The 69,678-nt window shown below is 38.4% G+C and overlaps 4 protein-coding genes across 5 annotated transcripts; 1 reads left to right on the forward strand and 3 right to left on the reverse strand.

Annotated features, from left to right (window-relative positions):
- Window positions 1-1,262: 1,262 nt before the first annotated feature.
- si:ch211-163c2.2 (hemicentin-1) lies at window positions 1,263-58,004 on the reverse strand. Its single transcript, XM_059540178.1, has 9 exons — window positions 57,974-58,004; window positions 54,123-54,158; window positions 50,034-50,282; window positions 48,474-48,725; window positions 48,074-48,346; window positions 2,146-2,388; window positions 1,763-2,035; window positions 1,444-1,542; window positions 1,263-1,346 (listed from the first exon to the last, which is right to left on the reverse strand). Exons 1-9 carry the CDS (start codon window positions 58,002-58,004, stop codon window positions 1,297-1,299), a joined length of 1,506 nt encoding a protein of 501 aa, XP_059396161.1. The 3' UTR covers window positions 1,263-1,296.
- On the reverse strand, window positions 18,484-27,456 carry f13a1b (coagulation factor XIII, A1 polypeptide b). Of its 2 annotated transcripts, none has more exons than XM_059524654.1 (15): window positions 27,320-27,456; window positions 25,300-25,521; window positions 24,362-24,550; window positions 23,055-23,303; window positions 22,833-22,951; window positions 22,211-22,318; window positions 21,331-21,508; window positions 21,120-21,258; window positions 20,617-20,720; window positions 20,398-20,486; window positions 19,949-20,102; window positions 19,609-19,884; window positions 19,356-19,516; window positions 19,076-19,212; window positions 18,484-18,845 (listed from the first exon to the last, which is right to left on the reverse strand). In XM_059524654.1, the coding sequence occupies exons 2-15, from the start codon at window positions 25,487-25,489 to the stop codon at window positions 18,704-18,706; spliced, it is 2,235 nt and encodes a 744-aa protein (XP_059380637.1). In that variant the 5' UTR covers window positions 25,490-25,521; window positions 27,320-27,456; the 3' UTR covers window positions 18,484-18,703. The 2 variants fall into 2 exon arrangements, with proteins under 2 accessions (XP_059380637.1, XP_059380645.1); XM_059524662.1 differs by having other exon boundaries at window positions 25,300-25,526; window positions 27,320-27,414.
- Window positions 29,041-42,900, forward strand: si:dkey-185m8.2 (trichohyalin). The gene is made up of 3 exons (XM_059524534.1): window positions 29,041-29,198; window positions 32,445-33,209; window positions 35,420-42,900. Exons 1-3 carry the CDS (start codon window positions 29,165-29,167, stop codon window positions 40,813-40,815), a joined length of 6,195 nt encoding a protein of 2,064 aa, XP_059380517.1. The 5' UTR covers window positions 29,041-29,164; the 3' UTR covers window positions 40,816-42,900.
- A 3,630-nt stretch (window positions 58,005-61,634) lies between the features above and the next one.
- On the reverse strand, window positions 61,635-63,108 carry LOC132113594 (aerolysin-like protein). The gene is made up of 2 exons (XM_059521439.1): window positions 62,776-63,108; window positions 61,635-62,601 (listed from the first exon to the last, which is right to left on the reverse strand). The coding sequence occupies exon 2, from the start codon at window positions 62,586-62,588 to the stop codon at window positions 61,641-61,643; it is 948 nt and encodes a 315-aa protein (XP_059377422.1). The 5' UTR covers window positions 62,589-62,601; window positions 62,776-63,108; the 3' UTR covers window positions 61,635-61,640.
- Window positions 63,109-69,678: the final 6,570 nt, after the last annotated feature.

Below are 69,678 nucleotides of genomic sequence, written 5' to 3' on the forward strand. Positions count from 1 at the left end.
ACATTCAATTTCAGCTCTTCCCCGCTCTCTCCGCGCAACTCGTCAAAACCTCAAATGGCGGCGCCCGTGACAAACATCAAAATAAAAGTCTCCACATAATAGAAAATGTAAATCCCCTACATTACCATCAGGTGTCGACAAATAGCCCAGTCTCCAAAAGGTATGTATGCAGTTGTCAGAGTTTACATGCAGGTGCTTTTGCTTAGGAATTAGTGTATGCCTCTTTTCATTGCGGTTTCTGTACGTAAGCATATAAATGAGTCCGCAGTTCATTTTCTCCTTAGCTCAGGTGAGATGCTTCTTATATTGGCTTGGTTCTAGGAGTGACAGCTCGTTTCCTGAAAAAGTTATTGAATTCTGCTTTTCCTGACAATCTACCCAAGGCTGCGGTCATCACTGTTTTCTGTGCACATTTTCCTACCACATTTTATCCTTCCAGTCAACTTTCTATGAATATTTTTCGATACAGCATCAATTAAGTGATGACCATCTGTGGCTTACCGTCTTCTGGACAACTATCAAATCAGTAGACTTCCCCCCAGTATTTATACTCAAATCAAGCTCAAAATGGAATATAAAATTTGATTAAATACAGATTTTTTTATTTTCCTAAGCTGTAAGTTGTAACCATCAGAATTAAAAAATGAAATAAATAATTAAACTTTAAATATTTCAGTTTGTGTGCATTGAATCTAAAATATAAGAAAGTTTGCTTTTTAGGATTTTTTGAAAAAAATCTTCCCCGAAGCTGCACATCAATGATGTCTTTTTTTCTTTTTCTTTTTGTCATAGAATCTTCATTGCAAAATTGCAATTTTACATTTTATAACATTCCCATCCTACCCAACCCAATGATCCCAAATTAAACAGAAGAACATATTATACCAAAAGAATTATACCTCTCATCAATCTACCTCCAGATTATGTATATAATTAAACTACAAAATATTTCTAAAGTAGGTAATTTTTCAAAAAAGCAAGACCCACCCCTTCACAAAATCTTCACAATTAAATGAACCAAAGACTTAAACTACTTCAGTAGTTTATCATCAGGTTAAACAGAGCAGAAATTCAAGAGTCAGTAAAACAAAACTAGACTCCCAAGAGCTGGTGAAATTACATGGATTAATTTATATTGAAAACAATAATGAAGACAAGTATTTGACAATTTGCTTCAAAATACTGAAAATAGATATAAAATAGATTAAAAACATAAATAAAGAGATGACTCAAAGGGAAGCTGCACTAGTTCATATGAGAGAAGAAAAACATAGTGTTCACCAGGACTGCAGACTTTCACTCCTCTGTAACAGTATATTTGATCTCAACAGACTCATCAGATTGAACTGCAAAACACACAAAATATGTAATAAGTGACCTTTAAAATTACTGATAACAATGATAGATCTGTAGAAGAACGGATGAGAAAGAGAGAGATCTCACCATGAGCTCTGTAGCACTTGACTCCCAGTATGATGGACACTAGCAGATATAGAGAAGCTGCCAGCAGAGAACTGAGCAGTTTGACCACTGACGATGGAGCTTAAAGACAGGAAACATAATCAGACAATTTCATGAATATCAAAACATGTTAGTCCTATCTAAGATATTTAATAGGACTTGTTTTGTTAAAGTCTGATCATGGATGTAAAATCGAGTTGATTTTGTCTGAATGTAATGCCTCTTGGACCTGTTTGTGAATCTTGTTCTGTTTATTATTGCTCCTGCAGTCAGCGTGATAAACAGATATAAAGTCTCTCACCTGATACGGTGAGTGTAACTGTATCACTGGTGTGTGAGGATCGTGATCCTCCTGTTTCTCTTCCAGTACAGCTGTAACGACCCGTGTGAGATTCATTAACAGAACTGATTCTGTATTCCTGTGACTGACTGACATCAATCTCTGAATCATCTTTACTCCAGATGTAGCTCCAGCTGCTGACGTCTGTCTCCTGTATGTCACATGTGAGATTGACCGTCTGTCCTCTGATCACATGTACATCAGGCTCAACACGCAACGCAGGCTTGGGTCTCTCTGTGTGAAATTTATTTAGGACAGAACATAATACTGTTGATGAATGCTGTTCATTTTCATTTTTGTATAGTGAACTCAAAATCAGATTGCACTGTAAAAACAGCACTTACCTCTCACTGTTAGCATGACTTTATGGCCTTGTCTGGTCTCTTTTCCTACAGCACATGCATATTGTCCTCCATCAGAGACTCTCACATTTCTCAATGTTTTTGTTTCATCACCAGTTTCTATTCTCATGAAGTCTTTGTACCAGACAATCGTTCGTCTCGTTGACTGTCCCACATCACAGCTCAGAGTAACTGTGTCTCCAGTGAACACTGAACTCTGCGGCTTTACACATATTTTGGTTTTGTCTGTAAATATTTCACGATACAATCTTGAGTTAATAAATATTCTTGAGTGATTATCTTTCACTACTTATAAGTTATATTAATGATGTTTTAATATTTCATTAGCCTTCACCTTTATAGGGATGGGTATTAATTTCGATTATTTTTTTTTTATTACATTCAGTGAATATAGTTTTGCGAAAATCATGGCACCTTATGCGTGATATCAAATGCTTCTGCAGATTTATTGCATTGCGAATCACGTGTATGGCTTTGTTCTTGGTACTCATCAGCAGTATATCTGCCATGATAAGCAGTGGATAAATGATAGACGCTGTGTTGTAACATCTCCAATAATCCCGAGCAGCAGTCTCAGGACAGCAGCGCCAAGCCGGAAGTGGGCGGAGCAAAAGTTATATTACTAAACATAGCAACCCGTAGTGTTTTGGACCATTTCAAAGTTTTATTCTACGCTGATGTCAAGTCAGCATTTATTGTATTTTTTTATAATGATTAACCTGATGACAGATTGGTAAAGTATCTGATCAAAAACAAAGTGAGATTTATAAGGCTCATATAAAACAAAGCTGACTAATACAAGGGTTGTCATATTCTTAATTCAGGAGTAACTGAATGATATTCTATTGTTTTCGAATCTTCCACAAAATCTGTCTGGCTCCGTTGACTGTTGGGTCTTCATGTTGATGGTGAGGAAAAGGAAGATATTTGTGTGTGTGTGTGTGTGTGTGTGTGTGCGCGTATAATGATCAAATATGATCAAAGACTATAGAAAAGGACTTTGATATGATGCATGGCAACTATTTCATAAATACAGTTACTGTATGCCCCTAAAATTCAAGATATTGAGGCATGTTTGCTGTTTGTCCCTAATGTGATTTTACACAACCGTAAATAAGTTAATATGATGTTATATTTTATAAATAAAACACAATTCTATATAAAATTATATTATTGGGTTTTATATATTATATTCTACATCACTGTGTAATACATTATTGTGTGATATAAAGTATAACACAATATGATCTGTTTTTGCTCTGTTTTTCCAATAAAAATATTACCTATAAACTAAAGCCACAGCAGAATGGCTGTGCATCTCAGAGAGACACAGCCGTGTTTCATTTTTTGAACGAATCTGGTGAACCAATGATTCAAAAGCCCATTAAAGTGAGTCGTTCACTGAACTCCTGAATGAATTAGTCATTTGAAAGAATCGAATGAATGACTCATAAGGACATTTACCGCAACCTGCTGGCAGTATTAGTTTCTTATTTAGACTATTGTTTCATAAAAGGGGGGGGGGGGGTGTTGTTCACCTCAAAGATATTGTTCACCCCCCCAAAAAAAGTAATTATCCCATCATTTACTCAAACCTGAATGACATACTTTCTTTTGTGGAACATAAAATAAGGTATTTTGAAGATTTGGTTACTAACGACTTCCATTGCATGAATGAAAAAACTGAGATGTTTCTCAAAGTATCTTCTTTTATGTTGAATATTTTATGTAAAGCCATTGTAGCCTAAACGTCTAATACATTTTATGTTGAAGGAAATCAATTATTTCTTTCTTTTTGGGGTATTTTCACAACCAAGTGTATTTGTGATTATTTAGATCAATTAATCGACACATAATTCATTAGATGAAAAATTTGCATCAACAGACAACCCATATATATATATATATATATATATATAGTTTTCATTAGAATGGATAAATATTTTCATGACCTCTGTATTAATTTTCTTTTTTTTCTTTCTTTTTTTTGTGTACATGGTCCTTGAGATACCCTTTGATTTCACAGCTGTATATTGTTGTTTAAAAATATAATTGGGACTAAATTCAGTTTGATGAAATATTAATATTTGCTTTACCTTATTTGTCAGATTGATTTTCGTCTAATACTAAAATGGTGGTGCCTCATTCTCTTTATCAATCTCCTTTATCTTTTTCTTGCTTATGTTTTTCTCTGTCCAGACTACAAATTACCATTTTACAATATAATTTTTTTTTTTTTCACAGGAAACATGTCCTCACTGTGTGTAAGTGCCAGAAGATCAGGAGACTGAAATCTGCAACAGGGTATGTTTTTTATATCACAGATAGGGGCACTTGAGAAAAACCTCAAAACATCCTGACTAGAGCTCATTACTTTGTAGTATTATGTGATACTGAATGATACTGAAAAACGCCTTGGCTTCTAGGTTTGGTGAGAGAGCTGAGGTTCCTCCAACTGAAAGATGAAGACCAGAAGAAAGCTCTTCTTCAGCTTTCACAGCCTAAATGGCTGACGACCAGCAACTGGCCAAAGAACCTTTTGTTTTCCAATTCCAATATAAGGATAATACGGACAGTTTTCTCAAAGAGTGCATGGACAGTGGCGCCCCCAGAAAATGTTAACAGGGGTGGCCAAATGAGGCCACAGTAAATTTTCGGGGTGGCACATTAAAATAAAGAAAAAAATTAAGTGTTTGCAATATAGACAAAAAGTTATATCTCTGTGAGTTCTAGGATTTTATCGATAACGATAATTACATTATTTTGCTGAGTGTTATTGTGCTGATATCTTATTTTTAATTGTGCTGACACCTGATTTTTTTTTTTTTTTACCTTTACACCATCGTTTCTAAAAGTGTGCACCATCTTTTAGGTCAAATACTTGCATTTGGGCTGTTACCAAGCAAATGCAATCAGTATCAACAAAATTGATCTTTGCAATGCAGATAAAACAGAAGCTGCATCTGAAGTGCCATTTAGATGTTTTTACACACTGTTTAATGCAGCTCCGTGGAACATGGAATACTTTAACCTGCAGTTACAAATGAATATATAATGTTTTGATATTTTAAAGATAAAACATTGAAAACTGATGTTTGAAATTATTTGTAATAATTTCCAATAGGTGGCAGCGAGCGAGTCACTGTTAATAAGTGAGTCATTGCGATTGAACCGAATCATTTAAACGGTTGATTCATTCAGGAACGAAACACTTCAATGTTGCTCAGAGAAGCAAAACTGTGGCTGCAGCAGGTGCTGCACTTTTTTTCACTTCTTAAACTATTGTGAATTTACATTCTGCATTTAAATTAATAGGACCCACTGTAAATAATCCTAGGGGTGGCCGAAGGGGTGGCCAGAGTTTATACAGGGGGTCGCCCCTGTCCAGGGACAAGAGGTGCCTCAAAATAAATTGCATGTTTCTTGAGTTTTGATTTATTTGAGTTTTCTTTTATCAATTTTGATAATTATTGTTAAATGTGTGCCTGCGTTGCTTTAACATTGTTTGTTTTATTTTCTTACTTTTTTTTATCTTTTGCTACTTATGAAGGTGACATCTAGTGGAGAAGAGTAATGATAAGATTCACTAATCAGATATTGTTTTATATGTGTGCTGAAATAAAGAACCTTTACTCATTATGAGTAACATGCATATCAGTATGATAAATGTAGATTAATTCTTTATGCATCTTTTGTTCATCCAAAATAATATGCTCAAATGAACATTAATCTCTCATAATGAAGGTGCATGAGAATTCAAATAAAAAAATAAATTGATCTTTTTTTATTCTATTTATTTGTAAACACCCAAAAGTAGACCTTCTTTAACTGAAATGTGTCTTTCTACAGCATTTCAGGCTGTAATATTTATATAGAGTATTAAACAATGTTTGATTCAACAAAAGGGAAATGATCCACTGTGTTATATGTGTGAAGATTTTAAGAAAAATATACATCACCTTGAGTTTGACCGGGGCGGATGTTTGAAATCAGCACTAAAAAGCAAAATAGACAAATCACATTGATTTATAGATATAGAACTATATAAATATCTTTGAATAAATTAAACATTAATTATACATTTCTTTCATTTTAAATATAAAGTGGAAGACCGAAATTAAAACACATTAACAGAACACTAGTTTGCCAATAATTGTTTGCTGTAAGACAAGTAGTATCTATTGTATCTCTATTGTAGTGTTGAGCAGCACTGGAGATATAAAAAGACATCTGCTGCATCCTCACAATACATTTGGTCTTCATTTTCCTTCAGATCTTTATAGCGGTCCATAACAGATGGAAAGTTTGAGGTGACAGAAGAAGTGTGAAGAAGATTTATGTGCACTACTAAGAATATCTATGTAACGGCGTCATGATACAGATTACGCCATAGGTGAATGCAGATCTTATTTTCCATGACATCAGTGATTCATGTGGGAAGTGACATCACTGTGGTCAAAGTTTGTACAAGTCTTCTTACAGCATCATCTACATATGGTTATTATACTGCTGAACTATTCAACAAATCATTTCCGAGAACAACAAAATCTGATGTTAAATCAACAATTTCAGCTCATGAGTTATCACAAGTAAAGACTCCACGTAGACGCACTACCTGTTAGTGAAGATCAACTGAAGAAAACAAAGACAGCGCATCAGAGTATTTTAGCTTCACACACTGATATTATAAGTTAAAGATGGATTTAATACTCTGTACAGCTTATTAGCAGCATGAATAATAAAAAATGTGAAATAGCTATGATTAAATGCAATACACTGATTATGAATATAATACATAAATGAGAAAATAGTACTCACAGAGTATTAGAGGAAGTGAACTGAGCTCCATACTCATCTATTAATGACACGCTGTCAAACAGACTGTTATAGACTCAACACTTCTTGAGCAAACAACAGAAAAGAGGAAGCTCTCTCTTCTGTCTCTGTTTGGTGGACATATGACAATGTGATGAGCAGGGCTGTCTTTAAACGGTGCAACTGATGTGGTCAAACCTCAATTAAAATCTTTAAATGGTAGTGCAAGTTTTCATTTGACTAACACATGCACACTCGCCACACTAGTCAAGTCAAATTCGTATAGCGGTTTTTAAAATGTTTCAAATCGGCTTTACTGATAAAGTTAACGTTTATACTGTATATATTCACAAAATATTAATGTAGCATTAAAATAAGTGACATATGCCTATTGTTAGGAACAAAAAAACACTATATTCACAATGACTTGCACACGTACTCATGTCAACTTAAAAAAAAAAAAAAACCTTATTGAGTCACGTCCCTGTCAGGAAAATGCCCAGGATGGAGAGGAGTGGGACACCGATGGTCTTTGCAACTGTGTTAACTGTCACTGCCCGGAACCATGTCCCATTTCACATGATCAAAATAGTCCTGTAATATAGCATCCGATTGGTCTGACCAGCATTGAATTGTCCTAAGGGCAGGTGCTTCCCCTTTCAGTTTCTGCCTATAAGCAGGCAGGAGCAGAATGGAAGAGTGATCCGATTTACCAAAAGGTGGGAGAGATTTGTAGGCATCCCAGAAAGGAGAGTGTTGATGGTGATGGTGCATGCATGTTGATGGTGATGTGTTGAAAATATTTTGGAGCAATTGTTTCAAAGTTGGCTTTGTTAAAGTCCCCCGTAACAATAAACGCCACGTCTTGGTACACGGTTTACTGCTCACTTATATTTCCGTACAGTTTGTTTGAGGAGGAGTGTAAACCGTTGTGATTATGACCGCTGTAAACTCCCTCAAATGCCAGAATGGTCGACACAGAAGCATATGAAATTCTAGATCAGATGAGCAGAAGGATTTAATGAAAGTGACGTGACATATAGCCAAGTATGGTGACCCATACTCAGAATTTGTGCTCTGCTTTTAACCCATCCAAAGTGCGCTCTCTCACACACACACACACACACACACACACACACACACACCCGGAGCAGAGGGCAGCCATTTATGCTGCAGCGCCTGGGGAGCAGTTGAGGGTTCAGTGCCTTGCTCAAGGGCACCTAAGTCGTGGTATTGAGGGTGGAGAGAGCGCTGTACATTCACTCCCCCCACCTACAATTCCTGCCATCCCGAGACTCGAACTCACAACCCTTCGATTGCGAGTCTGACTCTTTAACCATTAGGCCACGACTAATAGTGCAGGTTCCTCTTATCACACCATGAGTTGTTGATAAAGAAACATCTTATATTGAGTGTTAGTGTTATGATCATATATCAAATATTGCAGTGACATACCTCTATAATATACATTTACAGTCAGTAGACACTTTTATTCAGAGCGACTATGAGGAAAGTCAAATGAGGGATACAAAAAGTAATTAATCTTGAATAACACCATACATTTTTCTACAGATCTAAATGTGTAGTTTCAAAATTACAAACACCTACATTTGCTCATGATAATAACCTTTGTATGAATTGTGATTATGAAATTGTTATAAAATATGTTCTATGTATACTTGAACACCCATACAAATTTTAATTACTGACATTTAAGATCTATAGAACTTTTCCATCTCACAAAAGATTCTTTATAGTGATATAGTTCTTCATAAGATTAAATGTGCAGAAGAAACATCTCATATCAATCCAGAACAATGGAAAACTGATGAAGACTTGGTTCTTTTAGAAGGAAATGATGATTTAGTTGATGATCACCATGTCTCACCATTGCTTTTCAAGAAAGGTTCAAACAGCTCTATCATGGCATCGTCATTGCGAGGGATTTTCTTCACAAGGTCTCGTGCTTTCAGCACTGACTGCCGTTCTCCCCACTGTTTTAGCATTAGATCTGCCAGTTCAACTCTGTCTCTGTGCTCAACTGAGCCCCTGTATGTTCTGTATTCTTCATTCCAGAACATGGAGTATTTCATTTTCTTCAGGTCTTCATCAGACAGCTCATTCAAGATCTTCAGAAGAGCATCACTCCATCTCTGTAGAGCTGAGCCTGTGGAAATGTGACCAGATGTTGTTGTACTATAAGAATATATGCTTTTTGATCTCAGTCAAAATATAAAAATACATAAATTAAATCAAATTCTTATATAAATATAAAATTAATGATATTCAAAATATATCACAACAAAATAAATGCAGGTTTCCCAGGGACAAGGAACTTAAATAATTATTCAACAGTTATTTTTTACATAATTATTCATAAGTGCCATATTTGCAGAAGTAGTGTTCAAAGCATGTATAATATATATATATATATATAATTTTGTGGAAAAAATGTATAATTCTCAGTTTATCATGCTTATATTTTTTATTTAAACATCCCATTCAGTGTGGTGGTCACATACAGTCCTGCCACAAAAAGTTGGACTTGCACATTATCACAAAAATAGTGAAAAGGCAGCTTAAGGTCTTTCCACACCTCTGCCAAATGCATTAATCCTAATTTATTAACTTATAATAAATGAACTATTTTTCTACTTACCTTTCGAAGGGATTGCCCGTAACTGTATTTGAGTCTGGCTTCTTATGGCCACAGTTGAGACACCTTGACAGAGTTTGCTACAGTAGTCTGCACGTACAGTTGCATATCGATCCTCTTGTGTCCAATGACCTTCTTGTCGCCACACTTGTAACTCTTTTTTCAGTTCTTCAATCTCAGCATCCTTTTCCTTTACTTGTTTTTTCAGTGTTTTATTCTCTATATTCCTTCCCTTTAGTTCATAACTCATCTTATAAACTTGATCTTCCAGTTCAGTATTTCTTCTGGATAGGTCAGAGAGCTCAAGATCTTGATTATTGAAGCGTCTTGATTGTAACCTCCCTATCTCCATTTCTTTTTCTTGAACAATTGTTTCCAGTTTCCTTATCTCTGCGTCCTTTGCATCGAATATCGTTTTCATAGTCTTCATTTTGTCTTCATTTTGTAACTTTTCCTTAAAGGCTGACAGAGAAGTGATTTTCGATCTGATCCTTTTGATAACATATTCCCAGTCTGACAGTAAAGTATTATCATCCTTTGTCTGAGCAGTAAGTTTAAAAAAGCTTGTTGAATTCTTCCTGACTATGAGCTCTTGAATCGTTTCAATAATCTGTTTGCTGTCATTTTTGCGGACCACAAAATATCTTTTTCCACATTTGTCAATTAAAGGTTGAAGCTGTTCACTTCTGATATGATCCTCAATGCTGTAATGTCCCAGTTTTTCTCCATTGGTGAACATCACTATTGTATGATCCCACAGCTGAACAGTAAGCAGACTCTCTAGGGTGCTGATGGTTGACTCTATTGACAGCACTGAGTTGACGTTAAGCACCAAAATGACTGCATGAGGTCCAGTATCATATAGAGTCTGAACACAGTGCACAATTTCACGTTTGGTTTGCTCTGCTCTACTCAGTTCTCCATTCCAGCCCGGGGTGCGAGCCAAATGAATCTGCATTCCTGATGCTGTACAAGTCTCTTTGATGTGGACACTTGTATAAGATGTCCAGAATGTGAAGACTTCCTTCTCAAAGATGGCATTAGCAATAGTGTTTTTTCCAGCTCCATTACATCCAATCAGCACAAGTTTAAGTTCCTCAAAAATAGGCTGAATTTCTGAAAAAAGCAAAACATTCCATTAAACTCAAAGAAAATAAATTGTATTTTAAATGTTAAACTATTTTTTTTTTTTTTTACTGACACATATAATGAGTATATTGATATGATAAATATAATTTAGTTCATTAGAACAATAGTGCTGGTCTAAAGAAAATGGAAGTGCATTTATTTGTTGAGCAATTTTTTGAACGTTTTCCATTCATCTGTTTCTATCTATTTCAGTGCTTCTGAAAAAACTGAAATACTTTTTTTTCTATGGGTTGTAAACTTGTCTAGTATTATGCTAGGATACCACATTTTTCCACATTTGTTACAATATACAAATCATAATACAATGCACTAAGTTGCACAAATTTGTATTAACAAGACATTTCTTAAAGCAAATATAAATAAAATTAAGTAGCATTTCTAAGATAAGTAAATACACAGAGATTTTTCCTATTCTCACCTTCATCATTCTCTAACAAAGGATCTGTATCCTCTTGTGCTAAATCACAAAAAAAGGAAAAAAAGTCAGTTATAAATCTTTTGACATAAAATATTAAAAAGTGCCATCTACACAGCCATATCAAAGTTTAAAAACGATGTCTGAGAAACGCTGTTGAAAGTGCATTGTTGGACCGGTCACAAATAAACAAATAAATAAATAAAACCTCTAGCCAATCACCAGTTATGTTGCATAGCATGTTCTTGAATTTGGGGGCAAAGCAATATAGTGGCGACATCCTTTTGGCTAGAGGCATGAACAGTGTTTCTCAGAAATCTCTTTATGCACCTTTAATAGAAATATATTCAATTATAATATCTTTATTATTATAAACATTTTTAAATATTTACTTCGATTACTCTACTTACATGTGCTGGAACCCATTTTTCATGTCAGGGAAGGAAGTCTTGATAGATTCAGTTTATTACCTTCCTAATCATAAATTAGGTAAAAAATTATCATTGAAATGTTTTCTTCAGTCCAATAACTGTTGTAAAACCTGTACTAAAAATTTGTGTCATGAAATCTTATGAAAGAAAACCACCTCATTTATGTAGCAAGAAGTGATGATTTAATTAAAAATGATTATTAAAAGTAATCAAATAATTCACATGTACAGTAGTACTCTTCTAAACATAAAATAGAGTGGCATTAAGCATGACTGCATTAATTGTTTTCTTCAGTTATCTACTAAACACTGTGTACTAATTATAAATTGAACTAAAATGGAGGTGGAAACAAAGTTTTTGATACCTACTTTTAAAAAACAATCTGTTATTATTATTTCTCCATCAGAAGTGGCAAGCCGAGAGGGAATTTCCCAGGAAGGCTGATATGTAAATCACTTTTATACTGATAAAACCAATATATCTTAAACCCCTTTGGAGATAATTATTTTCCCATGAACTTATGATATCTTCCAGATATTAAAATGGTTTTAATAAATTAAAGTTCCCTTTCACCTGTTGTCTTATGACACACAAAAGTGAAACTGAAAGTTATTATATGAACATTAATCTCAAGTGAATTGACACAGTTAATTTGATTAATTGGATTTGTAACTGCTAGAATATCCACCTCAAATATTGCATCTGTTTGATATTAATAGAAGAAACGAGACTTGCTTGTCAAAATGCAGCACTCTTATTCCATCAAATCGCTGATTCGTACAATGTATCATATACAGTAGATGAAATTAACAAAAGTATAACAGAATCATATTTACTTACATCAGTTTTCCCTCAAAGTGAATTAGAGCTGCTGTTTATGCAGAGTACGAGATCACAAAACAAGAACTCTACACACTGCTGGAGAAAAAAAAAGTACTCCATTTGTCAGGATATTGAGGAGAGATGAAATAAAGTCCAAAATTCATCAAGAAGTTTAACATAGCACTAGAATAAAGACGATCATGAAGCTTGTGCTCTTATGTTCATGTCTGTACAAAACCCCAGCTGTAGATATCCATCTCTCTTTCCCCCATCTTCGTGTAAGTCACGTGATTTGATTGGGCACTGACAAACAAACAAGTCTGGAGTGCGATGTTGTCAGGCTTCATATTTGCATCCAGCGATGAAACCTGTGTGTTGTTAAGCTACATGACTCACATGCAACAAACAATCTTTCACCATGTAATATTCATCCAATCACTCTTTTATGATCCCACCGCTGCCAGTACATCTTGGGAAGTCGTGGCCTAATGGTTAGAGAGTCGGACTCCCAATCGAAAGGTTGTAAGTTTGAGTGTCGGGCCGGCAGGAATTGTGGGTGGGGTGAGTGCATGTACAGTTCTCTCTCCACCTTCAATACCACGACTTAAGTGCCCTTGAGCAAGGCATCGAACCCCCAACTGCTCCCCGGGGGCCGCAGCATAAATGGCTGCCCACTGCTCCTGGTGTGTGCTCACAGTGTGTGTGTGTGTGTGTTCACTGCTCTGTGTGTGTGCATTTCGGATGGGTTAAATGCAGAGCACGAATTCTGAGTATGGGTCACCATACTTGGCTGAATGTCACTTCACTTTCACTTTCACTTTTATTCAATTTCAATATCCTGGCACCATAGATTCCAGATTCCTCAAATCTTACCCTGGAGGGCCCATGCTGCAGAATTTAGCTTCAACCCTGATCAACCTCACCTACCTGTGATTTTCTAATGATCTCGAAGACATTGATTAGCTTCCTGATTAGTGTTAGGGCTAAACTCTGCAGGAAAGTGGATCTCATGGGCCAGATTTGAGGAGCACTGCTGTATACTGATGCTCTTCCAGACAGAGTGCAGCAAGTTTGAATTGTGGACAAAAAGAGATGTTTAATCAAACAAATATTATTCTTTAACCTCTGTTTGCAGGGCATACAAATATCTGCGGTGTCTCAGGTTTGTTTCACTCTGTAACTTGAAGAGATTTCACAAAACACAAATAAATCACATTAATATTGGGAATTAATAGTTTTTATATTAATTGTAGTTATGAATATTATGTATATGGCCTAATTCCAGCACTGGATCCAAAGTATTAACAAAATCACTTTTGACTGACATCAGTCAGTGTTTCCCCTTTTAGTTTTACAAATTGTCCCAGCCAATGTTTTTCCAAATTCTGTTTATTTCATTACAAAGGTGACATGACAAAATGTACTATGTTGTTATGCTACATCTTTTACCATGTCATTTCTGTTCTTTATTGTTTAATTAAACTGTAGTGTAACAACTCATAATTGATGTGAATTGTGTACAAACAGATTTGAACAGGTTTCACAAAATTTGTATAGGTTATGTTAATATTGAGTAGCAGATACAGGTGTCTTTACAACTAGATGCAGTATAAGACTTTTGAGCCTCTCAGTAACAGTTTAGTTTTTCTCAGGAGAGATAGTTTGTTCATATTTTCATGCAATGTTGATTGTCCAGTTTTGATAACAGAAAATTCCTTGTCACAGTAACTGTAGCAATAACTGTCAATGAGGTTATTTATTTAACTTTTTTTCTGGATCCTGGACAAATTATTATTATTATTTTTTTTAAATCACCACATTATCAAAGCCTTTACATTTCAACAATATGCAATTCTTTGTTCAGACAACTGTTTGCACAACGTTTGGGGTAATTTGGTGGTTTGACAAGAGTTTTTGTGTGGTTTCAAGAACATAGCCTTTTCCAGTATTTGAGGCTCAAAAGATGTCATAAACCGGAAAATATATAAAATATGTATCTTATTTTTTTTTTTTTTTTTTCAGTGAACTTAATTACATAGTTACATATCAGCACTGGTGCCCCTCATGGATGTGTGCTCTCCCCACTGCTCTTCTCAAATGAATGCACTGCAAAAGACCCCTCTGTCAAGCTCCTGAAGTTTGCGGATGACACTACCATCATCGGCCTCATACACAATGGAGAAGAGTCTCCTCACAGACAGCAGATTATAGAGCTGTATAATGCTACATATAATTCATATGTATGTCTGCACCATCATGTATAATTGCACTGTATTTTCTTCTGCACTGGAAGCTCCTGTCAACAAGACAAATACTTTGCTTGTACTTGGCAATAAACCTATTTCTGACTTCTAACTTCTTATTTTCACCCTACAGAGTACAAATATGCAAACATTCTATGATTTAATGATATATAAAGCTTATTTCAGCTGTAGTAGAGGGATGCCACTTAACTCTGCAAATGAAGCATGACTGTTATTTATCATTAACAGTCAGATATATATAATATTCGCACATCAAGAAACTTTAATCAAATGAAGCACTTCACTAGAAGTAAACAATAACTGCCACTCTGCCATTGTTGATCCAAAAAGTCAATTTATAAAAATCAACCCTGTGCATTAAAAAAGTACAATTATATCAGTTTTATCCATCACACCTGTTTTTGCCCATGAATTTTTTAAATACTTCTATATCCTATAATGATTATATTTAAAAAAGTGCAACAACCATTTATAAATATGATTGTGGGTAAATGAGCAATCTTATTCGATTATAAATTTGCACTGCAGTTCATTTTAAATATTTGCATTGCGTTTGTCAGTCATGTACCTTGAATAGGTTTCTCAAAATAAGAATAAATTCCATGTTAACTTCACATGACTGATTATACAGTTTATATATTGAAAAATAGTGTCTTTCGTCTTACATTGTCAGCCAACAATAAGTCATAACTGAAACTTTTGCATTCTGAGGTGCCCAAACCTGTGCCTCTAGCATATCAACACAGACGATGTTATCAGAAAGGTTGTACATTCTCAGAAAACTATAGAAGTTTGTTGTCAATAGGCGCTGTCATGGTATTCTTCATAAAAATATTTCTGACGTCACTGTCAGTGTATTGACAAACACAAATCCAGAAGGATTCAGGAATCACAACAACATGGTGTGTAAAGATATCACCACCAACTAATCCCTAGACGGACGCTGAAAAAAAACACTACTTCCCATACTTGGCCACTTGTCATGTAACTTTCAGTTTCACTTCAGTTAAATGTGTAAAGCTAGAATGAAGATGATCTTATCTAATATGAAAAATAATAGATTAATATTAATGAACAGTAGTGATGTCACCTTGAAATCTGTAACATCTGACCAGCCAGAGTTCAGAGTGGAGCTTCTGAATCAAATGAACATGCAAAATAAAAAAAACACATTAAACCTACATACTGTCAGGTCCTCGTCGACTTTCCAGAGTCAAGTCAGGTCACCAATAACACCCAAGAGTCAAGTGAAACAACAGTTACACTTCATGAGTCTAGTCAGGTCACCGTTGACCATCCAGAGTCAGGTCAAATCTCCGCTGACCGTCCAGAGTCAGGTCAAGTCACCATTCTTCACTTCAAAAAAAAAAAAAAAAAAAAAAAAAAAAAAAATTTGGGGGAAGTCGTGGCCTAATGGTTAGAGAGTCTGACTCCCAATCGAAAGGTTGTGAGTTCGAGTCCCGGGCCGGCAGGAATTGTGGGTGGGGGGAGTGCATGTACAGTTCTCTCTCCACCTTCAATACCACGACTTAGGTGCCCTTGAGCAAGGCATCGAACCCCCAACTGCTCCCCGGGCGCCGCAGCATAAATGGCTGCCCACTGCTCCGGGTGTGTGCTCACAGTGTGTGTGTGTGTGTGTGTGTGTGTGTGTGTGTGTTCACTGCTCTGTGTGTGTGCCTTTTGGATGGGTTAAATGCAGAGCACAAATTCTGAGTATGGGTCACCATACTTGGCTGAATGTCACTTCACTTCACTTCATTAGCACCCATGAGTCAAGTAAAACCACAGTTAAACTTCATGAGTCAAAACAAGTCACCGATGATCTTCATGAGCAAAGTCAAGTCACCGATGATCTTCATGAGCAAAGTCAAGTCACCGATGATCTTCATAAGCCAAGTCAAGTCACAGTTGATCTTCAGGAGCCAAGTCAAGTGTCACAGTTGATCTTCAGGAGCCAAGTCAAGTCACGGTTGATCTTCAGGAACCAAGTCAAGTCACGGTTGATCTTCAGGAACCAAGTCAAGTCACAGTTGATCTTCAGGAACCAAGTCAAGTCACAGTTGATCTTCAGGAACCAAGTCAAGTCACAGTTGATCCTCATGAGCACAGTCAAGTCACGGTTGATCTTCAGGAACCAAGTCAAGTCACGGTTGATCTTCAGGAACCAAGTCAAGTCACAGTTGATCTTCAGGAACCAAGTCAAGTCACAGTTGATCCTCATGAGCACAGTCAAGTCACAGTTGATCTTCAGGAACCAACTCGAGTCACAGTTGATTCTCATGAGCACAGTCAAGTCACAGTTCATCCTCATGAGCACAGTCAAGTCACCAACGATCTTCATGAGCACAGTCAAGTGCACTCTACTCAGGACCATTCCACCAATCAACCGCCAGATGTCACCATTTCACTTGGACACTAGCACCTCTCATGTGTTGCACCACACCCAAACTACATCTCCCATAAGCCTCTGCATCACTATCACCTTGCCACACCTGCACCTCATTCATCAGCTAATCTCCTTGCCACACCTGCACCTCATTTACACACACATATAAGCAGCACTTACACAGAGCCACATTGCGATGTCTTGTTTAGCCTGACATTTCCGAGCATTTTTCTTGTATTTGTTCCTGCTGTACTTGACCTTTGGATTGTTTTACTGACTCTGATTCTCTGCTGCCTGCCCCGACATTCTGCTCGTTTCTGTTATTGATCCTGGTTATCCCTGACATACCTGACGCTGTTACTGATTATTGCCTGTCTGACCATTCTTCATAAAAGATCTGCCTATGGATCCGAACATCTCTGGCTCATCGTTACACATATTAAATTAACTTAATGTCAGTATTTGCATAGACTTCGCACAAAAGACACTGAAAAAGTTTTTTTAAAAGGTAAGTGGTTGCACTCATTTAAATTTAGATAACTAATTCAACTAGATCAACATTATTATTATTATTATTATTATTATTATTATTATTATTATTTTAATGTAGCTCAAATAATTTGTTTGCAACCACTTACCTTAAAAAAACGTGGCATAATTCTTTTTTAGTGTGACCTGATTCATAATCGCACAAAAGTAGAACATTGTCAAACCTATTCTTTACAGATGAGAAAAGCACCTTGATAGTGATGGGTTTGGTCTTCTATCTCTGTCCTTTGATCATGATCAAAAAGTTTCTAAGTTTTTCAAAAAGTGACTGAAGTGACTGAAAAGTGACTTCTTGACATATAAGGAAAAAAGACTATGATGTCAGGAAAATGCTTAGAGATGCTTTCGTTGTTGGGTTGATGGAAGTGAAAATGAATATCCATTAAATTCAAAGAAATACTTTATCCCTGTAATAACATAATAACAAGAACCCTGCTCATAATCAGCACAATAACATTATGGATTAAAATATAGCAATACAAAAAACCACAGAAGCTACTGAAAATTAAAAGTACTTGCAGTAACACACCCACCAATAATAAAGCTGTATACTGTAGTGGGCGGAGCTTGAGCTAGCCAAACATTGAAACATTTACCAGTTGAGCCATTTGATTCAAGAGTGTCTTCAAACTGCCCAAATCATGTAATTCCAGCAAATGGGCCATAAAACATCTTCTGACAGAAGTGAATCTTTTATTGCCAAAACTATTTAAAAGTCAAACTATTGTCAAAACAATTGTATTTCGTCGCTCTTTCTTTGCATTCATCTTTTAAAATACGTACAACACTCGTTCTGCAATTTTCGCTACAAAAAGCACATCCACACCCACCCATTAAACATTTTGTTGATTATTTAATATATGACAAAGAATCATTACATGCATAAAAACATGGATAGGGTAAAGTATAAATTGTAATTATTTTTGACAAATCACTATAATGCACTGGTTACATGCTTCAGTATGTTTATACAGTATACATGCTATTTACGTAGTATTTCTCTTTGGTCAAAGACTCCAGCGGACTGTTTCTCAGCTTTATTCTCGGAGGTGTTTAATGCTGGATGGTGAGCTCAGTCTCTCCATACACCTGTCTGAGAGCAGCGCAGTCCAGACTGGCTATCAGTTTAGTAGAGCCGGCCCGTCGGGGACTGAACGTCTCCGTCCACGTTATAGAGGTGCCAGGAGCGATCAAACTGGAAAACACGTCACGTACACACACATCAGATGTCATGCAGAACAGATTTACATGCATGCATTTGACAGATGCTTTTATCCAGTGCAACTGCATTCAAAATAATTGGTGAATCTCACCAAAAGCACGTTCACATCACATTTAACTCTTAAATAGTAATATAAGTAGTAGTATTGAAAGCTTACATATTATATTTTATACTTTCAAACATTTTAGTCTGACAGTGTTCACCTGTACTGCTTGCGTTTGAGGGCCATAATCCCAGGACCCTCCATACGCAGATCCGCGTTCTCCAGACTGAACTTAAACTGGTTGGTGAACTCAACAGACACGTACATTTCCTCACTCACTCTTGGAGAGCCAGTCACCTGCAGAGAGATGTCACAAACACTACCAGAAGAGGGTAGCACACTCATTTACATTCAACTGGCAGACACTTATTAAAAGCAAGTTACAGTCCATTCAAACTAAAGTTTTTGGGAAACTAATGAGAGGTACAGTAAAGTCTGACCTTCACAATGAGTTTGGGGTTGTGCATTGTGATCACTTTCATGGCTGTAATGATCTGGCCCGTCTCTTTAATCTTCCCTGTAGCGATGAAGTGGATGTTTGCCTGTTCCACCAGTTTATGCATGTAGTCCTCGCCTCTCACCAACACCTTCTCGTCCACACCTATCATCACCAGCAGGGGGAGCATTTAATGCATGAATATAGGATGCAGAAACATCATATTTTACTCTCTCTCTCCTACATCATTGACTCACTCTGCAGTGGCTCCAGTTTGACTTTGGGAGTTTTAAACACCACCTCTGCGCTCGGGACTCCGGTATAATACACCACGGTCCCAGTGATGTACACGTCAGCAGTGCGGCGCTGGTCACTGTTGTTCTTAAACTGCAGTGTCACGTCAAAGTTGTCTCCTACACGGACGTCCAGATTAGGGATCTCCACCTCCACATCGGCCTGAGGAAGAGAGGCTTTCTCTCGCTGACAGCCGAACTCCTCGGCCTTCTCCAGCACACGCCGCTCCTCTGGGCTCCCTGAGTAAATAACGGTTGTGTGATATTTCTGTGACCTTTTATGTCCAACAGCAACTTTTCTCACCTTCAGGGAACTTGTATTGATCAGTGATGTCTCGACGTCCATCGTGCAGCACGGCTTTGGTCAGCACCATGCGGCCCACGTGAGTTTGATTCACCTTCACTACATCCAGAGTGCCGTCTTTTTGTCTACGATAAAAAACCACGTCACTGTTCACCTGCAGAAATAAAAGACACAATGCACTGTTAAATAAATGCAAGAGATGTAGTGAACATCTGTATGTTTTCTGTTACTCTCTACTTTCTTAACACGTCCTGCTCCAGGCAGGACTAAACAATCACAGCACAATCAGACATGAACAGAACAGTGCATTCCTTTATCTTACACTGGAGACAGCACCAAAACCTTGAAAACTGATGCATTTACTTTTCTTCCTGTTTGTTCTTAGTTTGTTTTATCTCATTCAATAACATGGTGTATGTCATTTTTTTTATTTGCTGATTTTTTTTTACCTCAGCAAACACAAAAGGGGCATCAAACGGGTAGCAGATCTGGCCGTGTTTTACAGCAGCTACTGATGTAGGTCCACACCTGAACATACCTGACAGAAGACCAGCCTCATTAACACCAGAGAACAACAAAGATACTGTGTGTGTGTGTGTGTGTGTGTGTGTGTGTGTGTGTGTGTGTGTGTGTGTGTGTGTGTGTGTGTGTGTGTGTGTGTGTCCTACCATCGCTCGTCTCCTGAGGCGTAGCATCCACAACCTGCCATCCTCCGAAACCAGGAGGCAGATCAGACCTTGCCATGAAGCACTCGTTCCAGCAATGATAATTCCTGCAGATCAAGATAGAACAAGTCATCCTCAATGGAAGCTTGTTCCAGCAACAGATAATTATGACCTTCTGTCTCACAATTGTGACCATATATATATATATATATATATAAAGGCACAATTGTGGGATATAAAACTAGAACCGTGAGACATAATAATATAAACATACATAAACTGTGCAAAATATATAGTTGTGATATAAGGAGTCAGAAGGAAGGAGCAAAAAAAATTTGAATTGTGAAATACAAACTCAGAATAGCCTTTATTTATTTATTTATTTCCCATGGCAGAAACTAAATTCTGTAATCCACTGCATAAAAAGCAGCTCTTTAAAAAAATTTATATACTTCAAATTATTTGATCATGACCTCATGTTTCTGTTTCCATAAAAGATCACAAACCAGATGGAGTCCTTGGTGCGGTTCCGGTCCAGTTTTCCGTTTTCGTCCAGGACGATGTCCATCTTCAGGTTGCCGTCATTGTCGTGAGCAGAGAAGAAGTTTGTCACGACCCTGGCGGGGATCCCGAGACATCGCAAGACTGTGGGGAAGGAGAAGTCAAATCAGATTTGAATCCTGTTGATGAATATGAATGCCCTGTCCTGGTTCTCACAGGTGTTGAAGACAGCAGCGTAGACCCAGCACTGGGCGTAGCAGACGGGTGTTCCCCTGCTGCCGGCGTAGTCCAGGAGGATCTCCACGCTGCCGGTCCAGGACGTCGGCGGGACACCGTATGTGTAATCACCGCTCCAGTTCCCCACCAACACGCCGTCGTCATCACGTGAGTTCAGCTGTTTAGAAACAGGGAAGCGGTGAAGTCATCAGGTTTATGAAAGCTGAAAATTATATGTGGTTTCAATAATAGCAAACATCCTATAAAATCATGTAGAAAATGTTTATAAGCTGTGTGTTTTTAGTATTAAACACTTCAACTTTGTGCACAAATAACATGATATTCAAAAGTTATATTAAAAAATATATATATTTTTTTTTAACCATAAAATTCTAAAGTACCCACATTTAGACAATAGACAAAGACAAAGCTGGGGTGCAGTCAGACTGTTTAAAGTTTTTAAAAGAAACATTATAACAATTTAAAGTAACAGTTTTCTATGTGAATATTTTTTTAATATAATTTATTCCTGTGTCATCATGTGTCACATGATCTTCAGAAATCATTCTAATATACTGATTTGCTGCTCGAGAAACATTCTTCAATGAATGGAATCTTCTAAAGAACAGCATTTATTTCAAATAGAAATATTTTAAAGTAACAGTAACATTATAAAAAAGTTTTTACTCTCACTTTTGATCAATTCATCATTGCTGAATTCAGGTAATAATTATCAAAAATTGTTCATTGTTATAAAAGTGTGTCAAAATTTTTAGTCCAAGTCTGGCACAGTGAAGCACAGTTCCTCATAAAATGGTAAAAAAATGAAAATAAAAATAGTGCTGGAAATAGTTATCACAGTTTGTCTTTGGTTTCTCACCATGGCTGAAGCGACGCGGGTCACTTTAATGATGTCCCCACGGTTGGACAGTGGCATATCTGCTTTATCCATAATGAACAGACAGGCATCCAGGACACCAAACTCAAACTAAAAAAAATATTTAAATAAAAAAAAATTGCAATATTTTTTATTAGTAAATTTTAAGTACATATCTTATTATATACTTTTAGCTCTAATTATTACAGATGCACTATATACATTTTTTTTTTTTTAGTTTATCAGTATATAGGTCAGTATTTTACCATTTTAACAACTTTGTATGCTCATTTCCCTTTTTTACCTTTAGATTACCATTGACATTATTATTATTATTATTATTATTATAAATCATTAATTAATCCACAACATTTTTATATATATATATATATATATATATATATTTTTTTTTTTTTTTTTACTCAAAAAATTAGGTGCATAAGCTCAGTTTCATAAATAAATTCAAAACCTGTACTAACTGAAAAAAGAAGAAGAAGAAGAAGAAGAAGAAAAATCAAGTTGACAAAATAACTGAATCCAAGATTTGGTAGTAATGCAGTATAATGTGAGATTTACAAGCAATTTTTAAAAGGCTGGTGATTTTTGTGATGTAAGTTCCTCACACCTGTCCGTAGTTCCATGCGCGTTCAGACACATCATCATACGCTCCATGATAGATGATGCCCAGCTCATTCATAACACACTCTTCACGCTCCTCCTCATCATCCAGGAACACAGGATCAGCTTTGAAAACACATCACAATTTAAAAAGATATGCAGAGACTGCGTATGTTAAGATAGTGTATATTATATGATAGCTTCTCCTAGAAAGGAAGGAAAGTCAGACCTGGTGACCATGGGTTGAAGAGGATGTAGATGTCTGAGCTCGGGTCCCTTCTGGTCCTGCGAATACCATAGGGGGTCACCACACCGATGAATAGCATGTATTTTCCCACAATGCACTCTGGTGAGGTTGTGATGCCCATTGTGACGACATTGTCGCTGGTCTCTACGATCCGGCCTCTCCAAACACTCTGACGCTCCTCAGTGGGGAAAACGGGAATGTAGGTGCCCTTGCTGTACTGAGGACTCGGCCCTAGTGCACAACAACAACAACACCTGATCACAAGGCAAGGTTTAGAAATCATAGCTCATGATTTTAGGTTGGTATGATTTTTGAAAGCCTCTTCTGCTCTCCAGTGCTGCATTTATTTGCTGAAAAACACAGCAATGTTGTGAAATATTGATACAATTTAAAATAATTGTTTTCTATTTTAATATATTTTAAAATGTAATTTGTTCCTGGATCAAAGCTAAATTTTCAGTATCATTCCTCCATTTCCTTCAGAAATCATTCTGTTATACTGATTTGCAGCAATATGTGTTGTCATATTTTTTGTGGAAATCATGACTTATTTGTTTTTCAACGTTCGTTGATGAACAGAAGGATCAGAAGAGCAGCATTTATTTGAAATAGAAACCTTCAGTAGCATTGTACATGACACTTTTTTATCAACTTAACGCACCTTTGAATAAAAAAATCGTTATCATACTGACCCCACACAGTCTGTTCTGTAGGATTACTCACATGGTGTGTATTTGTCCGTTTGTAAACACATTTTCCAGTAAATGCACCTTACACAACTTTAGATCCTTAAGATCGCGTGCTCAGTTTCCTTAAATATCAGTGCCCAGATGTGCATGTGCATTCACAGCTGGATGTGGTAAATATTATCAGGAAAATGAGAAGTGCACTAAAGGGAAGTGTGCCAACGAGAAGGGAAAGTGATGATGGCAGAATAAATGGCATCTCTTGTGAAATTTAAGTGTCGAATACATGCTGAAGATGCACACTGAATTACATTTATTGCTGTGCTGGACAGTTTTTCTCCTTAAATACATTTGAGGTATTGCAAAAAGTGGGAAACTGATAATTTTAGAAAAAGGAACGTGGTGAAAAAAAAATTATGTGTGGTATGCTTCTAAAACATCGAAAGACATTTGATTTATCAATTTGAGTGACGTGTTCTTGATTTAAACTCATAAATGATTCACTTTGAAACTAACAATGAGGCTTTTATAAAACTAAACATTTTGAAGAAAACGGCTACAAAAGCCGTCTCAGCCTCAAGCTCACCTGAACAAGAGACTCACCTATGACAAACTCAACCGCAAACTTGTCTTGGGCCGGTTTGTAGGGTCGATCGAAGGTGATCTTGATCTGAAACTCCTGAGCGCGCCGCACGATGAGGAGTTCGCTGGAGTACAGGTGCGTGTGGTGCCCTTGTTTATTGATCTCTTGAGGTCCCTTGAGAACATTCACATCCCAGATATCAAGAAACTCTGAGGGTCAGAAACATGACTGTCAATGCATCAGAGGCTCAGCTGTAAATCAGCCTGTTTACAATCAATAATCAACAAGAACAGCCCTCTCACACAGGATGCATTTTATCCCTTTATCTCTGGGGGTTTGAAGGGAACAGGATTCACGAAAGTCAAGTTACAGTTTCCTGCAATACATGTTATCACTGTGACAAGAGTTCTCTGTTATCTGGTGGATACAGTTAATATGGAGGAAACGGTCTTGAGAGATCAGGATGCTTGTACCAGCTTTTTGACTAGATAAGACCAAGTTAGCAAATTATTCAGTAAACAAAACCACTCCTTTAACTGTTGCAAACCCCAAACATATGGGTCTCTCACAGGAATCGCCACTGATTAACTATATATACTGTATTTGAAGTTAAGCTTCTATTACAATATTCTCTTTTTTTGCAATAAAGTTACGGCATTCAACTCCAAAATATTCCACTTCAAAACATTTTTGAATATATATATTTTTTATTACATAATTACAATTTATAAATCACACAAAGGCACACCATATATAAAAGATACTACCAAAATGTATTCTACATAAATACTATGACAAGATTGAAAAAAAAATAGCACTTTCTGGTTAGTAACTAAAAATTTCTATTGGCATTTTGCAAGTCTGTAAATATTTAGTAATGGAGGCTAATACTTCATCATCAAAAATCATCTTCCACATGAAATAAAAAGTTAAAATGTGCACATTTTGTCTGTCTCACCCTTAAGCGGTGGTGGTCCTCGGGGCAGTAACATGAAGGGCTCGAACTCCTCCACTTTCCCCTCCTGTTGATTGGAGCTGACTTTGGCTCCTGCGGAGCGTCCGCGGTGGGACACTTGTTTGGGGCGTGGGGTGGCCGGTGGGGCAGCAGGGGTCTGGGTCGGGGTCTCTCGAGCCTCTTGATCGGCCATGACAGGTACTGGTGCAGTGACCACTTAAACTGCTGCGCTTCAGAAACAACACGGACATCATGATGCACACATCACATTCTGTACAGCCTATCACGATAAAGAGTATTATTTTGTTTACACATGCCTGCATTTTTATAAACTGGCTGCTACACAGGAATCTGTTTTGCATTAAGGATGTAGCCTTGAAGTTTAATTGCAGGATTTTGTCTTCTGTTAATTATTGCCGTATGGAGATTCCGATGTGGAAACGTCAGCTATTCTGTCCTGGTCATTCTTCAGAGTTTTGTCTTCTTTATGGTCAAATCCATAAATTTGTGATTTATTAAACTTGCTGAAATTACTAAGTAAAAAATACATAAACTAAATAAAACCTGAATGATTGTCTGTGTGTGTGTGTGTGTGTGTGTGTGTGTGTGTGTGTGTGCGCGCTTATAAATCATACAGAATGAGTTTTTTTGAGAAAGTAAAAATGCACAAAGTTTCCTGTGAGGGTTAGGGTTAGGTGTAGGGCCATAGAATATACAGTTTGTACAGTATAAAAACCATTACACCTATGGGATGAACACACTTTTCACAAAAACAAACGTGTGTGTGTGTGTGTGTGTGTGTGTGTGTGTGAACACAAACATGTGGGAAAAGTGTGGGTTTTAAAACACCACCTCTTTGGATATCTCAGTACTCCAGGAGGAGATCAAATAGAAATCCAGGCAAAATGTCCTGGCATTTCCTGGCATTTAAATGTGGAAAACGTATTTTTATGATAGGCTGCACAATGTCTGCTTTTACGCTGGCAAGATGTGTCACCGCAGACACACACAAACACCTGTGTGATGGATTACATAAAGGGCGTCTCCTTGAACGAGGTGTGAAGTTTGAGGAGATGTTTGGCTTCAGGAACACAGTGAGGTCTCTGTTCACATTTAAATACACTGCTGATCTCACTTTTCCACACTTAACCACTGGCGAGGTGAACCAGATGGATTTTTTTTAAATGTCTATTAAGATTTTGTTTTCTGTGTTTACCGCATCGATATAAAACAGATGGTGGCACATATTAAAATAGTTACATTTTACAAACTACACAGAAAATTGGCTCTGCAAGTAAACACTTACAGACTTAGTTTTACAAACATGCATTTGCAAACTCAAATTTGCACTTGAAACTAAATACACCAGTCACTCAATATAACTGCAACAATCAAACAGTTATACATTATCCTTACAAAAAAATAACATGTCCTCTGCAATTATCAGATCCCCCTTTACACATTTTTGATGAAGAGCATATATATTATACACATGCACATACAACTATCACAAAATGTAAGTTGAAGGTAAGTGGATAATTGCAAATATAGGCTACATTAGCAATAAAAAAAATTTAATTTATTAATACTTCTATTCAACAAGTGTGCATTAAATTGATCTAAAGACATCTTTAACATGACAAAAGACTTCAAAATAATCTGAAAATAACATGTATAACGGTTTCCACCAAAATATGAATGTTTTCAACATTGATAAATATAGGAAATGTTTCTTGAGCAGTAAATCAGCATATTAGAAGGATAACTGATGGATCGTGTGACACTGAAGACTGGAAGAATGATGCTGAAAATCCAGCTTCGCATCACAGGAATAAATATAATTTTGACATATCTTCAAATAGAAAACAGTTATTTTAAATTGCAATAATATTTCACAATATTTCTGTATTTTTTTATCAAATAAACGCTGCCTTGGTGAGCACTTAAACTTTTAAACAATAGTTGAGAATTTCCATCTTCCAGTGTGAACTGTATATTGTTAAACATGTTAAGATGCACTAACCTGGTTTATTTTGAGATAGAAAGGTGGCCCTGGTGTGCAGACACTGGATCCTGGAGTCTGGGAGAACGTCAGGACAGTTTCTGCCTTCATTTATACATAGGGCTGGAATAACACTGTGTATGTGAGAGCAGCATCACACGTGGGTGTGTCTATGTATGCAGATTAGCTCTATAAAAGCACAGGGTGTGCATGTGTGATATTAGAGTGGAAGTGCAAACTACCGCGTTTGTATGGCTTGTGGTGAACAGAAATGTAAACGAATAAAGACACAAGTGTGGAATGTGTCATGTCCTTCTCTTCCCCCTGGCCAGAGCAGATTTAAAGGCATAGTTCACCCAAAAATATCTCACTCTCAGACCATAGAAGATGTAAATGAGTTTGTTCCTTACTCAGAACAGATTTGGAGAATTGTAGCATTACATCACTTGCTCATCAATAGATGCTCTGCAGTGAATGGGTGCCGTCAGAATGAGAGTCTAAACAGACATCACAATAATCCACAAGTAATCCACACCACTCCAGTCCATCAGTAAACATCTTGTGAAGCCAAAAGCTGGATCTATGTATGAAATAAATCCTTCAATTAGATGTTTTAACCTTAAACCTTTGCTTCTGGACTAAATCTGAGTACATAATCCATAATGCTCAACTGATTAATGGATTGTTTACTTTCTGTACATCTCTTAAAACCATGATATACATAAAGGCACTGATTCAAAACATGCTATGAGTGATGCAGACATCAAGGTTTCTTTGTTTTTACAAAGCTTGCATATAGCAAAACAGCCACTTTCAAAACTGCCTGTGACGGACCATTGTGGCACCATGAAAACAGCTATCAAATCAGTCAAATTCCCTCAAATCATCATTCACTCGAATGAGCTACTTTTCCCTCAATTCCAGTCCTGACAGATGTTCTACATAGTGTATTTGTAAGGCAGAATATCTAGGGATAGAGGTCATTACAGTCAAAATGTCCAACTATTACTTTCCAGTAAACATCCTTACTGCAAGAGGAAAAAGATGTTGCATAAGATATTAATTTATCTTAAATCAATTTGTTCCACTCTTAAATGACTATTTATTGCATGTCATTATAGATCTTCTGGGCAGTTTGAGTCATTGCTTCAGGCGTTCTATATGGAAATATATTGTTTTGCCAAAGTTTCTAAGGGGAAACATGATGTTCGGACCCCTTCGGATGCTCTGGGAGAGTATGAGTCACTGGCATGAGCTAACCTTTAGATTGAGCAGAAGCACTGGAGAACAGGCAACTTTCTTTCACCATGAACTTTAACGCAGAAGATGTAATGCCTTGGTACAATATGAGAGCTTGTCAAAGCTGATTAACAAGCAAGTCAAATCTAGTTGCATAACACAGGTGGGACACAGTCTACAGCTTATAAAAGGGCTTTTCATGAAAATGTTTGGTGGGACTAGCAGGTCATACATGTGTGTGTTTTATCCGTTCAAGATACTACCCCTGATGCATTTGACAGAAATGAACATGAGCATTCCTGAGCATCAAATAATAATTCACAACAAAGCATCATGACATCAAGTAAGTTAATGCAAATATGACTTGAGCAACAGTGACCACAAGGCTCCTCTTTGATTTCCGCTATACCCATGCAAGCAGTAGATGGTGCTTCCTGTGCAAACCACAGGTTAGTCACGTGATCAAGCTTCCACGTTCAGCGCTTTGTTCCGCTCTACTGTTGCTCCATGCATCGGTAGGAAGTCAGTCGCTTACGTTTTAAAAGTTACTGAGGTGTAAAACAATGTCTATGTCAAAAATATAGCTTCAAAAGAAGAACCAAGGAAGACAAAGACAGACAGACAAAGATGGAATTGCAGAGAGAGGATCCCTCATTCTTGGGTGAGAGAAGTATTATCATGATTCAAGTAGATGTGTAACATATACGGACATGCACACAAATGTGGAAACATGTCTGAATAATTGCATTAGACAAAATATCAAAGCAAGTGTTTGTATCTGCATATCTAAAATGCAGGGTTTCATCATTAATAATAAACCAACACAAAATATCACAATACTGTCCTCATTTTCAAAACTACTCTTGTTACAGCATTTCATACCAGGCTTTTATCAAATGTTTTGCTTTTAATGTGTGTTTGTACTATAGTTCTTGAAATTAATGACAATCGCTTTGAAATTTTGTCATCCAATGCAATAAAATTCAGATATTCTTCAGTATAGCTTAGGTCTATACATACCTTTTGGGACAAATTTGGAGTAATCCAGGCCTTGTCGCACTAAAAAGACAGTAACATGACATCTTGGGATACAAATGTCCACGTTTCATTCATATTTCTCTCTCTCCCTTTCTCTCTCTCTCTTTCTCTCTCTCTCTCTCTATATATATATATGTGTGTGTGTGTGTATCCACATTTTATTAATTTATATATACAAACCCGATTCCAAAAATGTTGGGACACTACAAATTGTGAATAAAAACAGAATGCAATGATGTGGAAGTGTTTAATTTCAATATTTTATTCAGAATACAACATAGATGACATATCAAATGTTTAAACTGAGAGAATGTATCATTTTAAGGGAAAAATAAGTTGAATTTAAATTTCATGGAATCAACACATCTCAAAAAAGTTGGGACAAGGCCATGTTTACCACTGTGTGGCATCCTCTCTTCTTTTTATAACAGTCTGCAAACGTCTGGGGACTGAGGAGACAAGTTGCTCAAGTTTAGGAATAGGAATGTTGTCCCATTCTTGTCTAATGCAGGCTTCTAGTTGCTCAACTGTCTTAGGTCTTTGTCGCATCTTCCTCTTTATGATGCACCAAATGTTTTCTATGGGTGAAAGATCTGGACTGCAGGCTGGCCATTTCAGTACCCGGATCCTTCTTCTATGCAGCCATGATGTAGTAATTGATGCAGTATGTGGTCTGGCATTGTCATGTTGGAAAATACAAGGTTTTCCCTGAAAAAACTTGGATATACCTTCCAGCATTGATGTTGCCTTTCCAGATGTGTAAGCTGCCCATGCCACACGCACTCATGCAACCCCATACCATCAGAGATGCAGGCTTCTGAACTGAGCGCTGATAACAACTTGGGTTGTCCTTGTCCTCTTTAGTCCAGATGACATGGCGTCCCAGTTTTTCAAAAAGAACTTCAAATTTTGATTTGTCTGACCACAGAACAATTTTCCACTTTGCCACAGTCCGTTTTAAATGAGCCTTGGCCCAGAGAAAACGCCTGCGCTCCTGGATCATGTTTAGATATGGCTTCTTTTTTGACCGGCAACGGTGAATAGCACGGTGGATTGTGTTCACGACAATGTTTTCTGGAAGTATTCCTGATTCCTGAATGTTGTGATTTCCATTACAGTAGCATTCCTGTATGTGATGCAGTGTCGTTTAAGGGCCCAAAGATCACAGGAATCCAGTATGGTTTTCCGGCCTTGACCCTTACGCACAGAGATTGTTCCAGATTCTCTGAATCTTTGGATGATATTATGCACTGTATTATGCACTTGCAAATTTTCTCTGAGAAACTCCTTTCTGATATTGCTCCATTATATTTTTCGCCACAGCATTGGGGGAATTGGTGATCCTCTGCCCATCTTGACTTCTGAGAGACACTGTCACTCTGAGAGGTTCTTTTTATACCCAATCATGTTGCCAATTGACCTAATAAGTTGCAAATTGGTCTTCCAGCTGTTCCTTATATGTACATTTAACTTTTCCGTCCTTCGGATGAGACATTAAACCGAGGTCCTGACTCTCTGTGGTCATTAAAAATCCCAGGATGTCTTTCGAAAAGAGTAGAGGTGTGACCTCGGCATCCTGGCTAAATTCGCCCATTGGCCTCTGACCATCATGTCCTCCTAACAATCCCCAGGTCTGCTGATTGGCTTCATCACTCTGTCTCCTCTCCACCAGTAAGCTGATGTGTGGTGGGCGTTCTGGCGCAATATGGCTGCCGTCGCATCATCCAGGTGGATGCTGCACACTGGTGGTTGATGAGGAGATACCCCCAGACTATGTAAAGCATTTTGAGTGCCTAGAAAAGCGCTATATAAATGAATTTATTTTTTTTATTATTATTGCTACATGTCCAAACTCTTTTGGAATGTGTAGCTCTCATAATATTCAAAATGAGCCAATATTTGGCATGACGTTACAAAATGTCTCACTTTCAACATTTGATATGTTATATTTTGTATATATATGGACTAAGTACAGTACAGTTTGGGTTTGATAAAATGTTTTTAAAAGAGACTTTTATGCTCACCAGGGCTGATTTATTAGATCAAAACTCTAAAAGTAAAAACAACAATATTGTGAAATATTATTACAATTTAAAATAACTGCTTTCTTTTTAACTATATTTAAAAATGTAATTTATTTCAGTGATGCAAAGTTGAATTTTCAGCATCATTACTGCAGTCTTCAGTGTCACATGATCCTTCAGAAGTATTTATAATATGCTAATTTGCTGCTTAAACCTTGTGTGGTGTTCATATTTTTGTTACTCAGCCATTATCCGTAAATCTAGTTAACCCGCTGCATATATGGGTTTTTAATTCAACACAATCAAAAATTGTATGTTAAAATACTCAACAGATGTTTTTTTTCATCCCAGTTACAAGCAACATAAACAGCATATATAGATTATATTTGCCCCTTTAAACTTTGTGAGATCACATTTATGAATTAACATGTTGCAACCTTGTGCGGAAATGGCAGGGGCAGAAACACAAAACTCACACTTACACTCACACTCTCACAGTCTCTCTCAAACACACACACACACACACACACACACACACACACTAATAGCAGTGGTCCAGTGGATCCGGACATCCTGTATGTTATTTAAATATGTAGGGGGGGGGGGGGGGTGTACAGTGAAAATTTGTTCTGATATATGCTCTTCATAGAAAATGAGTAAAGGCCAGTGAGTCTAAGTTAAAAAAAAAAATAATAATAATAATTGAATATGTTCATTTTATCTAAAATATAAACCTTTTGTACTGTCTTCTTTCTCACTTTTGATAAATTTAATGCATCCTTGGTGAATAAAAGTATTACTTTCTTCTCCTTGCATTAAAACCAAACATTACCTTTCTTTCACAGACAAGAGGCAACAGGCAGTTGAGGCCAATGGAGGAAGTTTGAGTCACCAGCCGTCATCACTTCCTGAACTTCGCTTGGTTTTACTAGGCCGCAAAGGTGCAGGGAAAAGCTCAGCGGGAAACACCATCCTAGGCCTGGCGGGAGGGTTTGAGACGGGCAAACCGACCGAGGAGTGCATGAAGAGGCGAGGCGATGTGGCAGGAAGGCGTGTTACGGTTGTGGATACCCCAGGCTGGGAATGGTACTATTCAGTGAACGGGACTCCTGGTTGGGTGAGGAGAGAAACAAAGCGAAGCATGTCCTTGTGTCCACCAGGTCCCCACGCCGTGCTTCTAGTGGTGCGATCCTGTACTTCAGTGACAGCCGACTACCATCGGCAGATCGAGGAGCATCTGGAACTGCTGGGCAAAGCGGTGTGGGATCACACGCTGGTGCTGTTCACACGAGGGGACGAACTGGGCTCCTTTTCCATCGAACAGAGGATTCGAAACGGCGGCAAGGCCTTCCAGACGCTCCTGGAACGGTGTGGGAACAGGTTCCACGTACTGGAGAACAAGCGGCGTGCTGATGATGGATCACAGGTGAGGGAGCTGATGAGGAAGATGGATGAGCTGGTGGAGGAGAGAACAGGGAGGCATTATGAGACGGATCTGCTGCTTCTGGAGCTGGAGGTGGAGAGCAAACGCAGGGCTCGAGAGAGGAGGAAGAAACAGAGGCTGATGGAGGCGCAGACGCACAGAGGAACCATCAGAGCCATGCTGATGAGTGAGTAGACTGTGAAAAGTGTTGTTCTTCCTTAATATATATAATATAAAGTCTCAATGACTCAGATAGAGGATTAAGGTTCAATCAAGATACATTTACATGAGAAGCAAAGTGACGTAAGCTTTTAAGCCTAAAATTTATTGAAATTAACTCAATTTATGCTTAAAAAAACATAATGGCCAGTGGGGTAACAACGTCATTTTTCAACAATGCCATGTATCTTGATTAAAAGTTGTTTATATAATTGTACTGGAAAATAAGACAAGAGCATGATTTTAAAATGCATTCAGTGCAGCACGGACAATCTTGTATCTGATGGTATTGTGTAAATGTATTTGCAGAAGTCAGAACTATTTTCTAACTGTTTCAGGTTCTTGCATAAATGTTTCTCAAGAAAGGACACTGAACAAAAGGACAAGGTTCCAACTCCTACACTTCTGACAGCAATGAATTTTCTATTGTCATTTAAGATGTTTGTGATTACTGGATAAAGATATATATATATAGATTTTGATATATACAAATTTTGATTAATTCTAATTCCATAATTTACTATTTTTATTAAACTCAATTTACAAAATAGTTTGTTAAAAATGAACCAGTTCCTTTGTATTGGTTCTAAGAATTATTCACTCATAAAATAATGATTCACTCAAACACTGATTAAGTATTTTAGAGCAGAACATATCTACAAAAATGGATTTTCACTTTAGAAATTACTTTTATTAATTTTCATGACTTTTCCAGCCTGTTTAAACAACATTTTAAAATTTCCTAATCATGAGAATCCTGGTTTGAAGTTCTGCAAAACGCTTTAGTCTTTTTTTCCAACTGCTTACACACATTTTAAAAACTTTGCCTCTTTTTTTTTTTCAAAACCTTACACACAAATCAAAGAATTGGACACAAAAACTGCAAAATGCCTCACATCTGCATTGAAAAAATATCACAAACACATCTCAAGAGCAAACATTTGAAGATTGAGATTTGGTGTGTGCTTCTGCTGTTTGAGTGTCAGCTTTCAGAAACTGTGTGAAAAGTTAAGATTTTGTGTAAGCAGTTGATAAAAACTGTAACTTTCAGAATCCCTTACATTTATTGAAACAACAGCATTTTCGACAGTAAAAATTGCAGGTTGTGAGGTTGAACGTTGCCATTTCAATAAACATAAATCATTTTGAAAGCTTTGGTTGAGTGCAGGGCAGAAAATTCCACAAAAAAATAAACAAATTAAAAAATGTTATCACCCAGAAATAAACAATTTGTCATAATTTACTCACCTCATGTTGCTTCAATTTTGTACATTCATCATTTTTCTTCTTCTGTGAAATACACACACACACATACAAAACATTGCATTTTTTCGTATAATAATAATTAAAAAAAGAATGCACCATTTTTTCTCATTTAAAAAAAATATATATACTGTATATGTACATCAATTTTATTTATTCATTCAGCTTACAATTAACAAAAACATTACAAGACATTTAACGTTAATACTACACAAAAACTCTAACCCCAAACTGTAATATTCAGGTTATACGTAAACACTTAAATATGTCAATGAAACATCTCTGAATAAAATTGTTGTCAATTTAAAAACAGTACAAGTACAGTCTATTAGAAAATAAATTATGTAAATTACAATATTGTAAGAAATTAATACAGGCCTACATAATACATCAAGTGAAGTGACATTCAGCCAAGTATGGTGACCCATACTCAGAATTTGTGCTCTGCATTTAACCCATCCGAAGTGCACGCACACAGAGCAGTGAACACACACACACACACTGTGAGCACACACCCAGAGCAGTGGGCAGCCATTTATGCTGCGGCGCCCGGGGAGCAGTTGGGGGTTCGATGCCTTGCTCAAGGGCACCTAAGTCGTGGTATTGAAGGTGGAGAGAGAACTGTACATGCACTCCCCCCACCCACAATTCCTGCCGGCCCGGGACTCGAACTCACAACCTTTCGATTGGGAGTCCGACTCTCTAACCATTAGGCCACGACTTCCCACAAACGACTTCCCACTTCCTACATCAAAGTGATGTAGATAATCTTCATTTGGCAAAATACCTACTAACCTACTAATAAAATTGCATCTAAATGATATTTCAACAAAAGTTATCATTTACAATTATAAAAGCTTCATTCATTTATTTTATTTATTTAATTTTTTGTATTGTTTCTTCTGTCTCTGCTAGACGATAATCCACAAACTGAAGACCTAGATGAGAAGAATCTGTTCTCCAGAGGTTCGAGGCGTCTCCCAGAGCTGAGACTAATTCTCTTCGGAGAGAGGGAGACGGGAAAAAGCTCCGCCGGGAACGCCATCCTTGGAGGACCGGGATACTTTCAAAGCAGAGAGGCCACCGAGGAGTGTTCGAGACAGCAGACGGAGGTTTCTAACCGGCTGGTGACGGTGGTGGATGTGCCTGGATGGGAGGGCGGACCGGAGGGATTTACTCCAGAGAGAGTGAAGCGAGAGATCGGACTGAGCGTGACACTGTGTCCTCCCGGACCTCATGTATTTCTACTGGCATTGAGAGTGGATGCAATCATCCAAGCACAGGTGGTGCGAGAGCATTTGGAGCTCTTGGGAGAGGCAGTTTGGAGACATACACTTCTCCTGTTCACGAGGGGTGACCAGCTACGAGAGGGAGTCACCATCGAGCAGCACATCCAAGGAGGAGGAAAGGATCTTCGTTGGTTGGTGGAACGATGTTCAAACAGATTCCACGTCATCAGCAGCAACTCTTGTTTGGAATCACGAAATTCCAAAACACAGATAACGGAACTTCTGGAGAAGATCGAGAAGATGGTGGCTGGAAATCGTTGCGAGGCATTCTCGCCGCTAGTGCATGAGATCCAAGAGTTAGGAAGACAAAAGAATGAGAAATTCCAGCTGAAGGTCAAGGAGTTTAGCGATAAGCTCCAACGGCAGGAAGAGGAACTGAAGAAGATGAAGGAACGAGAGGTCAAGAGCATTCGGTGGTTTTTCGACAGACGCAAAAAAGACAAAGTACAATCTCCCGGGAAGGCAGAGAGGGAAGAGACGCCGTACCGAGGCGAAGATGACAGGAGAAGCATGATGGGCGAGCTAGAAGAGAGGATGGCGTGGTTGACCGAAGACAAGGAGCGAGAGTTACAAGAGCTGAGCGCTGAAATAAGCAAAGTCATGGTGACTCTCCATCAGGGACTGAAAGAGAAAAAGCAACTTCAGATGAGATTAGAGGAACGAGAGCGAGAGGGGGAAGAACTTAAAGAAAAAGTGGATGAACTTCAGATGAAACTGCTGGAAATGGAGCGCACGGGTGCCATGAAAGAGCAAGAACGGAAAGAGAGAGAGGCTGAGATTCAAACTGCACACTTGGATGAGATGAACGAACTTCAAAGCAAGCTGGCGGAAGCGGAGATAGAGAATGATAGGATGAGAGGAAAGGTTGAAGAAACTCAAAAAGAGATGGATGCATCACGACGCAGGTATGAAGAAGAGGCTGTTTGGCAAAAGCAAGAGATGGAGCAGAAACTGAAAGAAAAGGACAATGAAACTGAAATTTTTTTAAGAGAAATCGAGAAGGTGAAACTGAACGCTGAGAGCAGAGAAACAGAGCAAAGCCAGAGATTCAGTGAACAAGTTGAGAAGAGAGAGAAAGAGATGGACAAGCTGAGAGAGGTGATAGAGATGATGACCAAAGAGATGGAGCAGCTACGGATGTCCTATCAGGAGCAAGTGAAAACCACAGAAGCAGAGAGAGAAATGCATAGAGAAACTGTGGAAAAATACAACACCCTCATTGAGAAACTCGTAGGGAAAGATGAGGAAATAAAGCGAACGATGAGAGAGAAAGAAAAGGAGCTACATCAAAAAACTGAAACGCAAAAGAAACTTCAGCAAAAAGATGATGAAATAGTCATATTAAGTAAAAGAGATCAGCAAAAAGAGCAAGAAATAGAGTCACTGAAGCTAAACATTACAGAAAAACAGAGGGATATAAAAAGGTTACAAGACACCGTCCAGGCTAATACTGAAAAATATGCAGCTGAACTTCAAGTTTTGAAGAAAGAGTTGAAAACAAAAGAAGATGAAATAGACAGATTAATACAGAGAGACTTGGAGAAAGACAAAGCGACAAAGCGAAACATTAGCGAAAAACAAACTGATATTGAAAAGTTAAAAGACAGTATTGAGGAAAGTGCAGCTCAACTAAAACTTCTTCTGGAAGAACTGAAGGCAAAAGAAGAGGAAAATGAAAAATTAAGACAAAGAGACCAGGAGAAAGAACGAGAGATTGACATGCTTAGGCAAAACATTAGCAAAAACCAGAAAGACACTGAAAAGTTAAAAGATGATACTGAGGCACATATCCAAGAAAGTGCTGCTAAACTCAAGCATTTAGAGGAAGAGCTGAAGATAAAAGAAGAGGAAATAACCAAATTAAGACAAAGAGAGCTGGAGAAAGACACAGAAATTCACACACTTAAGAAAAATATCATTGGCCAACAGCAGGACGCTGATAAATTAAAAGACAGCATGCTGTCGAAAATCGAAGAAAGTGCTGCACAACTGAAGCATTTAGAGGAAGAATTCAAAAGAGAAGAAAATGAAATCATCCAATTAAGAGCAAGAGACCTGGACAAAGACAGAGAAATGAACACAATGCGTGAAAACATTAGCGAAAAACAGAAAGAGGTTGAAAAGTTAAGCGAGAGTATTAAGGCACATGTTGAGGAAAGTGCAGCTAAACTAAACCATTTAGAGAAGCAACTACAAACGAAAGAGGATGACATAACCAAATTAAATCAAAAAGACTTGGTGAAGGACAAAGAAATGGACACACAGCTGCAAAACATCAGTGAAAAACACAGAAGAGAAATAGAAAAACTGGAAAACATTATTCAAGCAAATACTGAAGAAGCTGCTGCCCAACTGAAACATCTAGAGGAAGAGTTTGATGGAAAGATAGAGGCCTACAAAAGAAGGAATACGATGATGGCAAAGGAAATGGAAAACTTAAACAAACAGCATGAGGAAACTGAAAGATGCTCAGATGAGCTGAGACAACAAATCAGGGACGAGCAAGAACGAAACAATGTCCTACAAAAAATGAACGCTGAACTGGGAAATGAATTAGAAGAGGTGAAGTGCAAATGTGAGGGCTACGAGAGAGAGCTTCAGACTTCAGTTAAGCACTCTGAGAAACAGACGAAAGAAATTAGAGCGCTAGAACAAAAGATAGATGAGTTCAAACAGCTGCTGGAAGAGAAGGAGAAGGAGAAAGAGAGCGATCTGCAAGACATGAAGGCATATTATGAGAAAAGGCTAAGAGAAAGGCATGAAGAGCATGAGATGAAAGAGATAGAGAGAGAACAGGAGCTTCACAGGAGAGAGAGGGAGGTAGAAAAGAAGGAAGAGAAATTAGCGAAAAGCAAACAAGATTTGTTAACTAGAGAGGATGAAGTGAATAGACGAGAACAGGATTTGGAAGAGCAAATGTACAAGATAAAAGAAGAGGAGAAGAATCTAGAAAACGAGAGTCAGAGTAACAAACGTCTGGCTGCAGATCTGATGCACATGAGAGAGGAGATCGAAAAAAGAGCAGAAGAGCTTATGGATAGAGAGGAACATTTAAAGGCACAGGAACAGCAGATAAAATGTGAAAAGGACGAGCTACAAGCAATGGAGAAGATATTGGAGACCAGGGAAAAGGAAATAAAAGATCTGACTGAAAAGCAGGAGAAAAATCTGGAAAATCTCAGACAGCAGATGGAGAGAAGAGAACATGAGCTGCAGGAAACGGAGGCAAATTTTGTTAAAGAGCAACACAGGCTCAAGGAAGAACAGAAATCTTTGGAGATACTCAGAGTGAATCTGGAAACTAGAGAAAATGAGCTTAATAAACGAGAGCAGATGTGGGAGGTGAAATCCCAAGAGCTTTCAAAGATCACAGAGGAATTTGAAAATAGCAAACACAATGTGGAGAAATGTCAAGCCAAGTTGAGTAATAAAGAACATGATCTTCTGCAAAAAATAAATGGACTGCAGGTCAAGGAGCTAGAACTTGTGCAGAGGGAGCAGGACCTCGAACTCAAAGGTCAAAGGCTGATTGAGCAATATCAAGATATGGAAAATAAGCAGCAAAACCAGACAGCTTGGTTTGATGAACAAAACATGGAGCTCCAGAGCATTAGAGAAGCATTAGGAAAAAGGGAGCAAGAGCTGATAAAAGGCGAAGAAGCTCTTTGTCAAAGAGAGCAGAAGTTTAAGAGTGAAGAAATCTATTTAGAGAAAAGACAGCAAGTCATGCAAAATAGGGAACAAAAGCATGAAGACATGTTGAGCAGTCTGAAGAAACAGCAGGAAGTTTCGAAAGATAGAGAACGTTCTCTAGATACCAGAGAAACAGAGCTGCGTCAACGGGAATCAGAGCTCGCTATGAGAGATAATAGCATGACGGAAAAACACACACTTTTGCAGAACCAAGAATTAGATCTGAAAAAGAAAGCAAGCGATGTAGAGGACAAAACACAAACGCTAGAGCTCCTGAAAAAAACACTAGATGGAAGAGAGAAAGAGCTTGAGGAACGTCAAAACCAACTGGACAGCAAAATGGTGGAGCTAAATAATGAACAAGACAAGGTGAAAAGAAAGCGAGAGGAACTTGAGAAATGGGAGAAGTATTTGTATAACACAGAGCTCAAATGGTTAAACAAAGAGTCTTTCTCAGGTTATCAGCGTTTGACAAACAGCGCTGAATTTAACGGAAAACGAATTGAAGTCAAAGACATCCATCGAATGAATCAAGTAGCAGGAGTAGATGGTGGCATTTGTGATGCAAAAGACACAAGAAGTGAAGAGCAAATGCAGTTGGCTGCTATAAACCATGCAAACAACAGATCGGTAAGGAACCAAATGGTTAAACAATCACTGGAGGCCAAGCAAAAAGAAGAAGACGGTGAAAGTGACAACTCAGATGGCGAAAGTGAAGAAGACTTCTTTGAATCGTCAAGCACCATTTTCCAACCTACTTTACATACTCCCCAGCCTGTGTCTGAGCTGAGGCTGATGCTTTTAGGAGACTCCTGGTCGTCCCGTCACCCAGCGAGATGCACTATAGTGGGGCCTGATGCAGATAGAAGCAACCCTTGGAGGGGAGAGTTATCCGGCAGACAGCTCATTATCATAGAGCCTCAGGATCTGAAATGGAGATCTGGATCTGACAGTAAAGTCACCTTTCAAAAACATCTCTCTCAAAGCATCTCTGTGTGTCAACCTGGACCACACGCCTTCATCCTGGTGATTCCCGCATACGTGTCCTTCACTAGTCAGTACAGGCAAGCAGTGGAACGCACCATGTCTGCAATAGGAAAAGCCTCATGGAGGCACACTATCATTCTGCTCACCTGGGGGGAAACATTAGGAGAGAGCGTCCAGCAGCATGTGAAGAGGAACAGCGACCTGGAGCGGCTGGTCCGAAAGTGTAGCAACAGATGCCACGTGCTTAACAATGGAAACCGGGAATCTGATGTGGTGAAGTTACTGGAGAAGGTTGAGGAAATGCTGGGAGGAAACAATGGACAATACTACAAACTGGACTAAAAAATGAGTGTTAAGGATATAAACTGAGCTTTTATGACTGTGAATAATATTTAAACTGGTTAGATTGGTTTGAGATTCTTGGCTTTAAACATTATTTAGGTAAGTCGCAGTACCTAAATTTCAAAATAAACAAGTTTCAAATTACATTCCTTTAGAAGGAAATATTTATTTTTGGACAAAAGAGTAAGAGAATTGTGAGTAGGCCTAGTATTATGTAAATCACACACATTTACCAGACGATGGCGCACTTGTATTAGATGTTCCTCTCGTTGGCAGTACAAGCAATACAGTTATTCATAGCATTTTTTAATCTTCAACTATTCTGTAAGCAAATATGAGGAGCAAACGCTCTTTTCTCTGTTTCTGATACCGTCCAATGAGGAAACCACATGATTAATTTCCAAACCGCCTCAAGTAAACATAGCCTACATAGGCTGTCATTTCAGTCTAAACATGAATCATTAGGATTTAGCCGCACTCCTCATAATGTGTAGAGAGAATTGGAAAGATATAAAGACGACAAATTAGTTAACACAATTCAAACATATTTAGGGATTCTCCGAAACAAACAGAGTGGATTTTCCATTAGTGCCTCAGCGAAGTGGAGTCTTGCTGTGCGTCCGCTGCGATTCTGACAGGTAAATTATTGTTTTTAAAAAAAATGGTCTGTTTCGTCTGAAAGAGAAACTCTTTCCATCGAGTGAAAACACACATTTGGAATGGAATTCTTTTTTATGGCCCTCACACAGCAAACCCAAACGTTTACATATAATCTGAGGTAATTGCGCGATGGCGTCTGATATTCCTCCGCCTCGCCATTAAAGTGGGTGAAATGTTAAAAAATAGTTCCCCAGTAGCGTTTCATTTTCACCCACAACGTTTGTATCTGTCTGCAGGGGGTCTATTTCTAAGTCGTTTGAAAGAATCTATAATTTATCACTTGTGACATCGAGTAGAGATTTTATTTTATCAGACCACATTGTGAAACACTTCAATTAGAGGGAAATGATATGCAATCTAACCGAAAGTGTGTCTGAGTGCATTAGTCGACTCCTTTCATTTGTCCATTAATTGTTATTTGGGGTTTTCTAGTCATTATCTGCACTATAGCATTTTAAGGTAATGAACATGGCCATGCTAACATCATTTCACCAGCATAAACTTCACATTTCAGTGTCCTCTTTAACCACTAGAAAGATGTGCATTCATTGCTGTGCTTACTGAATGAATCCAGCTATCTCTAATGGATGATAAAACCTCTTGACAATTCTAATTAGCCTAGATTCACAGCAATCACCATATGCCCATTTCTCTTTCGGTCAGATCAGATCAAGCAGTGCTGAGGTTTTTATATGTCAGGATGTAAAACACTTCATTCATGTTTCACATTCTAATTACATTGTTTTAGTTCGTCTGCATGAAACTTTTATTTTTAAATGAATGTAAATTTTTCCAATTTCCCAACACCAAAAATCACAAGTCAGTAGTAGCTATAGGTTTACTGTCATTTTCTTTCCTAAATACAGTGACTCTTAGATACCCAATGCAGAGCATATAATAGGACCTGTAGACTAACAGATACATTTATGAAGTTCATTATTGCACTAATGCATGTGTCACCTGTGAAAAGTGAACACCCATGTACAGTATGTCTGGTAGCAGCAGCAATAAATGTGATCATATTTAACAATCAATTTTTGTCTAATTTGTCGCTATATACAGTAATGCAGTACGTTTTAACAAATAATTCTTTATTTTTATAGTCTCAAGTTTGGCCCATCAACCGTTGACAGACCCTGACCCTCCAGATGACCTTTAAATGCCCCATTTTCTGCTTGTGTTTCTGTTTTCAAGAACTTCAGATGCTGTCTGCAGCGCAGTGTGCAGCGAACTAATAAAGGTCAAACCGATGTCTCTGAGGACAGACAAATCAGTTCTGATGGACCATGAGGAGCATCGCTAAATGCTGATCTTCTCGTAAATGCTTTAGGTACAGGTTTAAAATCTAGCACCATGCTTGAAGAAAAACTAAAAACCTGACCTCAGATCAGTAAAGGCCAACCTTTACTTTTTTGTTGTTGTTGTACCTTAAAAAGCTTTTAGTAAAATGCATATTGCATGTCGTTTATACATAGACAAGCATGTGAGCAAATGTTTCAATGGCTTATTAAATGTCAATGCATTGACACTTCACAAGACAGTATATAGTAATAAAAAAAAAAAAAAATGAAACTTTTTTTTTTTTTTTTGAAGTTTGATAAAACACCATGTGTTGGCATTTCCAAATTAAATGCAATTTTATGGCCAGTAAAAAAAAATCAATCAGTTATCTTTGGCATGTGTGTTAATCTTATGTTAATTTCATGAAGCAACAAGATTCCAACCTGAATTAGCAGATGATGAACTAAGAGAGATGGTCATTTGTGATATTAAAACTGTAATATTATACCTTAAAATTAAATCATAATGTCATTGTTGAAAACATGTCACATCTTAATTTCTTACATTCTGTAAAATTAGTATTTTATAATTATAAAAGTAATACCTTTTTATTATTATTTTTTTTTTAATAAAAAGGGAGAAATAAATTTACACATTTTATCCTGAGACAACATGATCAGGAATAAACCAGAGCAAAACCAAATATGCTCTCTTGTTAGAATCTGCATTAATTGTTCTGGTAAAAAGATTCAATATTCAAATATGTGTTTTAATTTTTTGTGAAGCCACAGCCCTCCTAGAATGTGAGAAAACATATTGAAAAAGAAGTATTTTAACCATTTAATGTATAGAATAATTATATAAAATATAACAATTTAACTTACATTTTACTTATAAAGCAGGACAGATCATAAACAAAAATAGCACAAAATAAATATGTTTGATTGAAATACTTCAACAATGTTCATTTAGATCCCTGCTAAAGACAAAGTTGTTTCACTAGAGATTATGTAACAGGAAGCAAACTCAACTTAATCATTAGTCTTAACTTTGTGTTTATAAATAGTTATTTTTTGAAAACAAACACAAATATTTCAAAAAAGTCTGTATAACACCCCAGGTGAAAGCAAAAATAGTTGTGATTACTATTAAAGACAAATCACTGTTGATATTTGAATTACATGTTATTCCATAGCTTTCAAGAATACCATGGTACATAATTTCACTGTGTTTGTAATCTATTGGTTTACTTACAGAGTTGTTTACATGCTGTAAACACAAGGCTTTGATCTTCATCAAGACCTCCTTCATCGCTGAGAAAAGATATATGCTGGTTTCATTTCATATTGTTCGTAGGTCTATATTACACTTCATCCAGCCTTGTTTTCGTTCTCTATTCTAAATATTGCATTGCAATGTGCAAATGATTCAAACTGAATCACGAACCAGTTCAGACAATGACGCTTAACAGTTTGACCAAAATTATTTGTAAAGATCTGATTCATTGCAGTGATTCATCAGTAATTCGAAACAGAGCTGTGTATTAACTGATCACATGTAATCTGGATTAAGTAATCAGATTCCAAAAATTAAATACTTGTAATTAGATGATTACATATTATTTATAATTACAACCCAAATTCCGGAAAAGTTGGGACGTTTTTTAAATTTTAATAAAATGAAAACTAAAAGACTTTCAAATCACATGAGCCAATATTTTATTCACAATAGAACATAGATAACGTAGCAAATGTTTAAACTGAGAAAGTTTAAAATTTTATGCACAAAATGAGCTCATTTAAATTTTGATTTCTGCTACAGGTCTCAAAATAGTTGGGACGGGGCATGTTTACCATGGTGTAGCATCTCCTTTTCTTTTCAAAACAGTTTGAAGACGTCTGGGCATTGAGGCTAAGAGTTGCTGGAGTTTTGCTGTTGGAAATTGGTCCCATTCTTGCCTTATATAGATTTCCAGCTGCTGAAGAGTTCGTGGTCATCTTTGACGTATTTTTCGTTTAATGATGCGCCAAATGTTCTCTATAGGTGAAAGATCTGGACTGCAGGCAGGCCAGGTTAGCACCCGGACTCTTCTACGACGAAGCCATGCTGTTGTTATAGCTGCAGTATGTGGTTTTGCATTGTCCTGCTGAAATAAACAAGGCCTTCCCTGAAATAGACGTTGTTTGGAGGGAAGCATATGTTGCTCTAAAACCTTTATATACCTTTCAGCATTCACAGAGCCTTCCAAAACATGCAAGCTACCCATACCGTATGCACTTATGCACCCCCATACCATCAGAGATGCTGGCTTTTGAACTGAACGCTGATAACATGCTGGAAGGTCTCCCTCCTCTTTAGCCCGGAGGACACGGCGTCCGTGATTTCCAACAAGAATGTCAAATTTGGACTCGTCTGACCATAAAACACTATTCCACTTTGAAATAGTCCATTTTAAATGAGCCTTGGCCCACAGGATACGAAGGCGCTTCTGGACCATGTTCACATATGGCTTCCTTTTTGCATGATAGAGCTTTAGTTGGCATCTGCTGATGGCATGGCGGATTGTGTTTACCGACAGTGGTTTCTGAAAGTATTCCTGGGCCCATTTAGTAATGTCATTGACACAATCATGCCGATGAGTGATGCAGTGTCGTCTGAGAGCCCGAAGACCACGGGCATCCAATAAAGGTCTCCGGCCTTGTCCGTTACGCACAGAGATTTCTCCAGTTTCTCTGAATTTTTTGATGATGTTATGCACTGTAGATGATGAGATTTGCAAAGCCTTTGCAATTTGACGTTGAGGAACATTGTTTTTAAAGTTTTCCACAATTTTTTTACGCAGTCTTTCACAGATTGGAGAGCCTCTGCCCATCTTTACTTCTGAGAGACTCTGATTCTCTAAGACAAAGCTTTTATAGCTAATCATGTTACAGACCTGATATCAATTAACTTAATTAATCACTAGATGTTCTCCCAGCTGAATCTTTTCAAAACTGCTTGCTTTTTTAGCCATTTGTTGCCCCTGTGCCAACTGTTTTGAGACCTGTAGCAGGCATTAAATTTTAAATGAGCTAACTAAGTGAATAAAAGTGTAAAATTTCTCAGTTTAAACATTTGCTACGTTATCTATGTTCTATTGTGAATAAAATATTGGCTCATGTGATTTGAAATTCCTTTAGTTTTCATTTTATTAAAATTTAAAAAACGTCCCAACTTTTCCGGAATTCAGGTTGTATTTATAAATTATTGTCTCCCTTATTCCTCTTTTTCATATTTTAAATGTTCCCTTTTTAAATAGGCTCCTGCTTGTATACACTCAAAAAGTCTTTCAGTTTTGTGGAACATCACACAAAAACCAATCATTTCCTGTTTAAGAAGAGTTTAAATATTGCATCAGCTACTGATGAACACATTAATTTTGATTTGAATTACAGTATCACTCTGTAGGTTACTTAACCATGTATTTTGATGTTTTTAGAAAGATTTTGTCTTTAAAAAACATTAAAATGCACAAATTCATGAATTCAAGATTCACAAAATTTTCTCTCATCTTTCAATGAATATATTTACTTAAAAGTACCCCTGAGATTTTAAAATAAATATTTTAAGAATTAAGAACCACATTTGCATGTTCATAGTTCTCTGGCGTTAATAAAATATAAAAAAATTGGTAAGCGTTTTATTTTTGATTTTATAATAACTTACTTTAGTTTAACATTTGTATGATTTAATTAATTGTTAGCTTTTAATTAAACTCATAAACCCCCTACAATTCATTCACAAACCCCAGTTTGGGAAACCGTGACATAAAATAATGCGTAATGCACATAATGTTGTTAATAACAATGAAAGAATATATTTCCCATAAAGGTTTGCATGCGTGACAGTGAGCAGAAGTGAGAGAAAAGTATTTATAAAGTTTTAAATATGGATATTTTTCTTACAAAAACGTATTGATTCATTTTTATTCTCCGCTGGAGCATCAAACTAATTTTAAAAACTTCCCTGGCTTATAAAAAAAAAAAAAAAAAAAAAAAAGAGTACTTATGACACAATTTTCAATGCAGTTGTTTTGACAGAAGAAAACAAGATGCAATGCTTTCAATGGTATATTACTGTTAGAACTTGGATAAGAAGTTGTACAGCCTTTAATCCAAAGATTTATCAAAAGAATGAACTAATGTGACTCAAGCAGAGTTCATTTGAGCAGATGATATTGTTAAACAGAATACTGATGGCATTCATTCATCAGAGCTGTAGACTTTCACTCCTCTGTAACAGCTTACTGATCAGTCTGAACTGTAAAACACCCAAAACTTGGAATAAGTGACATTTTAAGAAAAGTTAACGATGATGGATCATAAATCAAATCTGTAAAAGAATGGATGAGAAAGAGAGAGATCTCACCATGAGCTCTGTAGCACTTGACTCCCAGTATGATGGACACTAGCAGATATAGAGAAGCTGCCTGTCAGGGTTGGGTAGAGGGATGAGGCGAGGACTCAATGATGCAGAGAGAAGGGTTCTTTAATAGTTGTAATAATAAAATAAACCAACAAAAACTACCCCGTAGGGGAAAACAGACTAAACTTGACTGGCAAGGCAAGACACGACACGATGTACACAGACAAATGTTTGACGACGAACTAGCAACCAGACTGCAAACACAAGGACAATAAATGGGGAGCTAATGAGGAGGATAACGAGGGAACACATGTGGGGAAACTTACATCAATAATCAGGTAACAAGATGGGTGGGGTCAAGACAATTGACGAGAGCACATGGCACATAGGAACTAAGACAAAAGCCATGTGCTCACACAAAACAAAAAAACACAAGCACATGGCCAGCAAACCAATCACTAGCCATGTGCTTAAATAGACACAAACACGCAGCTAATGAGCAAGCTCATAAACCGCGTGTTCACACGAGACGGCACGCAGCCAGTAAAAACTAAGCCGCGCACTCACATGAAAACAATGACATGAGGAGAGTATCAGGGCTCTGTCACAAAACCATGAATAACACTAGACTGGAGTGACAGAACCCTGACACTGCCAGCAGAGAACTGAGCAGTTTGACCACTGACGATGGAGCTTAAAGACAGGAAACATAATCAGACAATTTCATGAATATCAAAACATGTTAGTCCTATCTAAGATATTTAATAGGACTTGTTTTGTTAAAGTCTGATCATGGATGTAAAATCGAGTTGATTTTGTCTGAATGTAATGCCTCTCGGACCTGTTTGTGAATCTTGTTCTGTTTATTATTGCTCCTGCAGTCAGCGTGATAAACAGATATAAAGTCTCTCACCTGATACGGTGAGTGTAACTGTATTACTGGTGTGTGAGGATCGTGATCTTCCTGTTTCTCTTCCAGTACAGCTGTAACGACCCGTGTGAGATTCATTAACAGAACTGATTCTGTATTCCTGTGACTGACTGACATCAATCTCTGAATCATCTTTACTCCAGATGTAGCTCCAGCTGCTGACGTCTGTCTCCTGTATGTCACATGTGAGATTGACCGTCTGTCCTCTGAACACATGTACATCAGGCTCAACACGCAACGCAGGCTTGGGTCTCTCTGTAATGATTGCAGGACACACTTCACATGTTTGAAAATTGAACTGACAGTTCTTGATACTTGTTGATAATATTATAGCAAATTCAAAATTAGACTGCCCAGTAAAAAATAAAAAAAAAGCACTTACCACTTACTGTTAGCACAACTCTTTGACTTTGAGTTGTGAAGTACTTTCCTTTTTGTGCACTGCACCTAAACTGTCCTCCATCAGAAATACTCACATTACTCAGTATTTCCATTTCATCACCAGTTTTTATTCTCTTGAAGTCTTTGAACCAGAAAACCGTTCGTCCCGTTGACTGTCCCACATTACAGCTCAGAGTAACTGTGTCTCCAGTGAACACTGAACTCTGCGGCTTTACACTTACTTTGGGTTTGTCTGTAAATATTTCACAATTCTGAGTTAATGAACAGCTTTCTGTCATTATGTATGACTACTTATGACTTTTAATTTTTTTTAATGTTTAAATGTTTCTACACCTTTCAGCATATTTTCTGTAATTATGAGTAAAGGCAGATGCTACTGTATATCTGCAAATAGTGATATGTGCTATTTAGTGGTATTTAAGTGTTACTAAGTGTAAACAGTGGTTAGAATCGTTTTGCACTAAGTGTAAATAGTGTTACTTTTTAATATTCTTTCATTTTTATGTAAAATAAATGAGTGCATTGCTACTAAGAAGTGCACAAAATAAATTTTGCCATTAAAACAGAACAAAAATTTATATACAACATTAATTTATTAAAGGGGTCATATGGTGCAATTTAAATTTTTCTTTCTCTTTGGAGTGTTACAAGCTCTTGGTGCATAAAGAAGATCTGTAAAGTTGTAGTTGTTCAGGCCTATTGCCATTTTAAGGAGCTGAAAATAGACTGCGCCATAGACCAACTCAAACCTGGTCTAAAGTCTGGCACAATGTTTTTTCTTTGTTATTTAAAGAGCGTACATGCTGCTTATTAAACACAGGGACGCACAGCAGCACACAAACATGCCAAATATTAAAAATTAAAGGATTGCAATGCATAAGAATTTTTTGTGTTCTGTCTTTGCGTTTGCCAAATTCCGCCGTGTAAATAGCAACTCCGTCATGGCACGAGAGCAACTGGCTCTTAAAGGGAATGGAAGATGAGATTGGTTTATTGCACGTTATGCCCAAAAACACCCAAAACACCAATTACTCATTAAGAGAATAGGAACAACCTGTTTACACCATGGCATCTTATCTGCCAAAACACAGATTCGCCAACTTATTACGCAATAAGAGACTGGGGGAGGCATTAGTAATTTTACAAGAATTTTACATTTATAGAAATACCTACATTTCATGCATATTTACTTTTGAGTTGAAAATAACATTTATAATAATACGTTTATTATTATTATTATTTAAATTAGTAACATGTTACAGTCACCAGGGGCATTCTAGGCTGAAATTTCTGGTTGAAATTGGCCTAGATTCATGTTATCTGCAATGAGTCAAGCCTATACTGTAACTCTCATATTGCTATTAATAATCCAACACAAAGCAAAGGTTTCATTGGCCTTAAGTTAATATATAAGATCATTATATTTTTTTATTAGATAAACGACAGGAAATTCTTTGTTAGATTTATAAAAGTGAGCAAGTTCCATCTGGGAATCAGAGGTTAGCATATTTTGGGGCTGAGCAAAATCATGATGACTCACACAACACAGTCAGAGTCACTTCTTCACTCCATTCAGAGGTATCTGATTGTCTCTTGCCACAACACCTGCATTTCTGTGTGGACACTGCAGTGATGTTGAAATCTTTCTCTATAGAGGCCTGCTCACTACCTCCACACTGCCATGTGTATGTCCATCCTTCACCCTGTATGTCACATCTGAGAGTGACTGTATCTCCAATCAATATCTGTGATGGTTCAGGCTGAACAGTCAGAAGAGGTTTAGGTCTGTCTAAAAGAACGGAACAACAACAACAAAACATGTATATTAATAATGAAACAATTTAAAGGGTTAGTTCACCCAAAAATGAAAATTCTGCCATTAATTACTCACCCTCATGTAGTTCCAAACCCGTTAGAACTTTGTTCATCTTTGGAACACGAGTTAAGTTACGTTTGATGAAATCTGAGAGCTCTCTGATCCTCTATAGACTGCAATGCAACTGAAATGTTCCCAGACCAAGAAACATTGGTAAAATAGTCCATGCGACAAAAATAACAAAAATAAAGTGTGTTCTGCTGCTTACGTTGAACACACGCATGCATGTGATGCTCTCTCCCAGTGGTGTTATGTAACAAAGTAAAAGTACTTCCTTACAGTACTTAAGTATTTTTTGGGAGTATCTGTACTTTACTTGACTTTTTATATTTCAGCCAACTTTTACATTTACTCAACTACATTTCCTAATTAAAATGTACAGCCGTGGCCAAAGTTTTGAGAATTACATAAATATTGGAAATTGGAAAAGTTGCTGCTTAAGTTTTTATAATAGCAATTTGCATTTACTCCAGAATGTTATGAAGGGTGATCAGATGAATTGCATAGTCCTTCTTTGCCATGAAAATTAACTTAATCCCAAAAAAACCTTTCCACTGCATTTCATTGCTGTCATTAAAGGACCTGCTGAGATCATTTCAGTAATCGTCTTGTTAACTCAGGTGAGAATGTTGACGAGCACAAGGCTGGAGATCATTATGTCAGGCTGATTGGGTTAGAATGGCAGACTTGACATGTTAAAAGGAGGGTGATGCTTGAAATCATTGTTCTTCCATTGTTAACCATGGTGACCTGCAAAGAAACGCGTGCAGCCATCATTGCGTTGCATAAAAATGGCTTCACAGGCAAGAATATTGTGGCTACTAAGATTGCACCTAAATCAACAATTTATAGGATCATCAAGAACTTCAAGGAAAGAGGTTCAATTCTTGTAAAGAAGGCTTCAGGGCGTCCAAGAAAGTCCAGCAAGCGCCAGGATGGTCTCCTAAAGAGGATTCAGCTGCGGGATCGGAGTGCCACCAGTGCAGAGCTTGCTCAGGAATGGCAGCAGGCAGGTGTGAGCGCATCTGCACGCACAGTGAGGCCAAGACTTTTGGAAGATGGCCTGGTGTCAAGAAGGGCAGCAAAGAAGCCACTTGTCTCCAAAAAAAACATCAGGGACAGATTGATCTTCTGCAGAAAGTATAGTGAAAGGACTGCTGAGGACTGGCGCAAAGTCATATTCTCCGATGAAGCCCCTTTCCGATTGTTTGGGGCATCTGGAAAAAGGCTTGTCTGGAGAAGAAAAGGTGTGCGCTACCATCAGTCCTGTGTCATGCCAACAGTAAAGCATCCTGACACAATTCATGTGTGGGGTTGCTTCTCATCCAAGGGAGTGGGCTCACTCACAATTATGCCCAAAAACACAGCCATGAATAAAGAATGGTACCAAAACCCCCTCCAACAGCAACTTCTTCCAACAATCCAACAACAGTTTGGTGAAGAACAATGCATTTTCCAGCACGATGGAGCACCGTGCCATAAGGCAAAAGTGATAACTAAGTGGCTCGGGGACCAGAATGTTGAAATTTTGGGTCCATGGCCTGGAAACTCCCCAGATCTTAATCCCATTGAGAACTTGTGGTCAATCCTGAAGAGGCGGGTGGACAAACAAAAACCCACTAATTCTGACAAACTCCAAGAAGTGATTATGAAAGAATGGGTTGCTATCAGTCAGGATTTGGCCCAGAAGTTGATTGAGAGCATGCCCAGTCGAATTGCAGAGGTCCTGAAAAAGAAGGGCCAACACTGCAAATACTGACTCTTTGCATAAATGTCATGTAAAAGCCTTTGAAACGTATGAAGTGCTTGCAATTATATTTCAGTACATCACAGAAACAACTGAAACAAAGATCTAAAAGCAGTTTAGCAGCAAACTTTTTGAAAACTAATATTTATGTAATTCTCAAAACTTTTGGCCACGACTGTATACTTTTACTCCGATACATTCCCCCTAATTATATTCATTACTTTCTATATAAAAGTCAGAACACCACAGACTGCAGGAGAGCAGGTCTGACCAATCAGTGGTCTGGCGTTTGCAAGTTAGACTCATAAGACACCTTTTCTCACGTGCAAACAAGTGCGCGCTGCGCACAACCACGGATGATTTCATTTCCCACTCAAGTCGAGGCTGGGGTGTGCGATATACAACATCGTCTGCGATAATATGATAAGTTTAGTTGTAATGATGTGCAATCTGACTCAAGTAGTCTATATCACCAAATCACACACAGAGTGCACGCACATTGATTTATTAGTCTATTAAAAGTCAATATTCCAGGCATTCTAAATTGTAGACTGCAAAAATGCTTCTGTATGCTTTTTATATTTATATAATTTCATATGGGCCTAGTTAACTTAATCTATATTACACAAAGAGTACCATTTTTCTGCAAATGCATGAAAACATTTAATTTAATTTAGACATAATATTGCCTGTTTTTGCTCAATTTTGCTAATGAAAATAGTTCCAAAAAAGCACTGTTTTGCATCTATATATATATATATTTATTTTCCATTTTGCATTTACTTATACTTTTACTTTCAATACTCAAGTACATTTACCCTTTTTAAAAATACTTTTTGTACTTAAGTAGAATAAATATCACATAATTTAAGACTTGTACTGAAGTTGTATTCTAAACGGTGACTTCAACTTCTGCCAAAGTAATTTTCTGGTAAGATATCTCTACTTTTACTTGAGTATGACTTTCAGGTACTTTATACAACACTGCTTTCTCCACAATGGCGATGCACTGCTGCAGACGAGATGAGGAGAACAAGAATTGTTGAATAAAGTCATTATTTTTGTTTTCTTTCCGCATAAAATGTATTCTCGTAGCTTCTTAAAATTACGGTTGAACCCGTGATGTCACATGGACTATTTTGCTGGTGTCTCTACTACGTTTCATTACTTACTTCTTTACTACGTTAACATTGCAGTTGCATTGCTGTCTATGCAGGGTCAGAAAGCTCTCAGTATTCATCAAAAATATCTTAATTTGTGTTTTGAAAATGAAAATTTTTGGGTGAACTATCCCTTTAAATTTGTTCAATCCACCTTTTTCTGAACCTGCTATGTTTTAATTTATGAGCGACACTTCCAGTTTGAGGAACTTCAGATATTGCATTCGTGCTACAAATAATCATTTTGCGTCAGTTTGACTGTATGAGCTGTACAGTTTTTGTCATGCTCTGTTTTTTCCATGAGTGAAATAAAGTAACATTTTGTGTTTTTGTATGACATCAGGATCACAAGAATATCTGTCACAAGAATATCTGTCACAAGCTTGGTTGTGATTATTATTATTTTCTTGCATTCTTCTGTATTAATATGAAAAAGACAACAGACACTTCACATTTGTGGTCTGCTCTCAGATTGTTTTATTTTTCCACTTTTCACTTCTAACTCTTATTAGCAGTGTTTACTGGAAACTTTCTAAAGGATGGAAATACAACATTTGTCAAAATTAACTCAAACATTACACAATACTCGTACACATAAACATTACATAATATAAACTTACTTTAACTACGGTATTATTTAACAAGTTCCATAATACTGCTGCAGAGACTTAACTCATCTGAACTAATGTGTTGATATTCTAACACTTTTAAGTTTCCTTTTGATGTTTGATGGCTGAAAGGTGAGAATCTTGTTACCTCATCTGTACAATAAGACAAAATGGCTCAACAAATACAGTTTTACAGTTTAAAAAAAGAAGGGAAGATTTAAACAAAAATATGAATCACCTTGAGTGCATCCAGGGGAGATGTTGGAAATCAACACTAAAAAACAAAAACAAAAAGAAAATCACATTGATTTATTTATGATGCTGCTTAAAAATGCCATATGACTTTGAATATCCTTAAACTTTTCACATTCATTTTAATGCTTAAAGTCCCCCTGTAGTCACTAATTTAGTCCTTAAAACTCATCTGATTGTGACAACCTTTGTCTGGCCTTTGTATTCATCAAATGAATCGCTGAATTACGCTCTCCGCCACTTTGGGGGCCTCTTACAACAGAGGTCAGTCTTCGAGAGACTAATTCCCTTAGTGGATTATTTAGCAGTGTGGAAACTACTGCCAAATGTATCTGAAATGGGTCCTGCGCACAGTAGAAAAAGGCTACCGTATTCAGTTCAGCTCTCCATCGCTGAGATTGAACAGGGTTATCTCGATGTTAGTCGGCCCCGAGCAGGCTCTGGTTATGGTACAAGAAGTTAATACCCTATTAAGGAAGGAGGCCATCAAGGTGGTCCCTCCTCAAGACAGGGAGTCCGGGTCTTACAGCCGGTATTTCATAGTTCCAAAGAAGGATGGGGGGTTGCGTCCGATCATAGATCTGCAGGTCTTAAATCATTTTTTTGAAAAGTTCAAAATGCTCAGGATCATGCATGTTGTAGCTCAAATCAGTTCCGAGGACTGGTTTGTCACAATAGATCTCAAAGATGCATACTTTCTCATCTCCATCCTTCCACAACACAGGAAGTTTCTGAGGTTTGCTTTCGGGGGCGAAACTTACCAATACCGAGTACTTCCCTTCGGCCTTGCACTCTCACCCCGCACGTTCACGAAATGTGTAGACGCGGCTCTGGTTCCCCTGCGCATGCAGGGCATCCGCATTCTGAATTATATCGATGAATGGTTGATTATAGCTCAGTCAGAGCAGATGGCGGTTCGACACCGAGATATCATTCTCGCACACATGGGGGAGCTGGGTTTGAGACTGAACACCAAGAAGAGTCTACTTTCTCCAATCCAGAGAACCACAATCCAGTGTGGGATTCGACCACGATGCAGGCACGTTTGTCCCGCGGTGCGCTGAGGCTGAGACCTCCAGTGCGGCCCCGTATTCCCCCGTGGGGGAGGCCCTTTGTAAAGCTCCATTCGAGCAAGTATAAGACATATCAGACAGACATCTGACCCTCAAAACTACCTTTCTGTTGGCTATAACCTCTCTGAGGAGAGTCCGAGATCTTCAGGCCCTCTCAGTGGCCCCTACTTACTTTGACTTTGCGCCCGGCATGGCCAAAGCGTTCATATACCCTCGAGCGGGATATGTTCCTAAGGTTCCCTCTGTTACACCACGACCTGTAGTGCTGCAGGCCTTCTGCCCTCCTCCCCTTAGGGAGCCCCGACCAAGAGAAGCTAAATTGTATGTGTCCAGTTTGAGCGCTGGATGCATACGTCCACAGAGCTGCCCTGTGGAGAAAAACTGACCAATTGCTTGTATGCTACGGTCCCCCCAAAAGGGGTTTTCCTGCATCTAAGCAGACTATTAGTCGTTGGATAGTTGAGACTATCAATGCCACCTATGAGTCCTCTGGTCTTCCCCTGCTGTCGGGAGCCAAGGCTCACTCTACTTGGGGTATGGTGGCCTCCAAGGCCTTTCTAGCAGGTGTATCCATGCTGGACATCTGCAACACTGCAGGGTTTTCTGACGCAGCGTCTCATTCCCTCGAAGAACCATGGTTACATGCGTAACCTAGAGACGTTAACTGATAGTTAACTAATTAAATACTTGTAGCATTTTAAGTACACTTTGTTTAATACTGCAAGAAAACAAAATTCTACAATATACTACATTTTAAACAAAAAGCTGAAAAATATATTATCAATTGGAGATGAAAATGTAGATAGAGCCGATCAACACCCCAAAGCTTGACAGTCATTATTCCCTCTTCATGGGTCAATATTTTATTCCACAACTTTACAGTTTTTTATGTCTGATGATCATGTGGAAGCATCTGTTGTTTTTCGGTTTCTTCTTCGCTTGTGTTTTGGATATTCTGTACAGAAGATATGTAATAGCGCCCTCTACTGTATAACAATTCAAATATTTTTGGAGCACAAGTATAGCTCAAATAATTTTTTTACTTTTTACGTATAAGTCAAGTATACTTAAATGTCATTTTAAGTGTATTTCTGAGAGGTACATAAAGCACATTTCTAAGAAGAAAATAAACTGTCATATTTTTTTGTTAAAAATAAGTACTGTGTACTAATAGCACACTTGAATAATGTTTTTCACAATGTCTTACATGTTTGTGATGGTAGGAAACAATGGCTGTTTCAAACCTAATTTGTGAATTAATTTTGTAAACTGCACTTTTAAGAAAAAATAATCAGCAATGGAGTTGATTTTGCACATGGTTTGTCTAAAAAAACTAAAACAAAAACAAACAAAAAAACACCATATTAAGCATACCACCAGACAGACATGTATACAACATTATAAATAATGTGATTTTCAATCAAAGTGATATTTCAAAATAGTTTAAAAGACTTTCAGCATAGTAAATCATCACTTTATGCTAAATAAGGTGGGAGAATTAAAACGAGCTCATTAACTGAACACTAATTTAATTGTGTAAATATTACTTTGAGTAACTATTTTTGATAAATCACAGATCTTGCACTTATTTTGACATGTGTATTGTGTATAGCAAAGCAAACAATGACTACCTTTTTCCTAAAGAAATACCTTTCTAATATGTAATTTATTCCTGTGATGTAAAGCTGAATTTTCAATATAATTTCTTTTTTTTAATTTTCTTTTTTGATCAGGAAATCAGAATATTAGAATGATTTCTGAAGGATCGTGTGACTGGAGTAATGATAATAAACATTTAGCTTTGAAACCACAGAAATAAAATGTATTTAAATATATTTACATTTTAAATAGTACAAAATAGTTCCAAATTGTACTATTTTTCTGTACTTTGGATCAAATAAATTGATGAACAGAAGAGACTTCTTTAAAAACATAAAAAAAATAGTACATTTTGACTGGTAGTGTATAGGCAACTTTAATTTTCTTTTTCAAATTGGTCAAGAAATCAGATACACTGCTCGACAATAACCAATGCTAATGATTTGTGTATATACTACAAACACTTCTTATCACTTATTTTTCTTTTTATTATTATCACATAATAAGGCAGAATAGTTTCTATACTGTAATGAATGCTATGTCAATTAGCACTGCAGTGTTCATATACTTTATTTATTACCTTGAGATGACTTAACACAAATAAACCATACATTGTCACAATCATATGTTAATCATGTGTTTAGTGCTTCGTGATGTTCATCTCGCCTTATTCTGGGTCTGAATAAAACATCAGGTCATGCACAGACTATCCTGTCTCTTTGAGTTTAAATCTATATTAGACACAATGCAAACACACTTGCCTGAAAAAGTGCGGGGGACGAATTTACGATATTAAAAGTGGGGTGGGTTCTACCACTGATCAACAATTCAAGAATGACAAAACCTAAACCAGACTCTGAGAGTTCAGTGTCACAGGTAAATGCTATGTAGATGCAGTCATATCTGCTATTAAAGATCTACCGAAGACAGCACTTGTGTGACCCAAGCCATCATAACAGTGATAAAAACACTGACCCCATTCAACTACAGCACATGATTGTCTGTCACACACAGATATCATGAACTGAGTGATTTGATATTCTACCACAGGTTATTAGCAGCATGAATGAAAAACTCATCAATATTAAAAACACAGCGATTCACTGATTCACTCAATCACTAAACAAAATAAGAAACATAATACATAAATGAGAAATATACTCACAGAGCATTAGAGGAAGCAAACTGAGCTCCATACTGATCTATTAATGCACAAATTTCAACACAGTCTGTGCCATATAATCAACACTTCCTGTAAAGAAGAGCATGAGAGGACGAGAGCAAATCAAATTGACAGTGTATAAATGATGGTGAAGAAAATGCAAGCGTATATTCTAAGGTTAAAAACGAAAATCACACAGAGCATCAAAAATGCATTTTCTCCCCTAAAAAGGTTTTGTCTCTTGAAAAAGTGGTTTTCCCCATTAATTTTTTTTAATTAAGTTTTAATTCTAAATTGCACATCTTCAAACTATTATATTATATTATATTATATTATATTATATTATATTATATTATATTATATTATATTATATTATATTATATTATATTATATTATATTATATTATATCATATCATATCATATCATATTATATATCATATCATATCATATCATATTATATTATATTATATTATATTATATTATGACGCCAACATTTTTGAAAATAAACATTTTTGTATTTTTGTTTTTCAGAAACATGGTTTCAATCTATATACTGTTTGTATATAATTCTGTACATGAACAATGCACCTTTCAGTAAGAAGTTCTGAGCCCTCTGTGTGTGTGTGTGTGTGTGTGTGTGTGTGTGTGTGTGTGTGTGTGTGTGTGTTATAAAACATATATATATATATATATATATATATATATATATGGGCAAGAGAAGTGGTTTTGCCAAATGTCTTAGAAAAGGGAAGTGTGAAGACATCTATGTTACTAAGAATTTCTGAATCACTGCTGCTCATCTACAAACACTTTGAGCAGTTTTCATCAGTGCAGAATGAGCAGCTGAGTTACTGGTCAGTGTTGTCTGCTGTTAGACTCTTAATCAGAACAGTGAATCCCCTTCTGCTTCTGCCAACTTATGTTGTGTGTGCTGTCTGTCTTTATAGAGATTTTATGCAGGGTTGCCACTAGGGCTGGGTTTTTCTGTAGCCCTAAAGTATTGCAAGCCATATTAGCATTTAAAACGTTGTTTTGACTATCCATAGATATAATTTCGGATAGTCACAATTGTAATTCGGATAGTCATAATTATAATTCGACTAGTCACAATGACAATTAGAGATATCGGCAATTATAATTGCACTAGTAAGAAATCGGATTAGAGATAGGCTATCTCTAAATACTTTATGACTAGTCCAAACTACATTTAAGATATCTGTATAGATATCTTAAATAGACGCGTCATACATCCACAAACGTAATTAGAGATATCTATAATTCAATTTCGACTAGTCACAATTATAGTTTAAGATATCTGAATTGCAATTGGTCCTAGTTGAAATGCTGTTGTGTGACGCCAGAATAAATTTACTCAGCTCCTCCCTGCCTACTCTGCTAACTGCTAACAACATAATTAAAGTCTGCTTTTGTTGTCACGGAGAGAAAAGCTACTGGATGAAGTGCTTCAAAATCATGGATTATAAAATAAATCTGGATGCAGCCTTGTGTGGTAAAAGGTCTCCCGCATGCATGTATGTATAGTGCTGTGTTTTAATTGAATCATGATGCAAAATAGACCAAATGCAGTGTAATGTTCAATAAAGGCAGAAAATCACAAACTGCTAGTCTGAATTTATTTATTATATATTTATACAATGACAAGCAAAGTTTATTTATTAAAGAAAGGTAGGCCGACCTTTAAAAAAGTAAAAATAAAGGAAGGCTTAAAGGCAGGGTAGGTAAAAAATGTATAATAAACCTTTTTTCCAGATTTGTTTAAACTTTATTTATATATCAATACATAATTAAAATGTAAGTACTCTGAAAAAGAAAATATAAAAATCGAGTGTCTGTAGACCTCTCGCGACTGTTTTAAAGACAGCTCATTATTTCCATTCACTCCACCCCCTCCCTTCTGGGCTCCTTCCAAAGCCTCTACTACGGCTAAGTAATGTTATGTTAGCTATATTACGCAGCTACGTGTGCTAATGACACATGCTTCATGAAAAAATAAACAAAAAAATATGTATGATCAAAATACAAAAAGAAAGATTTACCTTTCCAGCAGAAATAAAGCCATCAAGGAGTCACTTGAGCCCCTTGAGTTCCCTCAGTTCTCGCCATCGCTGGAAAGCCACGCCAATATTAACTCGCATTTTATTTCTTTGTTTATCCAAATACTTTTTGTTCATTGCCTTTTCTTGTACTGTTACTGTCTTCCTTTTTTGCCTGGTTTGCCTTCACTAACTGCATAGGCTGGTACTGTGAATTTTGCTTGCTGTTTCTCTGCCATTGTTTTGGTAGTATTCCTAGGATCCGTGCCTGTTGAATTCCTCAAATCAAACGTGTGCGCGCAAGTGGGCAGGTCATGTGTGGCAAAAGGGTGGTTGCCATGGTTGCGAGAGAGTGACAGTCGCCTAAGCCAATCCTATGTTTCGTCCCGAAATGGAAATAATGAGCTGTGTTTAATACAGAATAAACGGTCTAGAGTCACTCGATTTTTATATCCTTTTTATCAGAGTACTTACATTTTAATTATGCATTGATATATATAGAAAGTTTAAACAAATTTGCAAGAAAGTTGTTTATACATTTTTTACCTACCCTGCCTTTATTTTTCAGCTTTTATTTTACCATTCATTCTGAATTTTTCTCAGAATTGCGATATATAGACAATGCGAGATATACATTTTATAACTGTGAGATAAAAAGTTGCTATTTCTTTATTAATTATTTTTTTAAATTAATTTCTTTATTTAGTGGCGGAAACGAAACGCTATGTTCAGTGATGAGCACCAATGTATTCTTTTAGGCAGGGGCTATTTGCATTATGTGTAAATAGCTCATTTTCTTAGCAATAGATGCTATTTACACTAAGTGCAAATAGCAATGGATTATATTTACACTGTGTTCAAAAAAATGTAAATAGTGAAAAAAAAAGGAGAGTAAATGCTAATAAGTAAAAGTTAATGTGTTTCCAACATAATGATACGGGGGTCAATCTATTCGTGTTTAATATTCTGTTGGGATTTAAAGGGTTTCTGTTTGTCTGAGTTTTGTGGGTTATCACTGTGCTAAAGAAATACTGCCAGAGAAATACTGATGTTCTGCTGTATGTCATGGTTTCCACTTGTTTGGGTTTAAAAATCTGGATTGAATGAAATTTATATGACATAAATTTCTACATGGAGAAATTGGTGTGCTAAATGAGTATACTGTAGATTAGAAATGTTTTCCTCACAGGAGGATGTACAGGAGACAGACAATTGATACCATTGTTTATTTAATGAAGTGTAATCATTTTATTAAATGTCAGATTAAACACATTTGAAGTCTTACATGATCAAGTAAATTACATAATTTGTTTCCATAGATTATATTAAAGTGATTACATAAAGTATAAGATATATGAATGTTGATGTCTTAAAGACATAAAACATAATTTCAAGAATAACAATGTTGAATTATATATATATAATATATATACACAAAGTATACACTATTTGAATGTTTCTGTAATAAAATCATAAAATATTAGTCCAAGAATAATGTTGAATATATATTTTACCTTGAAACCCCTGAAATTATATGTAGAATAACTGATACATGACTGATAAAATCAGAAGGAAAATGAAAGAATTTATGCGTTCATGTATAATTTGCCTTAACCTTAAATATCAGATTCTTTAGTATTCACTTTGATTTTAGTGTAAGTGACGCCTTTGTATTGGCCGTTGGTTTCGTACTGTAGCACACTGCCATTCTTGCACGTGATGATCACTGTGCCGGTGTAAGGCAGGTCAAACGTGGCTCTGCCGATGGTGATGTCAACTTCCACTTTCTTTTTAGGTGGCACATCTACAGTGGTAGTCAGAGTTTTGGTTCTCTCATCAGTGTAATCCCGACTGTAAGTCTTTTCTTCTCCAACGCTGACACTGTATCCTGTAGAAACTTCTACAATTCCTGGAATCCCTGCCCTCACTTTCACACTAAATGTTTCGGTAAAGCTTTCACTCATGGACCATGAGGCTGTTTTGATCACTTTCTTTGAAGCTTCAACTGTTTTATTGTGATAAGTGGGGTCATTATTTGTGTAAGTGATGGATTTGATCTCTTCCACTGACACCTTTGGTATCAGCTGCTGGACAGTGGGATAGTTCACATTAGTGAGAACTGTGGATTGAACTACACTTAGAAACACGAATCCTAGTCTGCGAAAATCTACATCAGCTCCTCCTTCAACTCCCACACAAAACCCAGAGCCAACATCCACTGGATACTCTATTGGTAATGAGTATTTGGTCATTTTTGCAAAAAATTCTCCACCCTGGTTAGTTTTGAATTTGATGGCTCCAAGATGTCTGCCATCTCCATTGAACCACAGAGACAGTGAGGTGAAACACTCACCAGACTTGAACACATACTCTTGATATGGTCCGGTTTGTTTTCCAGAGGTGTCACTTGTGCCATCTGAAAGCCAAACTTTGACAGCATTCACCTGTGATTCTCCCACCCACACCCCGATCTTCTGTAAATTGGCACCATTCTTCTCCCCAGTAAATGAAAATTGAGTACCTTTTGTGCCACCAATTAATTGCACAGTTGTTGGTTTGGACATCTTTAAAGTGGATCTGGAAATTAGATCACAGAAGAACATTCAAAATAACATCAGATATAAATCAAGTGCATTAATTAATTAGCCCTATAAAAGACATAGGGCCCTATTGTATAAATATAACCTCCTACAAAGTATCAAGTTGTTTGATACACAAATTTTAAGTGCCCATTGCTAGAAATATACTCACATAGATGACTGTAGTCTGATGAACTTTTTCTCAAGATCAGCTCGTCTGCTGAAAGCCAGAAATGTTTGATGGTTTTGAACAGGCTGCTGCTTAAATATAGCTCTGAAGGAGGCAGGTGGTGTGGTTAAAGGTAACAAAGAATTTAATTTGGTTATACAACAGCCGTTTAATTTGCATCTTTTGCATTTCACAACAGGCAACCGTGTGACAAGTTAACAAGTTTTGTGTTTTTCATCAAAAACAGTGGAAAAGAATTTGTTTGTTAGCCCTGAGCTTGTTCTGTGTTTCTGGGCTCTCACCGCAAAGTTTTATTATTGACCTGGGAAACTTTATTGCAAGCTGGCAGATCACCTTGAATTAGTATCATGCTACCATTTCCCAAGTCAGCTGCATAGTATTTAAACTGCAGCATGCATATTTTTTATTGCTTTTTGGAAGCCTGACAGGTAACAGAAGAACAACATTACAAGAATTATACAGAGTTACCCAGACACATTTTGACCATTAAATCAAATATGGTGCAAGACAGAACACAAAATAGTTGTCTATTTATATTAAGACCTTACTCAATCAAGCATGGATTCAACAATGCACCCTTACAATTCTGGGGTTCTTAATGTCTTCCAATTTCTAAATATTGTAAGACTGGCTAAAGAAGAAAACAGCAAAGCAACATGTTAATCAATTATAACATAATTACCTGCTGGTCTTGTATATTTATTAAACTAGATACAAATCCAAGGTTGTCTTTAGATTCAAAATAATATAATAAAACACAATATGTGTTGTAAGCCCATTTTAAGAGCTGTACAAATCATGACACAAACTTTTTTAATTGTGACGTGGCATCTGTGTATTGACTAGAATGGGTCGGGCAGACAGTTGCATTCATGTAAAAATTAACTCAAACATACAGACAAAAATATGAATCTGTTTAAATATTAAGCTCAGGCACATTATCAATTAATAAAATAATAATGTAAAAAAACAGCACTCAAAACATAATAGATCTTTTATTAAAACCACAGTAATTGGTTTCTATGTTCGTATTTCAAAGTATTAAAATATACAATTCTGAAGACAGATAATTTGTTTCCAAAGTATAAAACATGCATGAATGATGGATAAGTGCAGTCCTGTGCCAGTTCCTACAGCAGTTTTTCCACAAGATATTTCATCACCATATCTTTTACTCAGGATGTTCATCATTTTAATGTCACTTTGGATAAATACATTTGCCAAATAGATAAATGTAAATGTGTAGCTGAGAACACTGTTCTTCTTAGGCACGTATCCATCATTCATGCAAAATAAAGATCTATATAATGTTTTTATACTTTGGAAACAAATTTATCTGTCTTCAGAATTGTATATTCTAATACTATATTATAGATCAGTGGGTAAACAGCATTCTTGCGGTGTAAAAAGTGTTATTAGTCACATCCGGGACATTTTCTCTTTGTGCGAGCCTGATCTGTCTGCAATATTTTTCAAAGACGCCATTTTCTTTGCTCGCAATGCGAAGTACATAAGGATGTAAAACAGCGAAATAAAGTTTTTAGTCTTAAAAATATGTTTTGTAATATCATATCGTTTTATAACGATATTTATGTGCTGTATGCGCCTAAACGTTTCTCAGAGACATTTCCTTTCACTATTCGATATTGCTGCACTCGCCTAAACAAGCCTAACCGTTTCTCACAGATTTGAATTGCTCTGCAGTGCAGATGCGGATCTGGGAAACACCAGAAGTTAAACGTTCTCTTACGAGAGTTCTCTCGTACTGCGTCTTAGCTAAGACGCTACAGGAAAAGTCTCTTTTCACGATACACTGAAAAAAAAATTATCCTTAATTTTGAATTATTGTAAAGCGCATTTGCAGTAGCACACAGCCATAGGCGAGATGGCTCGCTCGCTCATTGGCTGCTCTGCGGCAACTGCATAAGCCTATCGAGCGCAGGCTGATGCAACATCAGACCAACATCGCGCCCTCCATGCCACTTCCCGCCGAAACGGGTGTGGCCTAGCCCTATAAAGGGAGCTCGAAAAGGCTGACTCACCTGATTTTTCATCTCTTCAGCGAAGCTCACGCATCGTTGGATCACGAAAGGAAGCAAGCGTCGTCCGATAGCATCTCAGCGGGACGAGCCATTCCTGAAGCCGCTGGCCAACGCCGCCTTCCACTGCCGTTCCTGCTGCGCATTCCGGCGCCTATATCCTTTTTCATATCCTCGTAAAAGAGCTGCGTCTTTTTAAAGATGCCCTCTTGCGGCTCGTGCAGAGCCCCGCTCAGCGAGGGAGACCGTCACGTCATCTGTGTCTCCTGCCTGGGTGAGGATCATGCAGCAACTAGTTGTTACCAATGGTAACTCTGAGGACTCGCTTGGCATTTTTCTCCGAGCCTGCATTCCCCGCTGCGCTGCAGCGCCGTAAAAAGCGCCGCTCCCAGCGGATTCCGGAACCGTCTCCAGCTCAACCGAGCTCGCCGGTTCGCCCTGCTTCACCGGCCTCCCCTGCATCGCTTCCCGATGGTCAGCGCCTGCTGTCTGCCGCTGCGTCTTCCGAGGAAGTAGATCTCAGGGCCGCGTCGGGGGAAGAGGACACGTGCTCTCTGCTAGCTTCGGGCAGTGAAGGCTGGGCGAGCTCCGGGGATCTCGCGCTTTCTGCTCAGAAGCCCAGCAGACGAGCTGACATCGAGAAGGAGCTGATGGGAGTGCTCACGCTGGCCGCGACGAGCCTCGGCCTCGAGTGGTCTGCACCAGCGCCCCCCTCTCGTTCCCGACTGGATGGTAGTTTTCTTCCGGATGAGCGTACTTCTCTGAACTCAAAGCCCGCCCCATTTCTTCCTGAGCTTCACGAAGAGGTGGCAAAGGCTTGGAATGCTCCATGTTCAGCGCGAACTCGTTCGTCTGTCTCACCAGCATTCTCCACACTGGATGATGCTAAAAACAGAGGCTACCAGTCACTTCCGCCGGTGGAACAGGCGATAGCGGCGCACCTTTGCCCGCCCTCTGCTGGACGGCGTACGAAAGCGGTGTTGCCATCTATAGCCTGCCGCATGACGTCATCTCTGCTTGTGCGGATTTTTTCTGCTGCTGGGCAGGCTGCGTCTGCACTACACACCATGGCCACGCTGCAGATATTCCAGGGTGATCTCCTCCGTAAGCTGGACGAGATGGGACCTGAGGCTATCTGTCTCGCGGATTTGAGGAGTGCTTCGGATCTCTCTCTCTTCGCGCTACTAAGTCCACTGCACAGGCCATGGGACGAGTTATGGCTTCCGCTACTGTGGCTGAGAGGGATCTATGGCTGACGCTATCAGACATGGCAGAGTCTGAACGCACTGCGTTCCTTGACGCCCCGCTGACTCCCGCTGGCCTCTTCGGATCTTCTGTCAACGAGTTCGTTGAGAGATTCGTCGAGGACCAGAAAGCGTCGCTAGCATTCAAGCACTTCCTCCCGAAGCGCTCCGGTTCTGCAGCAAGTCGTGCTAGACCAGCCCCGCAAAGCTCTCAGCCACACCCCCCGCCTCCTGCTGCTTCATCGCAACAGCGTCAGCAACGCAGCTCGAGACCCTGCTCTCGCTCTACCGGCCGTCGCCCCGCGCCGCGGGGACCACGGCAGAGGATTACGGTGAGGCCGGAAGCCCCGAAGTCATCCTAGCACTCCTAGGAATGCGCCGGTGTACGAGTCCCGCTGCGGCCGAACTCTCACCCAAGCGCGCCGCTGTTTCAGTTCCAGGAATTGTGACTGTCTCAGCGTCTTCTGCAACGCGCAAGCCTGTACAGTTGCCCGCTTGCCTGCACACAAAAGCCGTTATCACGGCTACCCAAATATTTCCCGAAAAGAGTGTAATTTCTGGTGTCCCGGCCACGGCCGATGGTGCTATAAATGTAGTGACGATGCCCACTGCTCAGTGCCCATCTACACATATAAGCACAGCCCTTCACACAGAGCTCGCGCCCATAAAAGTGACTCAGGTTGATCGCGCGCACTACATAATAAACGTGCCCACTCCTCAGTGCCCACAAACACTATGTCACATACGGCATGTGGTTTCTGTAAAAATGAAACCCGTGCACGTTCGTTCTGCCCAGGCAGACAGGGAGTCGAAAGCAGTAAATGTGCACGCTTACAGCCCACAAATACTCACAGACAGCACGAGTCCCACGGGACCCGCTCAGCCCTCCCTCACTCGGTTAAGCACCGTGGCGGGGTCGAGGACGAGCGATCTGCCCGCTGTGATCATCGCGCTCCCCGCCTCAAATGTCACAGGCATAACGCCCATGTTACAGCACATCGAAGCGCTGCCGTTGCCCAGCCAACAGAGCGCGCTTCGCATCCAACCCTTAGCCAATCATGCAGACGCATGGTCAGCGCTTCCAGGGGTTTCGGATTGGGTGCTAGACATTATAAAGAGAGGCTACTCGCTACAGTTTTCAAACTACGGTCAAAACAGAAGTAGCACACCTACTTCGAGCCGAAATATCAAAACTGTTGAGCAAAGGGGCTGTGGAGCCTGTATCTCAAGCTCAAAGCGAAGGGGGGCTGTACAGCAGATACTTTCTAGTGCCCAAGAAAGACGGGGTCTCAGACCCATACTGGATCTAAGACAGCTGAACAAGGCATTGGTGAAACGCAGTTTCAATATGCTTACAACCAGGAAACTCCTCGCGCATATTCGCAGAGGAGACTGGTTCATGTTGATAGATCTGAAGGACGCGTATTTTCAAATACAGATAGCGTCACGTCACAGGCGATACTTGAGATTCGCCTTCGAGGGCCAGACATACCAGTATACAGTCCTGCCGTTCGGCTTGTCCATGGCTCCTCGTACGTTTACGAGGTGCATGGACGCAGCGCTTGCTCCTCTCAGACTCAGAGGCATGCGAGTGCTGAACTATTTGGACGACTGGCTGATTCTGGCTCAATCACGATCAGAGCTTGTGGAACACAGGGCCATTTTATTCGATCACCTCGAGAAACTCGGTCTCAGTGTCAACTGGATGAAGAGTTCGCTGAACCCCAGTCAGACGATACTGTTTTTGGGTATAGCTCTGGACTCACGCTCCATGATGGCGCGGCTGTCGCCACAGCGCGCGTTGGGCATTCGGCGCGAAGCGAGCTCTCTCCGCTGCGGCGCGACCTTCTCGCTCAGAGAATTTCAGAAGATGCTAGGTCTCATGGCCTCAGCATCACAAGTTCTTCAGTTGGGCCTGCTCCGCATGCGCCCCTTGCAGTTCTGGCTGAAAGCGCGAGTACCGCGCAGAGCGTGGATATCCGGTCAGTTGCATCTCAAGGTCAATCAGAGCTGTGTTACAGCCTTGAAACCCTGGACAGCGAACGACTGGTACCAATCAGGTGTAAGCCTGGGGACTTCCTCGAAAGTGAAAGTGGTGTCGACGGACGCCTCCACTTCGGGATAGGGAACGCTGCTCGAGGGCAGACCGTTCTTTGGCCTGTGGTCAGAACGGGAAAAGCTCCAACATATCAACTGTCTGGAAATGCTGGCAGTGGAGAACGCGCTGACACGCTTTTGTCCCCGAATCAAGGGCCACCACGTCTTAGTCCGTTCGGACAACATGTCTGTGGTGTCCTACATAAATCGCCAGGGCGGTCTCAGGTCCCGAAACCTGTACAGGTTGGCGGAACGCCTCCTGGTTTGGGCTCAGCGCAACTTGTGCTCGCTGAGAGCAGTTCATGTGCCTGGGCTACAGAATCTGGGTCCAGACAGACTGTCCAGAAACAACATTCCCACGGGCGAATGGTCTCTACACCCACAGACAGTCCAGCTGCTGTGGGAGAGATTTGGCAGGGCGGAAGTGGACCTCTTCGCGTCCCACGAAAACGCTCACTGTCCCGCGTTCTTTTCCAAGAACAAAAGCGCGCTGTCACAAAGGTGGCCATGCTGCCCGCTCTATGCTTTTCCCCCCGTCTCCCTCCTTCTGCAGGTGATAGAACGGGTGAGGGAAACAAGATGCTCAGTACTGCTTGTAGCACCACTTTGGAAGAACCAACCATGGTTTCCAGATTTGATGCAGTTAGCAGACACTGCCCCGTGGCCAGTGCCGTTGAGGAGGGACCTCCTCTCGCAGGCCAGGGGCTCGATTTGGCACCCTCAACCGGAGTTGTGGTCCCTCCATGTGTGGGCGCTCAACGGTTACCCGCTGATCTCTCAGTGGGAGTGCTAAATACTGTCACTCAGGCTAGAGCTCCGTCGACTCGACGGCTATATGCCTCGAAGTGGTCAGTATTCTCCAGCTGGTGCACAGCTCGGGGACGTTCACCCCTTAGTTGTGAGGTGACGGAGGTTCTCTTCTTCCTACAGGAGCTGTTGGATAAGGGCAGAGCCCCCTCCACGCTCAAAGTTTACGTGGCGGCTATCGCAGCGTTTTTTGAGACAACGCTCGGTCAGTCAATAGAAAGGAACGATTTGGTTATCCGCTTCCTTAGAGGGGCTAGGAGGCTGAATCCTCCCAGACCTCCGTCAGTCCCTGTATGGGACCTCTCGATGGTTTTGGAGGCCATGAAAGGTTCCCCTTTCGAGCCTATCCGAACGATTAGCCTCAAACATCTGTCATTCAAGACAGTGTTCTTGTTGGCTCTCGCTTCAGTGAAGCGTGTGGGTGACCTGCATGCGCTCTCGGTGAGCCCGACGTGCTTGGAGTTTGGGCCTAATGACTCAAGAGTCATACTCAAACCTAGGCACGGTTATGTGCCGAAATCCCTCAACACACCGTTTCGGGCTCAGGTTATTTCCCTGTCTGCCCTGTCGGTGTCAGAAGAGGATGGAGACTCAAGTCTTCTTTGCCCCGTTAGGGTTTTAAGAACTTATGTGTCTCGCTCTGCTGTCTTCAGACAGACTGAGCAGCTGTTTGTCTCGTTCAGTGGACGTTCCAAGGG

This window comes from Carassius carassius, chromosome 3 (assembly GCF_963082965.1).
Source record: "Carassius carassius chromosome 3, fCarCar2.1, whole genome shotgun sequence".
Classification (NCBI taxonomy): Eukaryota; Metazoa; Chordata; class Actinopteri; order Cypriniformes; family Cyprinidae; genus Carassius; species Carassius carassius.

Bases quoted from the DNA above. Each gene is read 5' to 3' on its own strand.
- f13a1b (XM_059524654.1), bottom strand. From the start codon at position 25,489: ATGGCCGATCAAGAGGCTCGAGAGACCCCGACCCAGACCCCTGCTGCC. The intron at 20,487-20,616 runs GTAGGACACACA...GTCTTCTGTCAG, and splicing joins GCCTCAGGAGACGAGCGATG to GTATGTTCAGGTGTGGACCT. The intron at 20,103-20,397 runs GTAAAAAAAAAT...TTATTTCTGCAG, and splicing joins CCCCTTTTGTGTTTGCTGAG to GTGAACAGTGACGTGGTTTT.
- si:dkey-185m8.2 (XM_059524534.1), top strand. From the start codon at position 29,165: ATGGAATTGCAGAGAGAGGATCCCTCATTCTTGG. The intron at 29,199-32,444 runs GTGAGAGAAGTA...TTTCTTTCACAG, and splicing joins AGAGGATCCCTCATTCTTGG to ACAAGAGGCAACAGGCAGTT. The intron at 33,210-35,419 runs GTGAGTAGACTG...TGTCTCTGCTAG, and splicing joins CATCAGAGCCATGCTGATGA to ACGATAATCCACAAACTGAA.
- si:ch211-163c2.2 (XM_059540178.1), bottom strand. From the start codon at position 58,004: ATGGAGCTCAGTTTGCTTCCTCTAATGCTCT. The intron at 2,389-48,073 runs GTGAGAGACTTT...AAATATTTACAG, and splicing joins AGTTACACTCACCGTATCAG to ACAAAACCAAAATATGTGTA. The intron at 1,347-1,443 runs GTGAGATCTCTC...TGTGTTTTGCAG, and splicing joins CAAGTGCTACAGAGCTCATG to TTCAATCTGATGAGTCTGTT.
- LOC132113594 (XM_059521439.1), bottom strand. From the start codon at position 62,588: ATGTCCAAACCAACAACTGTGCAATTAATTGGTGGCACAAAAGGTACT.